Source organism: Coregonus lavaretus, assembly GCF_964263955.1.
Source record: "Coregonus lavaretus genome assembly, chromosome: 14".
Taxonomy (NCBI): domain Eukaryota; kingdom Metazoa; phylum Chordata; class Actinopteri; order Salmoniformes; family Salmonidae; genus Coregonus; species Coregonus lavaretus.
The window spans coordinates 28,316,829-28,388,917 of NC_140001.1; the positions used below are offsets into that span (position 1 = coordinate 28,316,829).

Genomic DNA, 72,089 nt, shown 5'->3' on the forward strand with positions numbered 1-72,089 from the left:
GATGCACCGGTACCACTTGCCATGCGGAAGCAGAGAGATTAGTCTATGGCTTGGGTGGTTGGAGTCTTTAATAATTTTCCGGGCCTTCCTTCCACATCGCCTGATATAGATGTCCTGGATGGCAGGGAGCTCGGCCACAGTGATGTACTGGGTTGTCCACACCACTCTCTGTAGCGCCATGCGATCGAGGGCGGTGCTATTGCCGTACCAGGCAGTGATGCAGCCAGTCAAGATGCTCTCAATGGTACAGCTGTAGAACTTTCTGAAGATTTGGGGGCCCATGACAAACTTTTTCAACCTCTTGAGTGGGAAGAGGCGCTGTTATGCCTTCTTCACGACGGTGCTTGTGTATTTGGACCATTTTAAGTCTTTAGTGATTTGAACACCAAAGAACTTGAAGCTCTCGACCTGCTTCACTGCAGCCCCATCGATGTGGATGGGGGTGTGCTCGCCCCCCCCCTTTCCTGTAGTCCACGATCAGCTCCTTGGTCTTACTGATGTTGACGGAGAGGTTGTTGCTCTGGCACCACACTGCCAGGTCACTGACCTCCTCCCTGTAGGCTGACTCATTGCCGCTGGTGATCAGGCCTACTACCGTCGTGTTGTCAGCAAACTTGATGATGGTGTTGGAGTCGTGCGTGGCCATGCAGTCGTGGGGGAACAGGGAGTACAGGAGGGGAATAAGCACACACCCCTGTGGAACACACATTTTGGTGATGAGCTTGGAGGGGAAAATGGTGTTGAACGCTGAGCTGTAGTCAATGAACAGCATTCTCACATAGGTATTCCTCTTATCTAAATGCATTTATTCATGCATTTATTAGCTAGAAATGCATTTATTTATGTATGCATTTGTTTTTGCTACATTTATTCTATTACAGACACCTTAATGCATACTTTTAAATTACATTAATGAGAGAATGCCAAGAGTGTGCTAAACTGTCATCAAGGCAAAGGGTGGCTACTTTGAAGAATCTCAAATAAAAAAAACATATTTTGATTTGTTTAACACTGTTTTGGTTACTACATGATTCCATATGTGTTATTTCATAGTTTTGATGTCTTCACTATTTCTACAATGTAGAAATTTTAAAACAATTAAGAAAAACCCTGGAATGAGTAGGAGTGTCCAAACTTTTGACTGGTACTGTATGTCGAAATGACCGTAAACAATATTCAGCTAATGCACACTCATTCAATAAGGTTCAAAGATAGGATTTCTTACACGTCAAAGCAAATTACATTGATTGGCAACATTTAGTAACTGAATAATGAATTGAAAGTTGAAATGTAAGGCACATGATCACAGATTTGTTAACCTTACCATAATGTACTGCTTGAACTCAACAAATAATGACTGGTCACACTTATCAGGCACACAAGATCTCTTGATTCAATATTAATCAATCAGTCAGGAGATGCTTGACATTTTTTAAATGGACAAGCTCATGCTGGAAGAATCATTACACCAGGATACAAATAAGTTCTGGTTTTTATTAAATACAATTCGTTTTTTTCCTTTGCCCTAAAGGAGAACCTGTCAAGAAAATATGTTTAAGGTTAAGAGGCAGGATTAATCGGGAAGAAGGAAACACATCACTGTAATAGTCCTGCCTTAGGTCAAAAGGTGGACATATGGGCTGTGCCTCCTACTGATCACTCAGTATATAAGGCACTGTAGATCACAGTAAGACACATTGAGATCTGACCTCTCTTGGAAGAACCAATTTGGAGGCTGCAGGTAAACACGTCCTCTTTTTCATCATCTCTCTGTGTGTCTGGACGAAATAATTATCTTGGATGTACCCTGTTCTGGTGCTTTGGCTTTAGTTGAATGTCTATGTCCATGTGCGGTCACCTTAGCAGAAGATTGTCTTATGCATCATGCTCTTCTTTAGTTAATCTTATAGTGAGGTAATGCTAGATATTGGACAAATCTCGAGCTGAACATCTTAGAAATCAGACTATAAAGGTGCCTGTACACAGAGGGATGATATATCTATAGCTAATGTAAAATGTGAGTAAATTGTAAAATTAGAGTGAATTGTGGTTGATTATAGTACATATTTTGTTTTTACATGAATGTTCAAAACTTGTAAAAGCAATCTGAAAAATTACACATCTAATGTTCACATAGTATGTGTCGTTTTCATTTTATGACTACAACATCCATCACATATCTGGCTTTGGGAAACTTAGGACATCATGTGTGTGTGTTTTTCAGAGATGAACCATTTTCTGTGCCTTCTGGCCATGGGGCTGTACCTGTGCTTGTTAAGCCAGGTGAATGCAGGTGAGTGATGGCTTTAGCACCTTACATCGAACTTCAAGAATGACTGCATTCTGTGTAAAGGGTGAAAAGAGAAATTATTTCATAAATTGGTCAGAACATAAATTGGTAACAAATGCCTGAATGTGCTCTCATTTATTATGGTCTAATCAAATTAACTTTGACGAAAATATTGAATAAATAATTGTTGCACATAGAATATTGCCAGCACTAGACATACGTATAGCATGTGGATATCAGTCACAGAAATTGAAAGATGCTTATTTTGTCTTCAGAACGGCGCTTGAGGAGGAATTGTATCCTAAACGCAGTAAATGACAACAAGGCCAGAGTGGACACGTACTATGATTACTCCAGAAAATAGTGAGTCTGCAAACCCTTCTTTGAAATATTTTTATGTGACTTGTATGAATCACAGAACATGTTTCGGTTTGTGTATGTATTGTACAGAATATGTATTTCTATGTGGCAATTTATTAATGGTACACCACATAACAGCCATGTATCTCTCACTGTAAGAGCGCCGAGAAGCCTGGCATGCGTTGCTACATACAGTACCAGTGAGTTATACCATTGGCTCATGTCCCTGCACTGCAACCCTGTAGGAGTTTATCACGCGTAAAGAGGAATGCTGTCGGACCTGCAGACATCCTGCGGCTACTGAAGCAGCCTGCTCGGCACACCCGCTCAGTGGTGCGGGCTGCAGACTACATGGAGAACGCCATCAAATGAATCCTGGAGAGATCTACCAAAAACCACCACATCCACAAGCGCTCACTCAATGCCACAGGTCTGTCCTGTTTCTGACACACCTGTTTCTCTGTCCTGTTTCTCTCACAGTTACATCTCCATACACACACGTCTCCTTTCTAGTATTTCCCCTAGTTTAGGGAAAATACCCTGACTGCTCCATACACATGTCCCCATCAACAATCAGATCACACAGCTCACTGGCTCTATGTCTGTCTTCCGCACAGACCTGATCTCTGCTGAGGATCTGGAGACTATCGCTCCCCTTCCTGCAAAACCACCCCCAACCTGAACAGGTTCCGCACCGCCACCAGTGTCTGTAACAACAGGTAAGCCAATCAAGGCATCAAGGCAACAAGACTCCTAACAAACCTGTTGTTGCACAACACATACTGGCCTAAAATCACAGAAGGAAGGAATTGATTAGTGACACAAGCCGAAAACATGAATATCACCATGTCATCTCCTTCACTTTTTCAATTAATATTTCCCTCCTCCTCTTTCCAGGGAAAACCCTCAAAGAGGCTCTGCCAACACACCCTTTGCCCGCTGGCTCCCTGCTGAGTATGAGGATGGCATTCTGAAACCAGTGGACGCTGACTTGGAGAGTGACATGCTGTACATCCACCTGGTGACCATCTTTGGCCAGTGGAATAACCACGACCTGACCTGAAGGAGCACTTCAGCAACGGCATCAACTGTGACGAGACCTGTGAGTGCACAGAGCCCTGCTTCCCCATGGCGGTCAGTCTCTCACTCTACATACGCTAAACCTTTTTTGAAGGTTGAAATACAGAGAATCATATGAACTACTCCTTCTCTGCTCTCTTCTGAAACAGATCCCCAAGGATGATCCTCGTGACGAGGAGTGCATGCCCTTCTTCCGCTCGGCCCCAGCCTGCGGCAAAGGCACCACAGGCTATGTCTTCGGAGCCAGCAATGTGCGCCAGCAGATGAACTCTCTGATGTGCTTCATCAATTTGGGCCAGGTGTATGGCTCAGATGAAGCTCTGGCCCGCAACATCCGTAACTTCACCAACGTCAAGGGCCAGCTGCGGGTTAATACAAAGTTCACAGACAACGGGCGCGAGCTCCTGCCCTTCTCCATCATGGGCACCAACATGTGTGCCAGCCGAAGCCGCATACAGTGGGGGAAAAAAGTATTTAGTCAGCCACCAATTGTGCAAGTTCTCCCACTTAAAAAGATGAGAGGCCTGTAATTTTCATCATAGGTACACGTCAACTATGACAGACAAATGGAGAAAAACAAATCCAGAAAATCACATTGTAGGATTTTTTATGAATTTATTTGCAAAATATGGTGGAAAATAAGTATTTGGTCACCTACAAACAAGCAAGATTTCTGGCTCTCACAGACCTGTAACTTCTTCTTTAAGAGGCTCCTCTGTCCTCCACTCGTTACCTGTATTAATGGCACCTGTTTGAACTTGTTATCAGTATAAAAGACACCTGTCCACAACCTCAAACAGTCACACTCCAAACTCCACTATGGCCAAGACCAAAGAGCTGTCAAAGGACACCAGAAACAAAATTGTAGACCTGCACCAGGCTGGGAAGACTGAATCTGCAATAGCTAAGCAGCTTGGTTTGAAGAAATCAACTGTGGGAGCAATTATTAGGAAATGGAAGACATACAAGACCACTGATAATCTCCCTCGATCTGGGGCTCCACGCAAGATCTCACCCCGTGGGGTCAAAATGATCACAAGAACGGTGAGCAAAAATCCCAGAACCACACGGGGGGACCTAGTGAATGACCTGCAGAGAGCTGGGACCAAAGTAACAAAGCCTACCATCAGTAATACACTACGCCGCCAGGGACTCAAATCCTGCAGTGCCAGACGTGTCCCCCTGCTTAAGCCAGTACATGTCCAGGCCCATCTGAAGTTTGCTAGAGTGCATTTGGATGATCCAAAAGAGGATTGGGAGAATGTCATATGGTCAGATGAAACCAAAATAGAACTTTTTGGTAAAAACTCAACTCGTCGTGTTTGGAGGACAAAGAATGCTGAGTTGCATCCAAAGAACACCATACCTACTGTGAAGCATGGGGGTGGAAACATCATGCTTTGGGGCTGTTTTTCTGCAAAGGGACCAGGACGACTGATCCGTGTAAAGGAAAGAATGAATGGGGCCATGTATCGTGAGATTTTGAGTGAAAACCTCCTTCCATCAGCAAGGGCATTGAAGATGAAACATGGCTGGGTCTTTCAGCATGACAATGATCCCAAACACACCGCCCGGGCAACGAAGGAGTGGCTTCGTAAGAAGCATTTCAAGGTCCTGGAGTGGCCTAGCCAGTCTCCAGATCTCAACCCCATAGAAAATCTTTGGAGGGAGTTGAAAGTCCGTGTTGCCCAGCGACAGCCCCAAAACATCACTGCTCTAGAGGAGATCTGCATTGAGGAATGGGCCAAAATACCAGCAACAGTGTGTGAAAACCTTGTGAAGACTTACAGAAAACGTTTGACCTGTGTCATTGCCAACAAAGGGTATATAACAAAGTATTGAGAATCTTTTGTTATTGACCAAATACTTATTTTCCACCATAATTTGCAAATAAATTCATTAAATATCCTACAATGTGATTTTCTGGATTTTCTTTTCTCATTTTGTCTGTCATAGTTGACGTGTACCTATGATGAAAATTACAGGCCTCTCTCATCTTTTTAAGTGGGAGAACTTGTACAATTGGTGGCTGACTAAATACTTTTTTCCCCCACTGTAACTAACGACAGCAACGCAGAGGAGGTGCCCTGCTTCCTGGCAGGTGAGCAATAGACACTACACAACATGTATTGTTACCACACATCCAATTAGACACTACACCAAAATGTTCTCTGTCAGCAAGCTACTCACACCCTTCTCCAGATGTGTGTCACAGCACTCCCAAATCCACATAGTGTAGACATGTTTCTGCTTCTTTGGATGGGTTTTTGTGTGTTAGTTAATCTACTTGTATTGTCCTTGAATGACCATACAACAATCCAGTAACAACTATCTTCTCTTGTTGTCTTCCAGGTGATGAGCGTGCAAATGAGAACATTGCTTTGACCACCATGCACACAATGATGCTGCGTGAACACAACCGTCTGGCCCGCGCCCTCACCCAGCTCAACCCTCACTGGACTGGAGAGATCACCTACCAGGAGACCCGCAAGATCATGGGAGCCTACTTCCAGGTGAGTCAAATGAGAGCATAATAACAAATCTATTTAATTTAGCTCCGTTTCTATCTGTACATGGAGTTCAACATTACAAAGGTCCTACCATACCGTAGTTACCAACACACATGGGTTTGAGTTGCTGGGTGATTAAACTGTCACTCATCTCCTTCCTCCTCTCACAGGTGATCACCTTCAGGGACTACCTGTTCCACATTGTGGGACCAGACTTCATTGCAAGGCAGCTGTCCACCTACCCTGGCTATGATGAGAATGTCGACCCCAGCATATCCAATGTGTTTGCCACCGCCACCTACCACTTCACTCACCTGTCCATCCAGCCCTTTATCTTCTGTCTGGATGAGAACTACACTGAGAACGCCCAGTTCCCCAGCCCGCTGCTGCACAGGGCCTTCTTCGCCCCCTGTTGGATCGTCTTTGAAGGTACAACTCTCAGTCCCACTTCTCAGGGGAACATTTACATTTGAAATTTTTAGTCATTTAGCAGACGCTCGTATCCAGAGCGACTTACAGTTAGTGAGTGCATACATTTACATTCACCATAAGTGATTTCCCGTTGTACACTAAAAATGAGGTCCCCCAGAGCATAACCACTGCTATGCCTAATAGTGTATAACAAGGAGGAGCATAACCACTGTTATGACTAATAGTGTCTGTTGTAGGGTTGACATCATTCCTAACCTCACTCTCTCTCACTCAGGGCCACAAGGGCCACATGGTTTGCCTGGCATCGCCGTGAAATCTGCCTTCGCCGTGCGGCTCGGCTACAACTACCCCAAACCAGGCCAGCCCATCCAATTCTGTGAGGTAATCTAAAACGGACAGAACCACTATGACACCAAGACGGGGTTGTTCACCTGCGTGGAGCCAGGCGTCTACGAGTTTGAGTTCCATTGCACCATATACAGTGAGGGAAAAAAGTATTTGATCCCCTGCTGATTTTGTACGTTTGCCCACTGACAAAGACATGATCAGTCTATAATTTTAATGATAGGTTTATTTTAACAGTGAGAGACAGAATAACAACGAAAAATTCCAGAAAAACGCATGTCAAAAATGTTATAAATTGATTTGCATTTTAATGAGGGAAATAAGTATTTGACCCCTCTGCAAAACATGACTTAGTACTTGGTGGCAAAACCCTTGTTGGCAATCACACAGGTCAGATGTTTCTTGTAGTTGGCCACCAGGTTTGCACACATCTCAGGAGGGATTTTGTCCCACTCCTCTTTGCAGATCTTCTCCAAGTCATTAAGGTTTCGAGGCTGACGTTTGGCAAGCCGAACCTTCAGCTCCCTCCACAGATTTTCTATGGGATTATGGTCTGGAGACTGGCTAGGCCACTCCAGGACCTTAATGTGCTTCTTCTTGAGCCACTCCTTTGTTGCCTTGGCCGTGTGTTTTGGGTCATTGTCATGCTGGAATACCCATCCACGACCCATTTTCAATGCCCTGGCTGAGGGAAGGAGGTTCTCACCCAAGATTTGATGGTACATGGCCCCGTCCATCGTCCCTTTGATGCGGTGAAATTGTCCTGTCCCCTTAGCAGAAAAACACCCCGAAAGCATAATGTTTCCACCTCCATGTTTGACGGTGGGGATGGTGTTCTTGGGGTCATAGGCAGCATTCCTCCTCCTCCAAACACGACGAGTTGAGTTGATGCCAAAGAGCTCCATTTGGTCTCATCTGACCACAACACTTTCACCCAGTTCTCCTCTGAATCATTCAGATGTTCATTGGCAAACTTCAGACGGGCCTGTATATGTGCTTTCTTGAGCAGGGGGACCTTGCGGGCGCTGCAGGATTTCAGTCCTTCACGGCGTAGTGTGTTACCAATTGTTTTCTTGGTGAGCATGGTCCCAGCTGCCTTGAGATCATTGACAAGATCCTCCCGTGTAGTGCTGGGCTGATTCCTCACCGTTCTAATGATCATTGCAACTCCACGAGGTGAGATCTTGCATGGATCCCCAGGTCGAGGGAGATTGAGAGGTCTTTTGTGTTTCTTCCATTTGCGAATAATCGGACCAACTGTTGTCACCTTCTCAGTGGCGGCTCCTGAAAAAATTCTCAGGGGGGGCAATTTTTCTGATGATTTAGGTGACCTACACACATTTAAAAAAAGATATGTCCAGCAACATCATGAAGACAGGGGCAGCATATAAGTCAATACCAGAAGCATTTATTGACTGATCTCAAAAGTGTTGGCTTACAAAAGCAAAATAAGTTATCACAGTAAAAATAATCAAGGGTGTTCTTTCACATTCCTCAACACTGCATAAACAATATGCATTTCCATAAAACACCTCATCTAATTGTGCCACAAAGTTGACAAGTCCAAGAAAAATACCAGGGTTGGTGGAGCCCTCAGTTTCATCTTTGCCTCGCAAAGCTAACTCAAACACTCCGCAAAACTTCACACACTGGATTAGCCGGCTGAGGATGTGGCGGTTCTTGCTAACCTCATCGTTGTGGCGGCGGACAGCTAGCCTGTATCCCTCATCCAGCTGAGAGGCAATGTTCACTCTCCCCAAAGCAGACAATCTCAAACAGCTATCCATGTGGGTCTTTGACAGCTCATGTTTCTTAATCTTTCTGAAAGATGGTGCATATCCGTTACACCAGTCGCTGTCCAAGCGGTGCTGTCTGCCGTGCCGCCTTCAGGGTGAAAGAGTAAGCAGGGGTAGCAGAAGACTGCATTAGCTACATCGCAGCCTGCTAGCCAGGTTTTTCGTTCGTACCAATTTTTGGAAAATCCTCGGGTGTAGGACTTTCCCCCTTTAGTAGAAACCTGTTGAATTATTAAATTTGGTCTGGGAGGTCCTAATTGTTTCGTTGCCAATTTATCTTGATTTGTTCGCCGACAAAAAGGAACTTCTTTCAAAGAGACAATCGAGTTGCACTGAACGCTAGCCATCTTGACAGTAGTACGTGAATTGATTGACGCTGCTACCCGCTCTTTTCTTAGTTACGTTCATGGTTATGTTACGTATGACGAAAGCGCGTAAGTGCAAGCCCTCCCGGAACCCATAGAGATTGTATTGAAAGCTCTGATATTTAAAAAAAAAAATTTTTTACATGAGAGTCTATGAGAGACTTCTGGGGCGATTTTCAACCTGACTGAAATCGCCCCAAAAGGGGCGGGCCATTTGAAGCACGACTTTAGCCTGATTGGACATTTAGTGGCAGATCAGACGTCTAGATTAGAACACTGATAACTACTGTTGCCGTGATATAATTGATTAGAAAAAAAATCCCTTCCTTTTCCCGTTTGGCAGTGCGTCGCCCATATCGCCCTAATGAACACACCGCCCCTGCACCTTCTCACCAAGCTGCTTGGCGATGGTCTTGTAGCCCATTCCAGCCTTGTGTAGGTCTACAATCTTGTCCCTGACATCCTTGGAGAGCTCTTTGGTCTTGGCCATGGTGGAGAGTTTGGAATCTGATTGATTGATTGCTTCTGTGGATAGGTGTCTTTTATACAGGTAACAAGCTGAGATTAGGAGCACTCCCCTTAAGGGTGTGCTCCTAATCTCAGCTTGTTACCTGTATAAAAGACACCTGGGAGCCAGAAATCTTTCTGATTGAGAGGGGGTCAAATACTTATTTCCCTCATTAAAATGCAAATCAATTTATAACATTTTTGACATGCGTTTTTCTGTATTTATTTGTTGTTATTCTGTCTCTCACTGTTCAAATAAACCTACCATTAAAATTATAGACTGATCATTTCTTTGTCAGTGGGCAAACGTACAAAATCAGCCGGGGATCAAATACTTTTTTCCCTCACTGTACCAGAATGTGGGCAACGTGGACCTGCGGAAAAATGGCCAGCTGGTGCTGCATTCCTTCACCACCCAGCAGACCGGCTACATCACGGCTACTGGAGGCACACTGCTGCAGCTCAACAAGGGGGACAAGATCTGGCTGTCAGCTAACTACGGTGGCAACGGCATTACTTCCGACAGCTTCTTCTCAGGGCACCTGATTTCCACTGTCTAGAGTCCACTCTGACCCACAGGTTACAACTAAGCTACCTTTTCTGTCTTTTAAAATGATTTTTTTAATTAATTTTTTTATTATCTTTTAACATATGATAAGCTTCATCCCATCACCAAGGAGAAGAGAGGTCAATGCACTGGTTTGTTATACTTGCACTGATAGGAGAGACAGAGGAGTGGGAGAGTCGTTGCATTACATCTGTCTCTCTTCCTCTTTTTTCACCAATGCAACACCCATGTCTAAACACATCTTCTTTTTCTGTGTGCGGAGCCCAACCCACTACCCCCGAAACCCAATTATTGTTGTTAGATTAAATTAATCTTACCACATCAGGGAAATGCATTGGGATAGCATTTTGATTGTTAATTGTATTTTATGTCATTTGACTTTCTTCTAATTGTTGGTATGCATTTTCCTTCTTATGAACTTGTTGGCTAATTAAATTATATCGTTTTGATCTTGCACATTAAACACTTAGAACAAAACCTAAGAACTTAATATATGCTAATGATGAGTTTTTGGGTGATGGAAAAATTATGACAAATAAGAAAAAACTCAACTATGCTCAGGGAGCCTTCCTGACGTTGGGTCAGCAAAACATTCGTTCTAAAGCTAATGTTTTAATATTTATGCAGTAAACTTTGGATGTAAATTATTATAAAGAATATACTTTGATAAACAATTATTTTCTGACTGATTCATCTTTCGAATGATAAATAATGAATAGCATAAAATTACACATGCACATGCTCCTCTGTGTCTTCTGTGTCACCTCAAGTCAAGACCTCACCTCACATTTTTGAGTAGCGAGACACAGCACACAGCATGTTCACTTCACGCTCAACCAAAGGGGGGCGTGAGGGTTCCACCTCGATTCGCACCCTTCTCAGATGTAGGGATTTTCACAAAATACGAATGACACAAAATCTACTTGGATTGTTTAGATATTGGCCTATATGCTACACTGCAGTATGTGGCTTATCACACATATAATTAATAATGTGTAATGTTAGTTTTATGAAGATTGGCCTATAAGAGTCAATATGTGCCAAAGAAAAGTACAATAAACTCAACAGAACTTTTTGTGCATAGGCCTAGGCTAGGCTGTGTGTGTTTTCGTTGGGGAAAATGAGTAACAGAAATATTGGCTATAAAAATAACATATAGGCTACAGAAAACAGAACACTTAAGATTTTGTCAACTTTAATAGGCCTACTTATCTTATAACCAATCATAAACAATATTAAAGCAAACGAATCAGTCAAACTAACATCTTTCATAGCCTAAACATTTTCATTAAACATTTTGTTTTATTAGTGAAGTAAAGATTAGGATTTAGAAAATCAATAGAATGATAGCTGCAGGCACAGGATAACAGAACATGTGGTCTGACTGGGCACCATTTTAATTATTGTCGTCTATTTCCCCCGGGGACTCACCTTACTTAAATAAGTAAACAAATAAATGAGCGCAATATATAGCGTTCGATACGGACGTGGTGGGCTGCATTATCCCGTTGTTCTGTCCACTAAGCGTTCGATACGGACGTGGTGGGCCGCATTATCCCGTTGTTCTCTCCGCAGTGGACAGAGGGGACGGGAACCAGCTGCTGCGTCTTGGGCCTTCACCCCCCCCCCCCCCCCCCCCCACCAACCCCCCAGTGGCGGCTGGGACTCCCGTGGGAGCGAGGGAATGCCTGGAGATGGCGAGTGGCACACGATACCCCATTGTTCAGTCTAGCAGTCACTGATTCCTCGCCCCACCCCCAATAAACACTCACTGACCATCTCAGCGAGTTAAATTGATTAGAAAGCCGTTTGTGTCGCTCAAGGTTGTTTGACTAATCCCCATTTTCGCCTGGGTATCTGCTCCAATATTACGAAGCGAACAAATCCATTTTTCATTCGATATGGCTACATGGCTATGGGCTAGGCCTACCCATCTGTACAGTGAAACAGGTTGTTTCCCTTTAAAGCTCGATGACTGGTCCATAAATTCTCCACGTGCAAACAGGACTCGTGCCAAAATCCGTAAAAGCAAGTGCGGTTATTTTAGTGATGGGTGGTAGTAGTGTTATGTGGAGGAATTAACAAGATGTGTTTTAGGCCTACCTACTAAATTATCTGTAGTTGGTTTCGGGTTAAGCAGAGCTGTCAATCAAACAAGTCGGGATGCGGGGAAGAAAAGTGTGGAACGAACACAGGGAGGGAGCGGAGAACCAGTGGCAAGGATTCCGCGAGACTGTTCTTATAATTGGGGGAACATCTGACTCTGTCGCGCGCTGGCAGATGGTCGGTTGAGGCGGGATCGAAGGGGGGAGATTTACATTCATTGTTCAGGGGATCGAGCTCAATCCAGAGACAATAGCCTTGGCAAGAAGCAAGGAATGAAAAAACTTTCCTTTTCAGATACAGAAGGATGGATAAAGAAACAACGGGAATTAATTAAAAACACGTTTCTGTAAATTAAAACGCATAAAAACGTTTGATCTGGCAGCTATTCTAGCATACCGATCAACAGGCATATAGAAACAGCAGTTTGTCAGCAACTTTTATGTAAATCATTTTTCATTTTATGGTGCAAATAACCTGAGTAACACGCGTAATACACACATAGCCCGTGTTTATTGCAGATAGACAAACTGCAAATGGATCCGTTTTTCTGCACAGGCTCTTCAGTGACACCCTCATGGGAACTGAGGTCTAACTTTCCAACTGTAGAATATTTTTTATAATAAGGTTGAACGCATTTATAACTGAAATTTGGTTTAATCAAATGAACACAGGTTCACATCCTATCTAAGCATGATATCTGATTCCTCCATTATGGGACATTTTAGAACTGTGCCCCAAATATATATTGATGATATATTTAGCAAATAGAATAAATAGACTAGGCTACACATAAAACCACATTATTTTTCATGGATGTCTTGTCATTGCATTGCCTGTTGTTATAGCGGATATCATTATTTATCCTGCGTTCATTTGAAACTTATCAAACATATACTGTATCTGTAACATTTTAGACAGAACTTCCAACCGTGTTTCCTCAGACTGACAGCACTGTCTTGGATGAGCAGCACGAACGTATAGCAGTGAAGATTAATAGAACAACCAGACTACAATTGTTTAGCACTAATATCCTTAAGTCGGATCACAGCTTTCAATCACTGCGCATTGTTCAGGGAGAGCAGACAGGTGCACTCTTGTGTTTAATATTGATGACTCGACTGAAAATGCCAAATAAGATATTCAGGATTGTTGCTTTAGACTTTTAATCCAGTTATCCTATTAAAATACAATTTGCAACTGAATGCCTAATGCAAGCAATAGAACAGAAACGTTGGCCACATTTAGAATATGAAACTAAATAGGCCAATAGTTTTGCTGGACATGCAATATGTATGTGTAGGCTATAATGTTACATTTTACATTTTACATTTTCAAGTAACCTAGACTTAAATGCTTTCTCAATTTTACAATCATTAGACAACTTTGCTGCAACATGGAGGCTTAGCTGTCTTTTTGCAGGCCTTTCATGCATATTTCTGGGACAAATATGGCAGCAGTAGGCCTTTATTCAAATGGCATGTTTTGTCTATGTTATTTATTTAGGTTTGTTCCCTCCAGCGGTAATTGCACGCAACACTGAGAGATTACAAAGACATAATAAACAAGAAATCGAATAATAATAATTTATTAAGTAGCCTAATAAATAGGCCTATATTATAAACAGGTGATTGATGTCACTGCAGTATAGGCTAAATAAAATGTTTAGGCCCTAGATGAAAACCTATCGTGTTCACTGAAACTATCAATTTGTGATTTCAACATAGAATAATAATATAATTTAATGTTAAAACACAAAATCACACAATTAACACAATGTAACCTGATAGTTCGATAGTCCATTTAAAAAAACAAAATATCAGCTCTTTCTCCTGAAAATAATAAAGGTCTATTGTCTGAATATGTGACCAAGTGTCAAAAAGTTATAATGAAAGGATAAAAATACATATGTTATTAGCCTTAATTGTTGTTCATATTATGCCACTTTCATCTGAGATCTGAAGCACTCTTTGAGTAGGACTTCACTAGAGAACTGTTTGAAGAGACAACTGAGCTATTGGCTAGCTGGATGCTCAAATTGGCAGAAGTCCAAATAACGGAGGCATTTTACACCAATGAGAGCATCCATTTCAACAATCGGTCCCCCATATGGCAGTGTAGCCCCTCCTCCCGACCCTATCCCGGCAGAGGAACTCATACATGCTCCAGGACAGTGAAGTGGAGCATTATTGCCAGCTCTTTTGCCCATACATTCAAAGCGCAAAAGGTCTCTTCTGCGCTGTTTGAGAAAGATTTTGTCACCTGATTTTAGAGCTGTCGTGTGGCAGTGTGTGTGCATGCATATCTGTGGAATAGACTACGGTGTGCATGAGCCTGTCGAGGAGTGCGCGCGTGTCCACCAAACAGGTGACCTTTGTTTATGGTCGAACCGACTTTTGACGTTACTTTTCCCCTGTTCGTGGACAATGATTGCAGTCCACGGGAAGATACATCTATTGCCTGTTTTCCTTCGAGAGCACTTTTGAAGACAGAATAGTGGACAAGCAGTAGCCTATTATTTACCTTGGGCAGCTCTGAAGCCTCAATCATCATCCAAGTGCTCGATAACAGCATCCTGGAACGGACCTCCCAGTTCTATTTTGCCAAAGTGATATTGCTCTCTTGTTTACTCTGAAAATAACACCATTGGATTTGTGTATTAAATGTACGGGATCCAGGAGCACCTGATAAGAGACGTCAGCGGATTAAAAGAAATAACTCTCGGAGAGGAGATGGATCCAGTCCGGTCCTGGGTGCGTAATGTCGGTGTTGTGGATGCTAACGTAGCGGCGCAAAGGTACAGTATACCCTCATGTTCTCAAGTCCTGTGGTATTTTGACGAAATGCACGAGTCAATCTTTCTTATTGGCAACTTAGCACAACATCAAACACTAACGCACATTTAAGAAATTGCATTAATGGTTAGGCTAGATTTCTTTAAGCATGCAAGAGGAGTCGATGTATTATGCACATGGTTTTAACCATTTCAATATCAAAAAGCATATTATGCTCGGGAAAAAATATAAACGTAAATGACAAATAGCGCACAGATCACCATATTATAGCCTATAGGCTAGCCCATAAAAGTGACCCGAGGTGCAAAGCAGTCAAATATAAAGTATTGTTGTTGATTATGCTCATGGCTCTTGTGTGATACTCATTGACCCTAAACTTCTCCAGACTTGAGAGGAAACGAAAAAGCAACAGGTCGTCTTTGGGAGTAAAGCTGACAATTGTGTAGAAAAACATATCTCAAGCATCCCTGGCTTTCTGTGCGCTGAGAGTGCGGCTTGTCCGAGGTGCGCGCTGTCAATAGCGAGTGGGGCTGGTGTCACGAGCAGCTTGAAAGGGATACAACAAAACACAACAATAAAACAAAAACGCGTTCTGTCACAAAAGCGACCGCCCGGGCCGGAATAATGTTATTTTAGTGAGGATCCCACCTCATGGCTATTGATTTGTAGGCCTATAGGACGCGCATGAAACGCATTTGACGGTTGGAATCTGTTATTTTATCCATGTTGAATTATCCACTAAAGATTGTATATCTCCATTCAGAAATTCTCTTATCGCCATATATTAGGCCTAGGTCTATAGCTGCTTAGGCCTATAGCCAATATGACGGTTTAAGTTGATGATAATAGCCCAGTAATAATAATAGGCCTAATCATAATAACAATAATAATAATGATAGTAATAATAATAATAATAATACAATTATATTGGCTTGTCTACTGAAATATTAATCAGTAGACAAAGTCATATTCATATTGTCATCTATTTATCAAAAAATCAATTAGCCTACCATTATCTTATGCAAAAGTTTTTCAAAACATTGACATTGTTTTTCATACTGGTTTAAAAGGAACTTTTGTGAATTCTTAATGTTAAAATACTCCAGTAGGCTACATCTACAGGCTGTTATGATAGCCTTGGTATAAATTATATAGCCTTCTTTTCAAAGGAGAACATGCAAAAAAGTAAGCATGCAGACAATGTAGCCTAACATTAATTTCAAAGGTGTATTTGCCCAAATAAACTGTTTTTGGGATACAGAAGAACAAACTTTTGTGATAATTTGCAAGCCTCCGTTATTCGATTAAATAAGGTTATGGCTGATGTTTCAAATGAGCGTTAATCAGATCAAGTCTTTTCATATTTTACATGTATTTTATGCAATCGAAACACGTCTCGAGTCATATGTGGAATGAAACCCTTTTCAATTCTCAATTGTCACATCACGAATATCTACTTTTCATAATAATCACCAGATAGCAGATATAATATAACTTTCACTGAAAGTTCTCTGATGCTTCTCAACCTGTAGGAAAATTAGAATTTTCCGTCTTCTTCCAAGCCTAAATTATGCAGCGATAAAATAATGGATAAATGTAGGCTAGACACAATTATCCTATCAAAAGTACATGTTCATTTATGTCTGACTTTGGAACTTTTTGTGCTTGCACTTTTCAAAGGTCAAGGATGAAGGTCAGCATGAGTGCCAAAATAACTTTCACAGTAGGCCTATAAGAAAAACGTTTTAAACTTCTTCATATTTTGCAGCGTCGAAAAAAACACAGCCTTTATCTCACCCAGTGTAAGAGGCGAAGCATCAATAAACATTCAGTGTTAATTAAGCTGCAGGCCTTCACGCTTGGAGCAAGTCAAACTTTGACCCACCCATTAATTACATAAACACCCCGCCAGCACTTCATGCTATTTTTTGGGACATATCAACATTTTGATTTCATTCCACCATCGATAATTCGCGATTTCCTAGGTAGGTCATGCATAGAAAGTTAGTCATTGAACCCAATGCTTTAAAACGTTTTGTAAGCGATTCTTGAATTGTTGCTAACAAGTAATCTAAATTACAGTTTGTGAAAATTAAGCATAAGATGATTGCATCATACAGATAGGCTACATAGGCTATTTATTTTTAAAATCTTAATTAAGCATCTAAATCATATAGGCTATAATTGCTTTAATGGTTTTTCCACATTGTTGGTTCAGTGAGTATTTTTCAAAACTAATTTACTCCATATTGCCACTCCTGACTAATTCATGTTACAATGTTGAATCTAGAAATGAATGATTCTGTTGTAGTCTATACGTTTTACCTTAATAAACAGTGATTGGAGTTGTAAGATGTTTTGCTATGTGTGACTGAGGATTGTGATGTAGTGTGAGTGAATTTCCCTCTCCTCTCCTCTCCCATCCTTTCCTTTCCTTTCCTCTCCTCGCCTCTCCTCTCCACAGTGGTGTAGCTCTCTCCAGGGCCCACTTTGAGAAGCAGCCCCCTTCTAACCTGCGCAAGTCCAACTTCTTCCATTTTGTCCTGGCACTCTATGACAGACACGGACAGCCTGTAGAGGTGGAGAGGACTTCCTTCGTGGACTTTGTGGAGCAGGACAAGGTGTGTGTGTTTGTTTGTTTGTTTGTTTGTTGACTGTGAGTATATTTGTGTGTATTTCTCCATAGATTTCTCTTTATTATGCAGGTCCTCTGTGTTCGTTATTATTGAAATCAAATCATAAGTCTCAAGTTAGTTTCCATAAGTTTACCAGAGAGAGTGAAGAAAAGGTGGTAGCTATTACCATAGAAATAGAATGAAGATTTCTATGGTTATTACAGCAATACAGCAAAGCTTTAAACTGACCACATTTACACAACCCGTAGCAGGACATTTCTATGCAGCCAGTAGTTTACAAGCGTTTAACTTGACCTTCCACATCCCCCAATAAAGCTGAGCATATTGAACAGCTGACAGCTCACTCCCAATGAGCTGATGATGAGCGATTGAAAAAGAATACCTAATGACTAATTAGCAGCCTTACTCATTAGTGGGACATCACTACTTTTAAAAATGCAAATTACACTCACCTCTGTTAAGTTTTACCCTGACTACATCATCAAAGTCTCTTTTCCTCCCACTCCCATGTACTAAATACTGCTGAGGGGAGAGAAGTAAATTCCTCAGGTCAGACATTGGAGAGAGCGAGAGAGAGAGAGAGAGAGAGAGAGAGAGAGAGAGAGAGAGAGAGAGAGAGAGAGAGAGAGAGAGAGAGAGAGAGAGAGAGAGAGAGAGAGAGAGAGAGAGAGAGAGAGAGAGAGAGAGAGAGAGAGAGAGAGAGAGAGAGAGAGAGCGCGAGAGAGAGAGAGAGAGACGGTTTTGTTTTACACACAGAGAGAGTGTCAGTGCTAATGCCAGGGCTGAGGGCTGTCAGTGTTTCCCCTAGCGCCACACACACAGCCAGGGCAAGGCAGAATGATATGACGGCTGCAGAGGAGTTCATTTTCTGCATGGTTAACCTGGCATCTGGTTTTGTTGTTATTCAGAGGTGGGAGGGTGATAAGGGGAAATAAATGTTCCTCTGTGTATATTTACTAAACATTATGTTCCAGTCTCTACTGTATACTGTCGATTTCTCTCTTTCTTACTTTCACTCATCTCTCTTAATATGTTCATTTCTTTCCTTCCTCTCTTATCTCTGTCTTCCTCTCTTTCTGCTGAGAGATGATGGCTCCCTGGGTTATTGGACCAGAAAGCATTCCTTTGAGACCAGTTAGGGAGAGACTGGAAAGGGAGAGAAAGAGAAAGTGAGGAATAAAATGAAAGAGGGTGGTGTAGAGCCAAGGGGAAGAAAGGATGGAGGAAGGGAAGTTTCTCTGTCAAGGTCGACTGCTGCTCACTCTCGCAGCACTATAGTAGTTTCCACTCACTGAAATATCCAGAGTAGGCCTACACACACACACACAGACACATTATGCACATGCACACATACGTACGCACACACAAGCTTGTGCGCACATTCACTGTTGCATAGCATACATGATAATGGGTACACTATATTGTATTTGATCATACAGATCCCACAGCTTTAGGATTTCACATCAGATGTGCTGCAGTTCAACTTCTAAAAAGAGGAGCTAACTCAAAGTTAAGTATCCAGCTCTGGAGCCCAGTGCAGGGTCCCATCTGGGGGTTTGAGCCTACAACCCTGGGATCCCCACACCACTACACCAGTCCCAGGGAAGGATGAAGTGCACGATTAGAGGAGCCTGACTGTGCTGAACTGTGCTTAGTGATGCCCAGCTGTACTTAACTGTGCTTAACTGTGCCCTCACCGGTGCTATAACTGCATGACTGCATCTGTTTGTTTGTCTGTTTGTCGTCTCATTCCAAGGAGCAGACGGGAGAAAAGACCAACAACGGCACGCACTACAAGCTACAGCTCCTCTACAGCAATGGTGAGTAGACCTTCAAATCAACAGCCATAGCATCGGATAGCAGCATGTCCCATTCATGTCAGTGTGAGAACGTGGGCACTCTGGTATTGATATGTTCCGTGTGGTTTCATTTCTCTTGATTCTTTGTCCCAGAGACTTTTTAGTGTCTGACCACTTCAGAGTGGGAGGAGGAACAGGTTGTCCTGAGCCAGACCACTGACTATACACCATTCCGCATCTCAATGGTATGGTCATGGAATGGACATGATATGGACATAACCACTTCTCATGCATTCCAAATATGAGAGGAAAAGCCCACTTGAAACCCCCACCCCTCTCTCCCAGTACTCTTCTCCCTGCCTCTTCCTCTGCCTCTCATCCCACCTCACCTCTCTTCTAAATATCTATCCACTCATCCAATTGCTGAGTTCTTTGAGCCCCAGATTTAGTTGTGTGTGAAGCTGCTTCCTTACCCATAAACAGGGAAACAAAGTACACAGTGCCCCACATGGTGTTACAAAATCAGATAAGGGATATGCAGAGAGATTTTTGGTTCCCATGAGCCTCCACTGCCCCTCCTCTGCCATCGCCGTGACACCCATGGGAGATGAGATAAAAGACATGTACCAGAAAGACCCCCACCACACACACACACACACACACACACACACACACACACACACACACACACACACACACACACACACACACACACACACACACACACGACTGCCTCTGCACCCCACTTCCCCTTCCCCCTAGTGATATCAAAGGCCTCCTGATTGAGACTTTGATGAAAGGAACCCGTTTTAAAAAGCAATACTCTGCATAGGCTTCATAAAATAATCCCTCTGATAAAACGTGCTGCTCTTCAGTCGCAAGGCATTACATCGACGGCAGCCTACAAGGATGTAAAACCAGTGGGTTTGAAGCACCCAGAGACCAAAGGTTCAGGTGTTTTCTAAAAGCATGCTGGGAGGCTCTCTGTCAGATCCCAGAGCCCCTAAAGCCCTCCACTGCTCATCATCTGACCTGTATGGATGACCCAGGGAATGGCCATTATGGGAATCAAATAAATGTCCAGTCAAAAACACTCATATCCCATGCCTTCAGCACTAGGTTGTCTTTGTGAGATTAGTCTAGTTTCCTTTAATGATTGTGTATGTGTCTGTGTGCAGGGGTTCGTACGGAACAGGATCTTTATGCACGGCTTATTGACTCCGTCACTAAACAGGTAAGGAGCCCTGTTTGCTTTGACTGGATTTAGCCTGCTGTGGAACTCATGCTTACAGCTTGATTGATTGCACATGAAATCTAATTCCCCCATCACCCGCTCTCCCTCTCTCAGCCCATAGCATATGAGGGACAGAACAAGAATCCTGAAATGTGCCGGGTTCTGCTCACTCACGAGGTTATGTGCAGGTGAGTCACACACACACACACACACACACACACACACACACACACACACACACACACACACACACACACACACACACACACACACACACACACACACACACACACACACACACACACACACACACACACACACACACACACACACACACACACACACACACACACACACACACACACACACACACACACACACACACACACACACACAGACAAAGGAAATCATATCCTTAAAAATATCCATCACCCCATGTCTTTTTGTTTTGTCTTGATGTGTCTGCATGTAGTATGCCATTTGAAAATAAGACTGGGGTTGAAGTGAAAGTATAGCCTGTCTGTCTTCAGGCTTGTTACAGTGTGAGCCCCTTGCTGCCTTCTCCTTTAGCCCCTGAGTCCCCCGCCAGATCCTGTTTCTCTCTGGAGCATCCCTCACAGACTTTCTTGAACCTCCACTGAAACATGTTCAGGGTATAATTAACCCCCCCAACCCCCACCCCCATCACCACCCCAGCCCCTTATGTTTTACATGGACAATGGTCCACATAGGAACCCTGTTGAAACATAAGAATTAGAGTAGTTTATCTGATTTCTAACAGAGTGCATGGAAACTATAAGACAGTGTGGCAGCAATGGGTCAGGGTGAAAGAAGAGGGCTGCTGTTATGGTGCTTTTGGAAGACTGGGCTTCCTCACTATGCATGCTGTGTTTTTGGAGGTATGTAGGTAGGAAGAGAGGGACAGAGAGAGAGAGCAAGTGAGTGTTGGGGCAGTGACCCAGGGTTTGAGGGCAGGAGGGGGAAGGAGAGGGGGGTTTGGCAGGGGAAGAGGGGCTAAGACTGAGTGGGCTTTGCCATTGTATAGCCAGCAGATGCCCGAATGTGACTCACAGCTGGCTAATAACAGAGCCGGGGAGGCAGAGGGCAAGCGTCACAGCTGGGGAGTGAGGCCGTCTGACAGGGGGGCGGCGGGGGGGCAGAGGGGGGCAGGGCCAAGCTGGGACACGAGAGGGGTGAAGTGAGGTGTAGGAGTGGCAGATGGTTAGGGGTGGGGGCACTTTTTGTTATGCAGCGGAGGGGACTTGGAGGGGGGGCCGGGGGGCCAGCAGGCTTCACAGACAGGACTGCTGACGAATTGTAGGATGCTGTGTGTGTGGGTGTGTTTGTCTGTGTGTGATTGGGTGGGGGTTGAGTTTGATTTCGAAATCAATGTGACAGATTGCCAGGCTGGCTTTTCACTTCTGAATAATCTCTGTTTGTATGGTCCGTTGTTGTACCTTTTCTCCCCCTTTCTTTTATTATTTTGTCTCTTTTTCCCCTCCTCTCCTTTGGCCCTTTTTGTTTCCCTGGATCAGTGCAGTCTGGAATGGTGGACAGGCCAGAGGAAAATCAGTCCTGTCATGCTGGTTTGTTTCACTCACTGTGTTGTTTTGTTTTCTGGTTGTTCTTTTGGAACACAGTCGCTGTTGTGAGAAGAAAAGCTGTGGAAACCGCAATGAGACGCCCTCTGACCCAGTCATCATTGACAGGTAACAGCACCTGTCATCCGTTCACACAACCCTGACAACGTCAAACACCCCAACTGAGCCTATGTTCCACTGTCTCCCCCTCAACTGTCCCTCTCATGCCTCTAAGATGTTCAGACATACTCAGATGCAGAAATACTCACACAAACATGTGGTTCTTGTGATGACATCTCACAAATCAGCCATTGCTTTTATGGCCGGTAAAGACAGAAGGATGTGTAGGGGTGATGGCGAGGTGCATACATGTCTGCATGTTAAATGTGTGGGCAAGTGTGTACAGTGTGTGTTGTTGTGGGTGTATTTGGGAGCTCACCCTCTAGGTCTGTGTTGCTGTGCAAGATGCCTTTAACCCCCTAGAGTCGATGTCCACACCCCGCGGAAATATAATTAGCATAATACAACAATTCCCATAAGAATCTGTCTGTTTAAACTATTGATATCTGTTTTTTTGCATTGGATGTGTCTCTATCCCCCACAAGCGTCTTGGGACTCGTCTGAAGTCGGTACAGCCGATCTGCAAACTTCTGTCTGTAACAACCGAACAGTTTGGGCTTCACACTAATATGACCCCTCTGTGGAAGGCGAGACTCTCATGAACACGTACATGTTGGTTGTTTTGCTCTAAGACGCCCACAGGCCTCACAAGACTCGTCTGAAGGTCCTGCAGTACCAGTTGAAAAAATGAATGGAAGTATATATGGAGACTGTTTAGTGCCAAATATAAGGGCTTAAATACATGTAAAAATAATAATAATATCTCTTAGATATAGGACAGACACTTCAGAACAAACATCCTTTTGATTTTTGTTCGGGGACTATCTGTTCTTCCATGTAGTCAATCTCTTATTCAATGCATTTGTATGGGCTAATAGCAGTAAGGCCAAATAAAAATGTTCATCAAATATTTTTTAAATATATTATTTTTATATGTCAAGGGGTCTTAAAATTCAAAATCAAATAGCAAAATGATCCTTGGTATGACCATAAAACAATTCCATATAGCTTAGTAGAACCCCCCCCCCCCCCCCTCCCCCTCCCCCTCCCCCGGCTTAGACAGGGCTTAGACTGTAATGGGTTAATGAAGTGCACCCACCCTGTGAGTGTTTATGACACTGAGGCATGCGTCTGTGATAGTTAGCATCTCTGCAGTATACCTGTCACTGCTAATGTAAGCATCTGTGTTTGTTAGTGACTGCGCTGCTAAAATATGCAGATACTGTATACTCTGTCTCTCTGTCTGTCTGTCTGTCTGTCCGCCTCCTTTGCTCTGGTTGGTCAGCACACAGAACACTGTGACCGCCCCTTGCACTTAGTCCGAACTGTCCTACAAAAAAAAACTCTGTACACAGTCCTAACTCCGGCCATATATACTGTAGGAATAAAAAACATTCCTGTCAGAATCATGAAGAGTTAGGGTCTATCATGCAATGTGAGGGTTCACACATATGTATTGTCTGTAGCCTCCCCAACTGACAGCCAGTTATCAGACTTTAGGGAGACAGAGCGTTACCTTAATCGACGTGTGTGAGGGTTTCCACGTCCCAGGGATTTTGGAAGTCACACTGTGTCTGCATGGCATTAACCACTATGATGAATGCTCATAAGCAGACATTCCGTACAATCGTTTTTCTGTGATGTCATCTCTTCAACCTTCATCACATCTTCCTTCCCCTCACTCTTCCTCACTCACTCAATCCCTCCCTCCCCCCTCCATCCATCCCTCCTAAAATACACTCACTTCATACATCTCAAAGATTTCTCTCTCTCTTTCTCTCCTCTGTTCAAGCTGGCTGGCTGTTGACAGTGTGTCTCAGAGGATCTCTGCTGAAGATAGTTTTCATATAACGGAAAATTGGGCTGTTGTCTTTTGGATTTTCCCAGAATCCCTAGGAGCAGCTGTTTTTCTCGTTTAGTGCATTACTTTCCCAACGATCCTTTTCCTCCATCTTCCATGGCTAAACCTCTCCAAAGATTGTTCATAAGTAGTGCAGGGGTGCTTGTGAATTGGATGATCTGTATCAGTGTGTGAGCCTGTGCAGGCTGATGGTGGTGCTGTGAGGATGGTTTTAAATGGGATCGTTGACCTACGGTACCCTCTAATCACACTGGGCCCATCCAGACCTGATAGGAGCTTTTCCCTCTTGACAGGCTCATGGATCCCTCTCCTTGGGGACCAGCCTATTAACAGCTATGTAATTTGGGATAAGCTGTTGGAATTTGTTGCACTGTGTCCTTGCAGAAATCCCAAATGTATTTCTTGTGGATTTGTATGTGTGTATGTGTGAGAGAGGGAGAACGTGTCTGTGTGAATATGCCCATATGTACATTGTTTGTGTGTACATAAATTAATGTATGTGTGTGTGTGTATGGATGTGCACAGATGTTTATTTATTTATGCATGTATAGGAAATGGATGCATGTGTAATTGTGTGTATGTGACCCATTGCCTGACCTTTCCCCCCCCCCCGTCACTGCTTGGGGCCTAAATTATTTGTGGGGGTGGAGGGGATGGGTGGAGGTGTGGGTTGTTTCTGAGGCTGCAGTAATCATCCTCCTGCTCCTAGCCCCAACACCTGTTCTCCAATTAACATGCAGCGTGCTGGGGCCCACCCCCCCCTACTGCCACCCCTACTGCCCCCCTACTGCCCCCCCCACTGCCGCCCCTACTGCCCCCCCTACTGCCACCCCTACTGCCACCCCTACTGCCACCCCTACTGCCACCCCTACTGCCGCCCCTACTGCCACCCCTACTGCCACCCCTACTGCCGCCCCTACTGCCCTCCCTACTGCCACCCCTACTGCCCCCCCTACTGCCACCCCTACTGCCCCCCCTACTGCCCCCCCCACTGCCGCCCCTACTGCCCCCCCTACTGCCACCCCTACTGCCCCCCATACTGCCACCCCTACTGCCGCCCCTACTGCCGCCCCTACTGCCACCCCTACTGCCACCCCTACTGCCGCCCCTACTGCCACCCCTACTGCCCCCCCTACTGCCCCCCCTACTGCCCCCCCCACTGCCGCCCCTACTGCCCCCCCTACTGCCTCCCCTACTGCCACCCCTACTGCCCCCCCTACTGCCGCCCCTACTGCCACCCCTACTGCCACCCCTACTGCCGCCCCTACTGCCGCCCCTACTGCCACCCCTACTGCCACCCCTACTGCCACCCCTACTGCCCCCCCTACTGCCCCCCCTACTGCCACCCCTACTGCCCTCCCTACTGCTACCCCTACTGCCATCCCTACTGCCGCCCCTACTGCCGCCCCTACTGCCGCCCCTACTGCCGCCCCTACTGCCGCCCCTACTGCCACCCCTACTGCCACCCCTACTGCCACCCCTACTGCCCCCCCTACTGCCCCCCCTACTGCCACCCCTACTGCCCTCCCTACTGCTACCCCTACTGCCATCCCTACTGCCGCCCAATCGCTCTCATCTCTTTTTTTTCTTTTTTTCTCCCTTTCCCTCCCTCTCCATTTCTCTCTCTTTCTCTCTCTCCATCTCTCTTACTCTTTCTCTCTGGGATTCTCATGATCATACCAGTGTTTCTACCACACTCTTTCTATCATTCTTTCACTTCCTTTCTGCCCTTGTCTTTCTCTCTTCCTCTCCCTCATGTTCCCTCATCCCTCTCTCCCCCTCCTCTTAGCCCATCAAATCTTGTGATAATTAGGCAGTGTCATTAGGACACCTACCCAAGTACAAGGGAGTTTGCAATTCCCCAAACGGCCCAAACCCCTCTTTTCTAATCTCCTTTCCATATTGTCCCCCCCCCCCCCCCCCCCCCCCCCCCCACCCCCCCCACAGTCCCCTCCTGCTACTCCGCTCCCTCTTTCGCCCTAATCCTGATTTGAGTGAAAGGGGAGAGAGGAGATCACAGCTGATCCATAGGGAAGGATGGAGGGATGGAGGAGTGGTGGGGGTAGGAGGCTTGGCGGTATAGGGGGTTAGTCAGAATGGGGAGATTACTCTTTAAGACACCCTTACTCGTATTCAGAGTAAAGCACTGATCAGGTCATACTGCTTGCAGCGCTTACTAGTCTTGTCATTGTTGAATATGTCACTCACTCACTAACTATCTTATGCAATTGAGGGGGACCTCTTTGTTTTGATGATGTCAATTATCTTTGATTGATTAATTGACTGATTGATTGACTTGCCAATTTCAAATCTTAACGGATTACATTCACACGTGCCCTGTTGCTGAATGACTCTCTTGTGATTAAATGATCTATTTCAAAGAGAACTCACTGTATGGCTGTAGCATAGCACTCCATACTCCATTCTCTGATATGTTCCGTTTATTTTTACAAGCCTTGCTGTCACAGCTTTTGCATTGTCTGGCTTTGATATTTTCTCAGCGCTTGTCTAACTTACATATACCAGAACACATCCCTGTGTGTGTCCTTCCCTCCTCCAACCTAAGGAGTTCTACTCTACCCTCTACTCGGAGACAGACAGGTCAGTTAACAGTGGCATTACTGCCAGATGACCCCTGACCTTTAGGGAACTATATGAGTGCTAGCCTCTGTATTTATAGAGGAGCATGCTTTACAACAGAGACAGACAGACAGTCAGTATTAGTGCTAGTGTTTGTAGGAATGGGAAGTTTGGATTGGTTAGTGGGAGGGGGCAGGGTTGGAGTGTATGAGTGTGGTTTTATATTTGGCTAGGACCTTGGAATCAATAGATGGTCATAAGGAAAGCATGAAGGATCCATCATAAGGCAGGAGAGAGGAGGCAGGGGAGGAGAGGGGAGGAGAAAGTCCGGAGAGGGGATCAATGGCAAGCACTATCTCACTAATTGATCGTGTTTTCAGGAGGGGTGTTTTTTAACAAGCCAGCACTCTGAGGAAAGAGGAATAATCGTTGGGAATTTTCCAATTTTGTCAGTATCGCTTTTCCCTTCCCCCTTTCAAAACAACAAGCCATTTCACAAAGACTGGATGCAAGGGAGAGATACGTTAGTTTTCCTTTCTGTCAATGAGAACATACAAAATCCTCCTCAGCAAGTTTGTTTTCTCATCAATTAGACCAGATAAATCCTTTCCTATATGTTAACTGTTAAAAAATACTTATTATAGGCAGCAGTAATGGTTATGGTCAAGCCCACTTTTAGAAATGTGATTAGAGCTCCCTTGCGAAGACTTCAAATAGTCGACCCTAAGAGGAATCCATTGCTCTTCATCTTGTGTTACGGGCCGTATTGATCTTCTACTCCTGATTCTAGTTATGTGCACGTTTGGTTGTTTTTAACTGGCCGTCACATAGCAGTGAATGAAAGTGTGCACACAGTTGCTTTTAAATCAATATCCACTAAATTGCTTTTACTTCCAGAAAATCATTTGGGTCAATTTCTAATGTCTTCCTTTGGATGAGGATTATTTCAGTGAATGTTTTGCATGTGTTATCTGTTGGAATCGATACAGATTTGTCTGGACAGTTTGACAATATAGCATTCAGATATCATTGTTCATTTGTATCTGAATGCCCTTCTTCAACAACCACATCTCTAAGGGACTGTTTGGCCATCTGTCTGAATCTTATTTTCTGTCTGTCTCTGCTTGACTGCCTGTCCGTCTGCCTCGCCCTTCTTTCCTTCCTTCTCTCCTTTTCTCTCTCTCTTTTTTTCTCCTATATGTAAGATTTATTTGTGTGTTAGTTATGAACGTGCAGGGTGAATGTATTATATCTTTTTTGGCATGGTTTTACCTCCTCTTCCTCCTCCTGCCTCTGTGTGTTGCCTCTGTGCCATTCTGAGCTCCTGTACGTCTGTGTTGGCAGGTCCCTGCTAGCCTCGTTAGCCTCTCACTGTAATTTTAATGGAGGGGAACATCACCCGCCCCTCTCAGCAGAGCCCCTGGGAACATGCAGGGAGCAGGGCTTTTGGAAAGGAACATTAAACAATTGGCCAAAAAATTTGAAACCATTTTTGACTATGTCAGAGGGTCGAATTCCTCACCTCTCCCAGATGCATAGTAGAAGCCAAATGGCCCTGTTGCGTCATCATATGTCTTCTTGGAGATGTGAACAGTGTCAGTTTTAGAGATTGTTTCTCACGATCACAGAATCTGTAACTCCTTTAGCCGTGGAACTCAGAGTAGGATGTCATGGTCTTCAGCAGCAGTGCATGTCAGAGTGGAGATCCTAGTTAACAGACCTACTGGGCCCCTCCACCACCACCACCCCTGTTTAGTCTGGACACCCTTTCCACAATGGTGGTTCCTTCCAAGACCCATTTTTTAATTGTCCCAGAGAGCCCTGATTTTAGGGGAAGGAGGAGGAATCCTGCATCTGAATTACACAGATCAATGGCATGACAAGCCATCCATACAGGCTCATCTACCTCTGGCCCTAAGCATGCCATGTCTTCTAGCCAAAACATATACAGCCCCCACAGACACTCACTCAGCCAGCTATAGCTACAGGCAGTTGAAGTCGGAAGTTACATACACTTAGGTTGGAGTCATTAAAACTCGTTTTTCAACCACTCCACATTTCTTGTTAACAAACTATCATTTTTGCAAGTCGGATAGGACATCTACTTTGTGCATGACACAAGTAATTTTTCCAACAATTGTTTACAGACAGATTATTTCACTTATAATTCACTGTATCACAATTCCAGTGGGTCAGAAGTTTACATACACTAAGTTGACGGTGCCTTTAAACAGCTTGGAAAATTCCAGAAAATGATGTCATGGGTTCAGAAGCTTCTGATAGGCTAACTGACATTATTTGAGTCAATTGCGCGTTTGAGTGGCGCAGTGGTCTAAGGCACTGCATCGCAGTGCTAACTGTGCCACTAGAGATCCTGGTTCGAATCCAGGCTCTGTCGCAGCCGGCCGCGACCGGGAGACTCATGGGCGGCGCACAATTGGCCCAGCGTCATCCAGGGTAGGGGAGGGAATGGCCGGCAGGGATGTAGCTCAGTTGATAGAGCATGGCGTTTGCAACGCCAGGGTTGTGGGTTCGATTCCCACGGGGGGCCAGTATAAAAAAAATATGTATTCACTAACTGTAAGTCGCTCTGGATAAGAGCGTCTGCTAAATGACTAAAATGTAAATGTAAATGTAATTGGAGGTGTAACTGTGGATGTATTTCAAGGCCTACCTTCAAACTCACTTCCTCTTTGCTTGACATCATGGGAAAATCAAAAGAAATCAGCCAAGACCTCAGGAAAAACATTGTAGACCTCCACGAGTCTGGTTCATCCTTGGGAGCAATTTCCAAATGCCTGAAGGGACCACGTTCATCTGTACAAACAATAGTACGCAAGTATAAACACCATGGGACCACGCAGCCATCATACCGCTCAGGAAGGAGACGCGTTCTGTCTCCTAGTGATGAACGTACTTTGGTGCGAAAAGTGCAAATCAATCCCAGAACAACAGCAAAGGACCTTGTGAAGATGCTGGAGGAAACAGGTACAAAAGTATCTATATCCACAGTAAAACGAGTCCTATATCGTCATAACCTGAAAGGCCGCTCAGCAAGGAAGAAGCCACTGCTCCAAAACCGCCATAAAAAAGCCAGACTATGGTTTGCAACTGCACATGGGGACAAAGATTGTACTTTTTGGAGAAATGTCCTCTGGTCTGATGAAACAGAAATATAACATTTTGCCCATAATGACCATCGTTATGTTTGGAGGAAAAAGGGGGCGCTTGCAAGCTGAAGAACAACATCCCAACCGTGAAGGACGGGGGTGGCAGCATCATGCTGTGGGGGTGCTTTTCTGCAGGAGGGACTGGTGCACTTCACAAAATAAATGGCATCATGAGGAAGGAAAATTATGTGGATAAATTGAAGCAACATCTCAAGACATCAGTCAGGAATTTAAAGCTTGGTCGCAAATGGGTCTTCCAAATGGACAATGACCCCAAGCATACTTCCAAAGTTGTGGCAAAATGGCTTAAGGACAACAAAGTCAAGGTATTGGAGTGGCCATCACAAAGCCCTGACCTCAATCCTATAGAAAATGTGTGGTCAGAACTGAAAAAGCGTGTGCGAGCAAGGAGGCCTACAAACCTGACTCAGTTACACCAGCTCGGTCAGGAGGAATGGGCCAAAATTCACCCAACTTATTGTGGGAAGCTTGTGGAAGGCTACCCGAAACGTTTGACCCAAGTTAAACAATTGAAAGGCAATGCTACCAAATACTAATTGAGTGTATGTAAACGTCTGACCCACTGGGAATGTGATGAAAGAAATAAAAGGGAATGTGATGAAATGTGATGAAAGAAATAAAAATAAATCATTCTCTGTGATAAGGTGGTGTTGAAGGAGGCAGGTGCAGGGGGGTAAATCACAGAAACAGGCTTTAATCCGAAAAATACAGGTTTATGCAGAAATGCGTCAAACACACTCCAGGGCACAAAACAGGTGCACTGGAAAATACAAGGCACACGGGAAAAATACTCCTGTCGATACCAAATACTCTGTCCGTGCCATCCTGGATTCGAGGCGTCGGGTGGGGGGCCTTCAGGACCTCGTGGAGTGGGAGGGGTACGGTCCGGAGGAACGGTGCTGGGTACCGGTGAGGGATATCCTCGATCCCTCCATGTTACGGGATTTCCACTGCTGGAGCCGTGCGTCAAGGGGGGGGGGGGGGGGGGGGGTACTTTCACGACTTCCGCCGAGGCTGCCTCCCCTCCTTCGTTCCACACTGCTTTGGCCCATTCCAGGGCTTTCCCACAGAGGGAGGAAACGAGGACGGACACCTTCTCCGGCTCCGAGGGTTCCGGCCTGATGCTGGCGAAGTAAAGTTCCAATTGAGGAGGAATCCCTGGCACAGCGTTGTCGTCCCATCAAACGCCCGGGGTCGGGATATCTGGATCCCTCCGGTTGCTGGGGTGCAGGAGGGTAAATCACAGAAACAGGCTTTAATCCGAAAAATACAGGTTTAGCAGAAATGTGTCAAACACACTCCAGGGCACAAAACAGGTGCACTCCCGTTGATAACAAATACAAGAGCTCCACCGAGCTACTAACCTCCACAACAAACAATCACCCACAAGGACAAGGGGGCAGAGGGAACACTTATAAATTGACTAATTAGGGGAATAGAACCAGGTGTGTGTGATTGACAAGACACACACACACACACAATCCCTCCAGTCCCTTCACTTCCCTGTCACAGGCGCCGTGTCTCCCTGGTGGCTGGTGGTGTCCCCCCAGACACCGGTCAGGAGCCCCTCAGGCAGGGGACTGGCAGTGAGTGGAGACAGAGACGGGCTCCAGCAGCTCCACTGCACACAACACCACAGGCTGGGCCAGTCTGAGCAGCTGGCACGGTAGTGGGGGACATCTCATCCCAGGAGGCAATGAGAGGAGAATGACACACAGACAGTCAGACAGACAGAGGGAGTGGGTGCCACTGTCTGGAATATCAAATACTCACTGACAGGTACTTCTTGTAAGAAACTAAGAGAGAGAACTCTATTCAGAGTCAGGAGTCAGAATACATTTTGTGATGTATGGGGTTTTGGTGATGTGGTCTCATGTGAACCAGGAAGACCCACGACTCAAATACAGATAGGAAGTGAACCATGAGTGGCAGATTAGATGACTGGATTGTGCTGTCACCTTTGGCTGCGTTGGACTGCGTTGGGTTGGGTGTCGTGGCTTGAACCCTAACACTCAGAACAAGCATATGTTGTTTTCTTAGGGAGAGCGCACAGAGGGGGAAGTCGGAAACGGAGCGCAGCAGAGAAATGTTTTGACAGGAAATGGGAATGGACTGTGAATGGGATAATGTGGGCGAACGACAGGGGAATTTAGGTGGGGGGGGGGGGGTAAAAATAGGGTTTGGAGGGGGGCTCATAGCGCTCAAAATGGCCACACGCTCCTTGAGTGGCTGGGACCGGGCGTTGTGTTACTGGGACAGGGAGAGGGGAAGGCAGCTTCCCATTTGTCTGGCCACTAATAGGTTTCACCTTTGGTAGGGCAGCATAGAGATGAAGTGTGGGGGGCACTCTCAGGAGGTCAGATTAGCATGATTTATTTTAGAGAGTACTTGAGATAGTTTGTGTGTACATGGATGTGTGTGTATCAGAGTTTGTGTGCACATGGATGTGTGTGTGGAGCCTCCAACCAGGCATGTGTGTGTGCATGTGTGTCAAAGGCCAGAGTCAGAGGCCAGTTAGCAGTGGTATTTAGGAACAGGGGCTGTTATCTTTGGCTGGATGCTGGTGCGTAGGGGTGGGGCAAAGAGGGTGTGGGGGATGAATAGGGGGTCAGTCAGTCAGCCCCCCATATAAAGGTCTTAAATTTCACTAACGATTTAACAAGGCCCCCTGGCGCTGGCCCGGCCCCAGTTTGTTTGTTTGTTTGTTTGTTTGTCTGTTTGTCAGGAATCTGGATAGAATTTATTTCCCAGGGAGGACTGGGATTTCCCTTACATCCCCCCATCCTCCTTATCATCCTCCCCCTTACCGCCTCAAAGGCCTATCAAATCTAATCACATTTTATTTGTCACATGCGCCGAATACAACAGGTGTAGACATTACAGTGAAATGCTTACTTACAAGCCCTTAACCAACAATGCTGTTTTTTATAGAAAAAAGTAAAATAAAAAAAGAGTTGAGTAAAAAAAATAAAAGCAAATAACTAAAGAGCAGCAGTAAAATAAAATAACAGTAGGGAGGCTATATACAGAGGGGTACCGGTACATTTACATTTTTACATTTTAGTAGACGCTCATATCCAGAGCGACTTACAGTTAGTGAGTGCATACATTTTTCATACTGGCCCCCTGTGGGAATTGAACCCACAACCCTGGCGTTGCAAGCGCCATGCTCAACCAACTGAGCTACAGGAGGCATACAGAGTCAATGTGCGGGGGCACCGGCTAGTTGAGGTAATTGAGGTAATATGTACACGTGGGTAGAGTTAAAGTGACTATGCATAAATAATAAACAGAGTAGCAGCAGCGTAAAAGAGGGGGTGGGGTGGGGTGGGGGGGGACAATGCAAATAGTCTGGGTAGCCATGATTAGCTGTTCAGGAGTCTTATGGCTTGGGGGTAGAAACTGTTGAGAAGCCTTTTGGACCTAGACTTGGCGCTCCGGTTGATGTGAGCCCCTAAAACATGCATATAAAAGTATTTAGAGAGATGGGAATATTAGACGTGCATGCTATGCTACAGTATGGTCATAGAGTAATTATAACAACTTGTTATTGAGATGGGTGCATTAGATGCAGCTTGCATATTTCTGTAATATCTAATGGCCCTTAGAGCAACACATGTCTGTAGATGCATTCTCCTGATATCATTTTTGTGGAGCACAAACACAAAAAACTAAACAATTCTGATGTTTTATGGTCCTGTGTGTGTGTGTGTGTGTGTAAATAGTCTTGATGAATCTGTCAGGGCTGAGGGCAGGGGGTGATGTGGCCGCTGACAGCCTCCCAGCAGGCATGCTGTGCGCCCATCAGTCCCCCTGCCCTTCCTCTATCCCCCTCCATCCCTTTCCTCTCTCTTATTCCCTCACTCTTCTCCTTCCCTCCCTCCCTCTCTCTCCCGCTCCTCTCAATGGCTCCACACATTTGCTGTGGATTAGCTACAGACAGTAAATTACAGCACCCTGGACCTCTGAGTGATTCCATACCCATCTCTACACACGTTCCACCTCTCCCTCCTTCCCTCCCTTGTGCCATTATCCAGTTCTACCCTCTGTCTCTCTCTCTCTCTCTCTCTCTCTCTCTCTCTCTCTCTCTCTCTCTCTCTCTCTCTCTCGCTCTCTTTCTCTGTCTGTCTGTCTCTCAGTCTCTGTCTGTCTGTGTCTGTCTCTCTTTCTCTCTTTCTGTCTGTCTCTCAATCTCTGTATGTCTGTCTGTCTGTCTCTCTCTCTGCCTGTCTGTCTGTCTGTCTGTCTGTCTCTCTGTCTGTCTGCCTCTCTTCATTCTGATCTGTTTTTCTCCTTTCTATCTGTCATTTCCGTCCTGGTTCCTAGATTCCCTCAACCCTGTCAGAATTCTCCCCCCCTGTCTCTCTGTCTCTCTCTTTTTCATTTTACTTCACTCCTTCCTTCGTTCTTCTATGGTGTCACGCTACACAGCATTCTTTATTTTACACACCAGCATGTCTTGCCTTTACAGGTTTCTTTAGCTAGCTGACTCTCTCTCTATTCCTCCCTTCGATCACTCTCTCCCACCCTCTCCTTTCTCCCTCCCTCCCCCCTCTCCTTCCCTCTCTCTCTGGAAACAGATGTTGTTTGTCAGATCTTATCATTACTGGCTAATTAAGAAGACATCTCTTCTCATTCTGTTGTTGCTTCTCTCCTCTCTCTAACGTCCATCTCTCTGTCTTTGTTCTTCTCTGAGGAGGGTTTGGGATGTGCTGTGGTATGTGGGTATTTAATACTCAAAGGTGATTATCGGCTGATGGAAGCATATAGGTTTTGACAGCGTTAGGAGGACTCAGTATCTAGGAATCATTGTTATGTGTATTGGAGGGAGCACCTGATACACTTCAGCCGTACATTTGTGCATCGTGACATTATTCATGCTGCTGCAGTTAGAACTACCAGTTTTGGGTCACCGATGTAGTGTGGGGATTGTAAAGGTCCGTATTGGTATGTATGAGACCTGTCCATACACAATGGACTGCTTAACGACTCCAGTGTGACAGTTTGGAGAGCGTATTTTGAATCTTCATCCCATAGGACTCACAAAGCATGCTGGGAAAGGTCAAGCTACTGATGGGATGTCTATTCCCTATCCTGGTTGAACATTCACGTTCTCCCCAGCCTGGATCTCTCTGTGCATGTCTCTGTCAGTCTGTCCAGCCATAGATCCATATAACTATATATACCTATATCTCTCTCTCTTTCTTTCTCTCCCACTTTTGTCATTATGCCAAGTGTTGGACGCTGGAACAACATTAAACTATTTAAAAGATTAAAACGATACCATCATGCCAGCAGTGATGTTGTAAAGTCATTTTAAGACCAAGGTGATACAATGTTCAAAAAGTCCACATTCGCACTTATCAGGAGGGTCCATCAGCCCCCATCCATGTCCCTCTATTACCCTCTCCCCCCTTCTCACCCCTCTCTCACCTCACAGCCCCGCCTCAACTGAGGCACTTTTGCGGTGTCTAGCCTGATGGTTGTACAGCACTACCAAGCTCTATAAATCAGCACAAGTGGTTTAAATGTTTGGCTTTGACACAGTTCTCAAGTTTAGAGACGGGTGGGCTGGGTTTTGGGCTAGGGCCGCAGGGGTGAGGCTGGGCTGAAATGGAGAAGGGGCCATGGGGGCAAATCCAATCCAGTGGTCAAACTTTAAAAGGAGTCCTCATTCCCCATGCTCTGTTTCAGTCTGTGTGGCACCTCTCCAAATAATCTAGCTGTTATTTTTGATACCACAGGACAATCTGTGAGTACTTCCCTTCAACCAACGCTGACGAAGGCTGCCGCCGAAACACAACCGTTTGTTCTGACCTCTGCTGCTAAAAAAATACATTAAAACATAAAGAATATTTCAGTGAGTGCAGGTTTTTCCTTCCAGTATATGCCTTTTGAAGCCAGCAGCCAAATATCTTTTGTCACTACAAACATTTGAGCTAAGCCCGGCAATTTTTCTTTCCATTGATTTGGTGTACCCATCTCCACCCATCACTCAGTGGTCTCGTCTGTCAGTGTGTGGTTGTCAGTGTTTGGTTGTTAGTGTGTGGTTGTCAGTGTGTGGTTGTCAGTGTGTGGTTGTTAGTAGGTGGGTGTTGGTATGCCTGACTGTCAGACCATAAAGACAGGTTTAATCCCTGGATCAAAACAGGCATCAATGAGAGACTAACAGGGCCCATATTATAGATTATGACAGTGGGATTAGGAAAGGTGGGGGTTGCTCGAAATTTGAGAGGACAGAGGCGCATATCTGTGCTCCCAATAAAACAAAACTAAAAGAAGTGAAACCCCTGCTAAAACAAGTTGCTAAGGGTTGGTTTGTCGATTACTTTTAAACATGCAAGGCAGTTTGGAGAGAGAGGGGGGGAGTGAGAGAGGGTTAGGGTTATATAAAGTATGTTAAGTAAAGGTGAGAGAAGGACTAGTACTATTTCTGTACTAAAATACAAGGGGGCGTGTTAGTAGGCTAGTGTGAAAGGTCCCGTGGTGGTATGCCACAGAGGGGGTATCAGTTCGTGGAGGGTTCTCTGTGCCCCATTAGCAGTGTCAAAGGTCGGGTGCCCCGGGTGTTAACCCTGGTGACCAGTCTAGCTTCCAGTCTGCCAGGGGACCCTGGGATCCAGCGGTATTTATTACCTCCTCCCCCCTCCCCCAATCTCCCCATGGAGGAAAACAAAACACCCCCATCCCTCACCACAACCCACTCCATATACTAATTGGATGCATATCCATACATTGATGCATGATGACCCATCTGTAGATTTCTGTATCAGTGTAAAATATTCTTAGGTCAACTCTGGCCTATGCAGAAATCGGCCAATAGCCAGTAGCCTTGGAACTTGCTTGACCCAATACTCATATATTTTGTGGATACATTTCAAGTTGGGTTTACATGCATTTTCTTTTAGAATGTGTGCGTTTATTATAGAGTTTGTGTGTATGTAATGTGTGTGTGTGTGTGTGTGTGTATGAGTTAATGTTCTCAGTGTGTGAGTGTGGCAGAGGAAGGTCCTCAGCATGTCAGTATGTTTTAATGCCTCACATCTGGTTTCCTAATTTCCCCCCCCCCCCCCACCATGTCAGGACACTGTTTTGTTTTTCCAGGGGGGGACGATGGGTGGGATGTCTGATGAGTGATGGCCCTGAATAAAGGACGTCAACATTCTCCCCTCTCCTCTTTTTGTCTCTCCCTCTCTTCTCTCACTCTTTCAGCCTTTTCTTCCGCACCATCTATCCGCACCTTCCCTCTCTACTTCCTTCAGTCTCTCCGCCTGTCTTCTAAATACTGATTGAAGCAAGATCATGCTTCTGACCTGTCACTCCATCCCTGCTCTCTCTCTCTCTCTCTGTTCCTAGATAGAGAACAGAGCCTCTCCCACCCTGCCAAACTAAATGCTCTCCATTTTAGTCCTCTCTCTCTGTCTCTCACAGTTCAAATCCCTCCCAAGTCTTTTTTTGAAATATGATTGTCATCAATGCAGCTGTCCCAAACAGAGGACCAGGCTCACATGAGATAAAGGGACTGTCCCACAGGAAGACGAGGTTGCAGGAACTAGTCCAGTTCATATGATCTATATAAAGCAAAATATTGTAGCTAAATCTATGCACCATAGCATACAGATCTAATACACTGATACAGACACTGATACAGCTGTGTGTCTAATCAGTATATAGAGTGTGATATATGGTGTGTCTCTGTGACATGGCAATTTAAGTCAGTTGTAATTAAGGTTGATAAATGCCAATAAAAGTTATTGTTAGGGGTCCTGTGCAGCTCATGTGCTAGCAGTATGATTAAGTATCAAGGCTCAGGATAAGACCCAGATGCAGACAGTTCAAAATTACAAAAAGTTAATTTACAAAAACAGGGGGCAGGCAAATGACAGGTCAAGGGCAGGCAGAGGTCAGTAATCCAGAGCAGAGTCCGAAAGTTACAGAAACGGCAGGCAGACTCAGGGCAGGCAGAATGGTCAAAACCGAGAAAAACAGGAAACCAGGGACTAGAGCAAAACAGGAGTAAGGGAAAACCACGGGTAAGCTTGACGAGACAAGACGAACTGGCAACAGACAAACCGAAAACACTGGTATAAATACACAGGGGATAATGAGGACAAATGGGAGACACCTGGTGGGGGTGGAGACAAGCACAAGACAGGTGAAACTGATCAGGGTGTGACAATTATGGCCATATGTAAAGGCTCAGCTATGTTTAACAGATGCCTCAGATAGGACTGACGGAGGCTGAATGTGGTCTGTCTGACAGTCAATGCCCCCGTGAACATTTACATTTTAGTCATTTAGCAGACGCTCATATCCAGAGCGACTTACAGTTAGTGCATACATTTTCATACTGACCCCCCGTGGGAAACGAACCCACAACCCTGGTGTTGCAAGCGCCATGCTCTACCAACTGAGCTACAGGGGACTATGAAACAATTATGGAGTTAAGTTTGTAACTTTGCTGTTATTGCAATGTCATGATTTACTCTAGTTTTTTAACTAGTTTTAGTTAAGCAAGTTGTCACCCTGCGGATTGCTCATCCCATGCTGTGAGGCCTGTGTTTAGTATTGGGAACTGAAGCAGATGCATACAAAGGGGATTTGGAGGCCTTAACAGAGATACAGAGGGGAAAAAACAGACTCACCATGGAGCCAGTGTGGAAATTGATCCCAAGGCTTAAGACTTGGGCCTACCTTTTGTTTGTGTTTCCTAGTCAGGGTCTTTGAGGAGGGTAGTGGGGAACACCAGTTGGAGGGGTTATAGCTATAGCTTGATTTACATGAATGACAACTGGACAACTCATAAAATATTAAACTTGCATCTCAACTTGTCACAAAATGTACCCTCCCCCAAAATTAATTTCATAATTGAATAGTGGGATAAATATGCATTCCAGTGACAGTTGGTTATGGAATAACCACTTTGAATATGAGAGGCAAAGCTGCAAATGCATACCTCTAAGCCACAGTATAGCTAAATGAGTTCTCCTTTGAAAACGGACATTCAGATCACCTCCAATGCTTAACAACTCCTGCTCCTCTCTAGCCTATGGGTGGGGAGGTGTGTGGGCGTATTGCATTATCAAAACAAAAACAAACAACCCCGATATTAAACTTTTGCGACCACAACAGAGGCGGGAGAAAAACAGAGGGTCCTCGACTTCTTATTAATTATGCAAGATTAGTCTAATTATAATTCAGCAAATGAATGTGTGGCAGAAGGTGCGAGGCGACGGGGCTGGGAGATTTGCATGTTAAGTGGGCAGGGGGAAGCGGCTAATGCATGCTAATATATGCACCAATGTCTCGCTTTAATTTCAGCATTTGCAGCTGTGTGCGTCCGAACTGAGGGGGCTGTAAGTTGACTGAATGGGTTTTTGGGGAGGACAGTGGTGGGGGGGTTGTATGGAAGTATGTATGAGTGTTTATAATGTTACACAAACAAACACAGTGAGGGAATGATGAATGAAAGTCAGAGGAAAGGAGCAGTCCAACGCAAACTGACCAATGGGGATGTCGGCCTAGAACTTGGAGGGTCGTCGCTACATGTGGAGTGTGTCTTTAAAGGGATGTCATGCATCCCTGCTGTGAAGTCACCAATGTGACTGGGTGGAGTGAGCGGTCATTGTTGGCTGGGTGCACTTGAAGTGGCCAGAGATCCAGAGAGCAGGTGGCTGGGCAGGGAGAGGAGCGTGTCTGTGTCTGGGACAGAGCAGGGCCATGGCCACGGTCATTTAGCCCAACAAAGGAGCCCGCAGTAATGTTATAAATTACTCTGCCATGTCTCTTTATGGGGGTTCCCACATGAATTTGAAGCAAATTGATAAAGAATGTTTCCCATCATATACCAGAGTAGAAGTCACATACTGAAGGATCTTCAAGTGCACTGTTTGAAAGAAGTGTTTGAAAACAGCAGAACATAATCCAATATATCTCTCATCGGTGGCTATGAAGCAAACTGGATTCAAACACTGAGCATAAACTACTGTCATATCATATAAATCATGACAGCATGATAGATACAGTACAGAGAGAGGAGAGAGGGAGTAAGGGAGGGAGGGAAGGACGGAGAGAGAGAGAGAGAGGGAGAGAGAGAGGGAGTAAGGGAGGGAGGGAGGGAGGGAGGGAGGGAGGGAAGGATGGAGAGAGAGAGAGAGGGAGAGAGAGGGAGTAAGGGAGGGAGGGAGGGAGGGAGGGAGGGAGGGAGGGAAGGACGGAGAGAGAGAGAGAGAGAGAGAGAGAGAGAGAGAGAGAGAGAGAGAGAGAGAGAGAGAGAGAGAGAGAGAGAGAGAGAGAGAGAGAGAGAGAGAGAGAGAGAGAGAGAGAGAGAGAGAGAGAGAGAGAGAGAGAGAGAGAGAGAGAGAGAGAGAGATGGGGATAGGGATGTAAAGAGGAGGAAGTGGTAAGAGGGAGGGAGAGGCGATGTGGCCTTTTGCACACATCCACCCTGGGCCCAACTGTAGCGGAGCTGTGAGGTTGGAGGTCCGAGCTCTCACTGATAAATCAGAATCACCCTTCGCCAACAACAATATTGATTGTCCTCCGCTGAAATAGCTCAAATCAAGAAATATTGGACACTGTCTTGGAACCAAGCGCTTGTTCTGAGCCAGGGCCTGTTCACTAGGGAGGAGGGGAGGGAGTGATGGAAGAAGAGAGAGAAAGAGGCTGAGAGAGGGAAGGAGAAATTACCATTGAATGGGACGGTCCTGGGCTGCGGGGCCAATATGAAGTCCCTCTCCAAACAAAGTCTCTCCATTAATATGACTTATATCTGCAGTGAGCTCAATGTGGGTGGGATCGGATATCTATCCGCCCAGCACCAGCTCCAGCCTCTCTCTCGCCAGCATTTCTCCTCATCACTGTTGTTCTTTGTTTAGTTTCAGCGTTGGGTGTATCACTGAAATTGAGGCCAAATTTGTGGCTAAATGTTGGGACTCAGTCAAAAATGACAGAGTATCTGATCCATGGACACACATATATACACCAGTAGTCCTGATCTCTACACCACGCCCATTCACTCTCATTCTCTTCTTGTCTTCAGACCATTTCATTACTCCCTCAACTCCCTCCACTATCTCCCCTGCCTCTCCCCTTCTATCACTTCCTCCCCCCTCCTCTCTCCCTCGCTCTCTGTGATGGAATGTGTGTTCCTTGTGGTTGCCTTCTCTTTCCCTCTCAGCGTGGGGACTTTGGGATTGCGGCAGAGCCGCGTTGCCATGGCAGCGGGCTATGTTGCCGAACTGTGTACACCTGGGATTTGGAGTCTCTCCCTCCTCTCCTCTCCCCATCTTCATCTCAGTTTCTCCATCTCTCTCCTCTTCTCTGCTCTAGTGGAGGCTATCAGCACCCCGTCTCTCTCTTTCCACGCTCTGATCCCCCTCTACACCCTCACATACTCCCCCCCACACACACACCGTTAATGAGACACATCCATGAGAAAATACACACACAAACCTCATGCAAACACATGCACACGTACATACAAACACTCTGTCTCTGTCCTCCTTTCACTTTCTCTCTAGTTGCCTTTCTCTCTTCCCCCACTGTTCCCATGTGGTTCAGATGCAGCATGGTGGGATACCATGGTCCCCAGAGTCCCCTGGCATACATCATGGTCTCCTGTTCACTTTGAAACACAGCACCAGTTTTCACTGGACTGCATTACAAATTCTCATTATTTGATTTAAAGTGTAGTAACATTGACTCTAATGCTAAAGTAAACAGCAGTGATTAATGCAAGGTCAGATATCACGCAGCAGCATTGACCACACACACACGCACATGCACACACATACGCAGACACACACACACGTGTAGGCATGTACAAACACTCAATGTTCATAACACATCTCTGGCCAGAACAGCAATCAGCATCTTCTTGACTGATTTGAAATGATGAATGCCAATAAATAAGGCCAACAAATAATGAATGCATTGTTCTTCCGTGTTATGTTTTCCTGTCTATTGAGATATTGATGTCCTATTTTTCTTTTACCCCTGCAGATTCTTCTTGAAGTTTTTCCTGAAGTGTAACCAAAATTGTCTGAAGACAGCAGGGAACCCAAGGGACATGAGGAGATTTCAGGTATGGAGAGTAGGAGATAGAGAGAGGTGTTTGTGTGTATGCATGTATACCTATTTGTGTATGTGTGTGTGCATGTGAGAGAGGGAGAGAGAGAGAGAGAGAGAGAGAGAGAGAGAGAGAGAGGGAGGGTGGGTGGGTGCATGCATGATGTTGAAAATAACAATTGATGGTTATCTAAAATATATATATGAATTTCTTTCCAATCTACTTTCACAAAGAGGGTGTTTTGTTGTCCAGGATCTGCCCAGGTATAGTTGAGACCACATTTCTCCATACCATAACCTCAAGCACTGGAATAGAGGGGAAAGTTAAAGGTGAAAGTAAAAAATCAATAGAGAAACAAAGAGGGAGAGATGGAAAGAGAAAGGAAAAGGAGGTAGTGGGGTGGGAGAGACAAGGGGGGAGGCAGGCAGGAAATAGGCTGAGGTGTTTCAGGAAGTTGTCAAGAATTGAGTGATTGGCTCCAGATGGGGAAGGTCATGCTCCGTGACCCAGGAAGTGGTCACAGGGGACACTCCCGCTTCACTTCCTCTGCTGTCTTTCAGCACCGTAGCCCCTGTCTGGCATTCTCTCTCTCTCTCTCTCTCTCTCTCTCTCTCTCTCTCTCTCTCTCTCTCTCTCTCTCTCTCTCTCTCTCTCTCTCTCTCTCTCTCTCGCTCTCGCTCTCGCTCGCTCTCTCTCTCTCGGGTCTCTCTTTCTCACAGCTCTCTCTCTCTCTCTCCCTGTTTTCCACCATGTTTGTTTTAACTCCTGCACTGTGACACATGCTGAGAAGTTATGAGCGGGCGGCCGCTCCAAGGCCCTCACCTCCAGGTTAAAAGACGATCGGAGCTGGACAGGAGCCCGTTGCTGCTGCTTGATCGATAATTTACTGTTATTTTCCTTCAGATTCCTTACATCTCCTAGTCAACCATCTACAAGAACATCTGCTTTCTCTCCCTTTCTCTCTCTTCCTTTCTATGCATCTGTGCTCCAGTCTCTGCATATGCAGCTCTGCAATACTGATAAATCCTTAACACACCACTTTCTTATGGCAAAGTCTATTTCAAAATATCTAGAGATGAATGTCTTTCAGCATTTCATAGACCCTACGCAACCACCGCCACCCTGTCCTGCATGTACACATATAGATATATGGACACACTGAAACACAAAGACCCAAGGCAGACACACAAGAACACCCACATATTTTGAATGCATGTCCTCCAAGGTGAACATATGTACTTTGTGGAGAGGAAGGGACAAACACATGCTGTTGGCCAGAAATCAAATTAGGGCCACCGTATATCACACTCTAACTCCCAGTAAAAAGAGGAGATTCAGTCCATATGTCTGCTGTCAGTGAGGGATTAGGCCTGAAACTCCAACCACAGCCTCAGGAGGGGAGAGGAGGGGAGGGAAAGGGAGGGACAGAGAGAGAGGCCACAGAGAGAAGGGCGGTGATGTAAAAATATTATATAGTAGGGTTGTCACATTACCCGTTGAGAAATATTCCTATCAACTGGATGTTGAAATTGATTGTAGCCAAGGGATTTTTTGTTGTTGCAGGAAACCAAATCTTACAAAAAGTGACCTAACATCACTTTAGTTACCCTGATACACCGTGCGTTGATATTTTCCACTTCCCCATCCTCCCCTGTCTTTCAGGTGGTCCTGTCCAGCACTGTGAGTGTAGACGGACATGTCTTAGCTGTGTCTGACAACATGTTTGTCCACAACAACTCCAAACACGGCCGGAGAGCCCGTAGGCTGGAGCCGGGAGAGTCAGTGGAGAACGGCATGGAATACGGTAAGACACACACCACTACCTACCCTGAGGTACTGATGCTTACTGTAGCTTACTCATGTTATCCACTTCACTGTGCTAATGGCTAACCTCAAGGTCTAGGGCTGACCCCCTAAAACAGACACTAAATACATTGCCAGGATGTGGAATTAGTTAAATTAAAATGACATTATTGCTCTTCCTCTCCAGCCACCCCCTGTATCAAAGCCATCAGTCCCAGTGAGGGCTGGACCACGGGCGGGGCCATGGTCATTGTGATCGGGGAGAACTTCTTTGATGGACTGCAGGTGGTGTTCGGCAGCATGCTGGTGTGGAGCGAGGTAGCTATGTGGCTTTACTGTAACTGTCTCTTTAAAACAACTAATTAATGATACTGTTACTGATTGAAAACATAAGGGACAAGGTAGCTAAAGCATATGGCTTGTCTCATTAGCACAGTCATTTGTTGGCTGCCTGCTACATGTTGGCATTATGAGAGCAAAATGTGTTATTCTATTAGATACTGTAAACTATCAAATAGTCTCGTTTGTTGCTCATTTTCTGTCTTGTCCCTGTTTCTCTCTCTTTCTCTTAGTTGATCACGCCCCACGCCATCCGTGTCCAGACGCCTCCTCGCCACATCCCAGGGGTCGTGGAGGTCACGCTGTCCTATAAATCTAAACAGTTCTGCAAGGGGACACCTGGGCGCTTCATCTACACAGGTAAACAGACACCTCCTATTTACCTCACAGCCACACCTACCCTATCCAGCAGCCATTCACCAACAACATATCAAACAGCACCATTACATGGGATGAGTCATGACCTAGTGCTGATGTATCTGTGTATGTGTTTAGCGCTGAATGAGCCCACCATAGACTACGGTTTCCAGAGACTTCAAAAGGTCATTCCTAGACACCCTGGTGACCCTGACAAACTGGCCAAGGTGAGTGAGAACACATCACACTACACCACACCACACTACACCACACCACACTACACCACACCACACTACACCACACCACACTACACCACACCACACTACACCACACCACACTACACCACACCAGACCACAGCACAGCACACATGTTGACTTCTGTGATCACACCTCTCCTTACAGACAGTACACACTATGTAACATAAGAGGCTAATGCATGTCTCTCTGTCTGTGTTTAGGAGATGCTACTGAAGAGAGCAGCTGATCTGGTAGAGGCCTTGTATGGAAACCCACACAGTAATCAGGTAACCAGCGATTTTCAGCAGAGGTGGCACCAAGTCACTATTATTCGAGTCACAAGCAAGTCTTAAGTCGAGTCCCAAGTAGAACGGGTCAAGTCTTGAGTCAAGTCCAAGTCGTACATTCTAAGAGCAAGTCAAGTCACAAGTGTTTTCAAGTCAAGTCTCAAGTCAAGTAAAACATTCATCTAAACATGCAATAATCTTTGTCTATTTATTGAGGCTACCATACAGCCCTTTTCATTCTTTTGTCAACACATTTTGATTATGTCATTGTAAAATAGGGACCTTGTAGCAGTCATAAGGGAAAGGCAGGTTGAGGTGCTCAGATTGTAGATTCATTTACAGGTCTTGGTGATCCAATGCTAAAGGGCCATATCATACGAAATATACAAGTAGATTTACCAAATATACAAGGCCCAAAATAAATAGCTTTTGTATCAGGCTTAACCCGTCCTATCTGAACAGACACAGGTAGCGGGACACTACTGCACAGCCTCCCCTTGAGAAACCAAATCAACTCTGTCTAACAGGAGCTCAAACAGGTACATATAAGCACAGCCCCTCCCAGGACCATACAATTACCCAATTGGCAATTACAACCAATAAACTGGTTCTACAATTTAAAAGGCAATTTCCACATCCATTGTTACATTGGTACATTCTTCTTAATCAGACTTAATGATTCTTAATGGTATTTAATCACCATTCATACATAGAACAATAATTTCCTCTTATTCAACGTACTGAATCCAAAGCGTGGGGCGCAGGCCACAAAGCCTATTTCTATGCGCACTGAGGTGCGCATTCTCCTATTACGCACAACCAGAATGACAGAGACATAGGACACAGACACACGGAACTCCGACCTAACCCGAGAAATATGAACAAAGGAAATCATACATTTAATGAAATAAACAGAACTTCTACCTCTTGAGTCTTGTGAACGTTCATGTGTACAATAAACATCGCAACCAGGCTAAATTAAAATGTATCATATGAAACATGAAACAGAAATGTCTAAGTGTTGCAATAAACGGCATGGTGATGGAATGATGAAACGTTAGTAATTATTGTAGGATTAGATGGAATATACATTTACCACATATGCATTTAAACGTGTGAAAGCAACATCAAACATTTCAACAAGAGAACAAAGTGCTCTCCACTGGAGGGAGTTTGGAGAGCGCAAGTGGAGAGACTATGGTGCATCATCGCCACAGTAATAATTACTTTTAACAACAAATTCCAAATGCAAGCATAAGTCAATTATAAATGTCAAGTAATTTTTAAATACCAAAAGACCAGCAGGCCTATGCTAGTAGGCCTAATTGTTGCTTAATGCCCCATTGCTGGTGAGCTTGCAAAGAAAACAGTTAATATTCTTGATCACCAAATTATTTTTGGAGCTGCATATTTATTTATTATGGCAATCCTCTCTCCCTACAATTTGACGTTTGCGCTGCACCCGATCCTATAGCTGTACAGCAAATCAGCAATCTGTTCACTAGCTCACCCGACCGGTGTTGATTGACAGTTTTCTGGTCCAATCAGAGGGCCAAGTGTGCGTTTCACTAGCCAATCTGTTGCACGTTTTTTAAAGTTTTGCAAGGGCGATGCTGCGGCTACTGTCTATGGCTTCTCTGTGTCACAAAATGAGTGACAAAACGTAAAAACACCTGGTCAGATAATATAAAGTCATCAGTCTCAAGTAAGAGGGTAGTCCCGAGTCATGAGGCTCCAATTCCAAGTCCAGTCTCAAGTCATCAAATTTGTGACTGGAGTCAGACTTGACTCCAAGTCATGTGACTGGAGTTCACAACTCTGCTGTTCTTGTCTCTTTTACTATTACTCTTATCAATAACTACTGTAAATCTCTGAGGTCTGGCTAACAGTTTGTATTGTCTGTCTCTTTAGGACATGTTGCTGAAGCGTGCAGCGGACATTGCTGAGGCCCTGTACAGTGTTCCCCGTCCCCACAGCCAGCTGCAGGCCATGCCTAGTTCCCCAGCCCATGGCAGTGTCATGGGCCTGGGCTCATACCCCTCCCAGCTGGGGGTCAGCATCGGAGAGCCAGGACAAACCAGCCAGGGTGAGCAGTACTAGACTTAATATGTGATTCATAGTGATATTTTCTTCTAGTTGGTGCTATGATATCCCCAGTGGGAAAATCACTTGTCTTCCTGTCTTTTCCTTTCCTCTGTCTTTTTTGTTCTAACACTTTATCGGTCTCTCTCTTTGTTTCTCTCTCTCTCTCGCTCCAGGTTATATTCGTAACTCCAGCAGTTTGTCCCCGCGGGGATACCCCTCTGCCTCCACCCCTCAGCAGTCGGGCTATGGGGGTGGTGGAGGCATGAGTGGGGGCTATGGGGCAGTGCCCATGACTAGTCTGGGGGTGCCAGGGTCCCCTGGTTTCAGCAGTGCCTCCCCCACTGGTTCTCCCTATGGTAGTGAGTGTGTCTCCTCTTACTCAATCACTCTGTCCTGTGTTTTCTTCCTGTCCCTGCTACACTAAAACATTGCCCACCATTGACAAAGGTTGATCAGTGCATATATCCTTCTGTTATAAAATAACAACTGATATTCTCTTTCTCTCCTCCACAGTAATGCCATCTAGTCCCACCATCCCAGGTTCCAGCTCCTCCTCCTCCCTCCTGCCGTTCTCCTCCTTCCCGTCCTCAGCCAAACAGAAGAGCGCCTTCGCTCCTGTCCTCCGGCCCCAGGGCTCCCCCTCTCCTGCCTGCCCCGCCTCAGGAGGCAACAGCTTCAGAGGTAGAACCAATCTACAATCTTAGAAACACCCCTTTCTTTGTAAAAAAACATTTTCCTTTATAAAAACAAATCCATACCCACATACACATAGGCTAGGCAAGCATGAACATACAGTATGTCTGACTGTTATTTTGGTTATAATGATTATTGCCATTGTCAAAAATAAGATTTTATCTAAAACATATTAGATTATTACTATTCTCTTTCTCTATAGCGATGACCGGCCTGGTAGTTCCCCCGATGTAGCAGCACTCCACCAACTCCCATCCACCACCTACAAACCAGACGAGACCAGACCACTGCTCCAACACTGCTACCCCCCTGCAGGCACTGACAGGACAGGGATGATGATGGAACACACACTGATTTCTCAACCCCCCACAACTATCCTCACTGATGCCCTGCCACTAGTTGAGTCCATGTTTCATTCATTTGGATGAAAAGGATGGGACAGAAAGAGTCCAAAGACCAGGCCAGTCACTCCAGATGCAGACAGAAGACCTCTTCATCTGCAGTAGCTGCAAAGACATGAGACTTTCTTGGGCCACACCACAACACAGTGGAGCTCTATGGGGTGCACTATGGGTGTCTCTGCATTTTGAAAGGAAAGCAGAATTCAGCATCAAGATGTCTTCACGAGCTTCAAAAGCACTCACACCACCCAATGCTACAGCCGTATGCAGGATTTGGTTCTTCCAACAACACCTACCCCAAACTGATCAACCTCTTGGCTAGCGGAGGTGTGCTAGAAGAATATGTCTGTTGATGATTTGTTGTTAGAGCACTGAACTGAATGGACAATGGACAACTCTGATACTATGTGCTGAAACTCTATGAACCAGGGTGATATTTGTCTCTAAGGACACTGTCAAAGGCATGTGACGACTCCAAGGTTTTTGTAGTAGACTTTTTGAAGGTGATTTACATTCCAGAATGATAGACCCTTTATTTTTTGTTATGATCTCCACGATTTTACAAGGGCAAATTCTTTGTCCTCCAGGGTTGGTAATAAAAAAGTAATTCATATATTGATTTATTTAAGAAGAAAAAAACAAGCAATTTAACTTATTATTACAGTTAGTTTAGGGAATAATATAAACTTGTTTTAATTCCTTTTTTGCGATTGTTATAAATATGATTATCTCTATGTTACCATTCTTGTTTTTATTGAAATCTTTGAGGGTTTTATTAGACATGACTGATGATTAATACATAAGAGAGAATGAAGTAGTACTCCAATGTTAATTTGAAATAAAGTCCTTGGCCAATACACTTTTCCTGTTTTTTCACATGGAACTGTTATGTCCAATGTCAAAGAAGCAAATTACCTTGCTGTTCTCTATAAAGGAAAACTAGTTAGCATATATTATTATTAATTTCATTTTTATGCATGTTATTTCAACACTGATTCCCTTGTATTATTTCATTCATGTGGCCAATTTGAAATTGTATTTAGAAGATTATGATTTTCATTGTTGATTCAGTTGATGTGTTTCATTCCACTGTCTCTGGTCACTATGCAGTAAAGTAGCAAGCACAAACTGAAATCAAAGGGATATATTGGGGATTTGTCATAAACCCATGCAACTGTTCTTATTCACTGTTGTAACACAATACAAACATCATGCTCAGGATTAGAAAACACAGAATAAAACAAATATTTAGCTGACATCTATTCAAAGTTGTTTCTAGTGTTTTACTGGTTTTATTTATTTGATAGCAGTTAGTAAAATGTAAAGTTATTATAATATTTTTTTTCAAAAGCCATCTTTCTTTTTTAATGGTACAGAATAACATGATTGTCTGAAATTGTGATTTGTATATCATAAAGTGTAATTATATTTTGTCCTCCCAAATAAAACAAAAAATCACAGTAAGAATTCACTGTTGGTATTCCTAACTGAAACATGAGGAAAGTAGAAAAAACAAGGTCTATTTTTGTGTGCGCTTGACTTTCTGTTCGCATTTATGCCAATTAGACATCAATAAAAATGTACAGATATCCATAATATGACCCCAAAAACTCTTTAGGCAAGTGAGGTTTTGCTACATACAGCATTATGGTACTATAATTCAGGACTACACCAGGACAATCTTTTGACTCACCTGTACCCTTGTGTAGTTTGACACTGCTTTGTATACCTACAGTGGGGAAAAAAAGTATTTAGTCAGCCACCAATTGTGCAAGTTCTCCCACGTAAAAAGATGAGAGAGGCCTGTAATTTTCATCATAGGTACACGTCAACTATGACAGACAAAATGAGGAAAAAAATTCCAGAAAATCCCATTGTAGGATTTTTTATGAATTTATTTATTATGGTGGAAAATAAGTATTTGGTCAATAACAAAAGTTTCTCAATACTTTGTTATATACCCTTTGTTGGCAATGACACAGGTCAAACGTTTTCTGTAAGTCTTCACAAGGTTTTCACACACTGTTGCTGGTATTTTGGCCCATTCCTCCATGCAGATCTCCTCTAGAGCAGTGATGTTTTGGGGCTGTCGCTGGGCAACACGGACTTTCAACTCCCTCCAAAGATTTTCTATGGGGTTGAGATCTGGAGACTGGCTAGGCCACTCCAGGACCTTGAAATGCTTCTTACGAAGCCACTCCTTTGTTGCCCGGGCGGTGTGTTTGGGATCATTGTCATGCTGAAAGACCCAGCCACGTTTCATCTTCAATGCCCTTGCTGATGGAAGGAGGTTTTCACTCAAAATCTCACGATACATGGCCCCATTCATTCTTTCCTTTACACGGATCAGTCGTCCTGGTCCCGTTGCAGAAAAACAGCCCCAAAGCATTATGTTTCCACCCCCATGCTTCACAGTAGGTATGGTGTTCTTTGGATGCAACTCAGCATTCTTTGTCCTCCAAACACGACGAGTTGAGTTTTTACCAAAAAGTTCTATTTTGGTTTCATCTGACCATATGACATTCTCCCAATCCTCTTCTGGATCATCCAAATGCACTCTAGCAAACTTCAGACGGGCCTGGACATGTACTGGCTTAAGCAGGGGGACACGTCTGGCACTGCAGGATTTGAGTCCCTGGCGGCGTAGTGTGTTACTGATGGTAGGCTTTGTTACTTTGGTCCCAGCTCTCTGCAGGTCATTCACTAGGTCCCCCCGTGTGGTTCTGGGATTTTTGTTCACCGTTCTTGTGATCATTTCGACCCCACGGGGTGAGATCTTGCGTGGAGCCCCAGATCGAGGGAGATTATCAGTGGTCTTGTATGTCTTCCATTTCCTAATAATTGCTCCCACAGTTGATTTCTTCAAACCAAGCTGCTTACCTATTGCAGATTCAGTCTTCCCAGCCTGGTGCAGGTCTACAATTTTGTTTCTGGTGTCCTTTGACAGCTCTTTGGTCTTGGCCATAGTGGAGTTTGGAGTGTGACTGTTTGAGGTTGTGGACAGGTGTCTTTTATACTGATAACAAGTTCAAACAGGTGCCATTAATACAGGTAACGAGTGGAGGACAGAGGAGCCTATTAAAGAAGAAGTTACAGGTCTGTGAGAGCCAGAAATCTTGCTTGTTTGTAGGTGACCAAATACTTATTTTCCACCATAATTTGCAAATAAATTCATTAAAAATCCTAAAAAAAATAATCTCAATTTGTCTGTCATAGTTGACGTGTACCTATGATGAAAATTACAGGCCTCTCTCATCTTTTTAAGTGGGAGAACTTGCACAATTGGTGGCTGACTAAATACTTTTTTTCCCCACTGTAGCTGATGAGGCGCAACATCTTAATTGTGGAGTGAGCGTTGCAGACTGTGTAGTTGTGGAGTGAGCGTTGCAGACTGTGTAGTTGTGGAGTGAGCGTTGCAGACTGTGTAGTTGTGGAGTGAGCGTTGCAGACTGTGTAGTTGTGGAGTGAGCGTTGCAGACTGTGTAGTTGTGGAGTGAGCGTTGCAGACTGTGTAGTTGTGTAGTGAGCGTTGCAGACTGTGTAGTTGTGGAGTGAGCGTTGCAGACTGTGTAGTTGTGTAGTGAGCGTTGCAGACTGTGTAGTTGTGGAGTGAGCGTTGCAGACTGTGTAGCTACTGCCTGTAAAGATAAACAACATCCCCCATCACTCTCCTCTCCGGCGGCAACCTTGCTTATTCCTCTAAGGACCAGGCCTCTGGGGGCCCCACTGAGAACCACATGAGCCTCTCCTCCTTCTATCTCTCTGGCGTGTGCCCTCTTTCTCTCCCATCTCCCTCTCTCTCGCTACCCTGCTATTCTTTCTTTCAGTCTTTGTTTCAATCCCCTTTCATCCCTTTGTTCTTTCTCTCCTGCTCCCTCTCTCCCTCTGTAATGGCTTCTCTCTGTTAATGTAATTAGCACTGGTAAAGGAGGGCAGTTAATTACCAGCTCTTTTTTTGATGGGGTAATTAATGTTATGCCAGGAAACAGCAACTGTTTCATTAACACAACGCTCAAAGCAGTGAGGGGGTGGGCCAGGGCTGAGTGTATGCATGTCCATGTGTGCGTCAATGCGTGTGGTTGTGTGCTACAAGTCTGATTGTACACTACAGTAGGGTATTTAGATAACTATACTCAGGGATGTAGTAATAGCGGTTTTGAATACAAAAGGCAGAGCTGCTCTGTGAGAGGACCCTCTGGCCTCCTTTTAGTCTTTGCTTTTGTTTGATTTCTTTGTCACCATCAAGTGGCACTTGTCAAAGAAGTCAAAGCTGCTAGCCATCTCTCACTCTCTGTCCCTCTTTCTCTCTCTCCATCTCTCTCTCTCTCTCTCTCTCTCTCTCTCTCTCTCTCTCTCTCTCTCTCTCTCTCTCTCTCTCTCTCTCTCTCTCGCTCTCTCTCTCACTGTAAACATGCTGCTAATTTGACAAGTTTAAGTCAGCTTTGTTGTCAGCACCTCAGCATTCATCCCAATGAGTGCTCCTTCTGCCCAGTGGTGCAGGAGCCATATGCTCATCTTCTTCAGGACTGTTTAGTTGTTATTGTTTTGGCTGCTGCATCACAGGTGCCATTTCACTGTCTTATGATCACACATTCAATTAAGGAAGGATGTTACACCACCTGCCGTCAAGCACTTCTCACAGATTTACACAATCTCTTATTATAAGGAGCATCACCATTTTTATGTCAAAAGCCTTACATGTAAAAGCAATATAAATAAATGGATGATATTTTAATATGAATTAGCTCTTCATGTAGCAAGGTAGAATAGAACAAATTAAGAGAAAAAGAAAAGTAGGGAGCATAAGACAAAAGTCCATCCATCCATTTCAAGGGATGTGTTTGTGTTTATATACCCAATTAGCCCTCGGGCCACAGCATGGCTCTGCATTAAGCTGACATTATCCCAGAGTGTGTGCAGTTTGTGCAGTGTGTGTGTGTGTGTGTGTTCATGTGTTCATCTCCTTCTCATTTGAATCTTAGATGATGACCAGCTAAAGGCAGTCTAAAATAGGACTTGAGAGGGGGACTGTTTGGTCAAATAGACGTGTAGATTGGCTCGACCCCACCCCACCCCACACCAACCATTCACTCTCTGCAGCCTTTGGCCAATCAATCACCAAATCCTGTATTGTTGTCCATTAGACAAGGGTTTTCCAAACCCCCCCGGTGCATGTTTTGTTTTCTTTACCTAGCACTAAACAGCTGATTCAAATAACCAATTCATCATCAAGCATTGATTATTTGAATCAGCTGTGTAGTGCTAGGGCAAAAAAACAAAACATGCACCCGAGAAACCCTGCATTAGACCACTGAACCCCCTTTCCTTTTTCCAAAATGAACCCCCCACCCCCCCATCACCATTCCCTTGGGTGTCAGTAGAGTGGGGTGACAGATGGGATAGACAGAGAGCTGGCCCATAAGACAACCCCCCAAACAACCCCCCTCCACAGACACAGACCTCATCTGTCTGTCCTATGCTTTTGTTCACTTTGGAAAAGTGCGCTCTGTGAACACAGAGTGACGCCTCTGCCCCTCTGTCTCAATCTGTGTGTGTGTGTGTGTGTGTGGTGAATGACACTTGCAGAGTATTAGTGTGGGCTGAACGATGCTCAGATGAAGCCAGATGTACTCAATCATCATATTCAGAACTGCATGTTCTTTATTTACACACGGTACCATATGGTACCTCATTCTGATGTTCATGATGTGTGGCTACTGTGTGGAGGAGAGGACCCAGATGTGCAAATATACACTCTCAGAAAAAAGGGTTCCGAAAGGGTTCTTCGGCTGTCCCCATAGGAGAAACCTTTCTGGTTCCAGGTAGAACTCTTTTGGGTTCCATGTAGAACCCTCTGTGGAAAGGGTTCTACATGGAACCCAAAAGGGTTCTACTTGAAACCAAAAGGGTTCTACTTGAAACCAAAAGGGTTCTACCTGGAACCAAAAAGGGTTCTTCAAAGGGTTCTCCTATGGGGACAGCCGAAGAACCCTTTTCGGTTCTAGATAGCACCTTTTTTTCTAAGAGTGTATTATAGTGTTGAGGATTTTATGAGATTATGAGCCACATCAGGTGTTGCCTCAATGTGGTCTAGCCTACAGGACAAACTTTGCATTTATGAAAATATATTTTAAAAACTCAGTCTAATTCTAATACTGACAAAAGCGGAGTAGAATCAGTAAGAATCTGGCCTAACTGCGCATATTGGCTGTTTTTGCAGAGCCGAGGTTTGAGGAGGTGAGAAGGCCCTGTACCGGTGATTAATTACGCCCACGTCGGGTGACAGTGGTGGGATCTCTCAACGTGGTACCTGCAACCAACACGGAGGGAAACCCACCCTGGCTAATTGACCCAGCTTCTGTTAGGCCATCCATCACCAATGGCCCAAGTGCCCCTGTAAGAAACACATTATTCAGGGATAAGCTAGTTAACCAAATATCGCTCCACCTTTCATTAATGGTATTAGCTTTTCTTGTGTGCGTGCTTCTCCTCCGTGCATCTGGCTAGTTAGACAGAAAAGTGTGGGGGGGTTGTTTGCCTAAAGAAATGTTGTGTACCGGTAAGTGCCAAAATGCGAATACACTGATATTCTAAGTAGGCTAATAGGCCTATATAAGTGTGTGATGATAACATATCCCTTTTTAAAGAGTGCTCAACCATTTTTCATCATGTAGTCCTACAGGCCTATATGCACGTGTGGACGAATGCCAATTTGGCCTATCTTCATTATTAGCTCGGAGTGCTGATGGAATTCCCCAGCTTGACAGAATGGAGTGTTCTTCAGAGAAGTGGCCACTACAGCTTCCTCTTAAGGGACAGATAGATAGCATCCTTTCAGATGTGAGCCTCGGGAAGTAGAGGTGTGGAGGGTGCTGTAGCACCCCCTGATAAATCCCAATTAAAACATAACCCCCCGCCATTCAGGACTTTCACCATTTTGAAGTAGTCAACTGGGTGGGACTTCCTATGTGTTAAGGAAGGATCACATCATTTCATCCTGGTCATCGGGAAGGATCAGCCAATAAATTATGCTCATGAGCAAACATTCCATACATATAGGTGGCCGTAAATCGCCAACCGTGGCTTTATACCTGTTCAAACAACACACTATAGGTAGCAGTATGCACCCTTTCAGTTTGTTTACCAACTCATAGAAGTAGTAGAAGAAGAAAATGTACTACTTCAAAATGGAGATGGCCTCAATGGCTCTGCCCGTGCACTCACAAATGCCAAAATAGGACAGATACAAAGAAGAGTCCTCTATCATTCTCTATGGTCCAGTGACAGTGAGTTTACGGAAGTTTTCCCTGGCTGAATTGTTAGTCCCGTTAAACACTTTCAATATCTACCTATCACTGTTCATCAGCCAAGTATTAACTAATGAGATGATTCATAGTCTATAATTTAAAAAGACTCCTTTCTGCCTACCGAACTGTTTGTTGTTTTTACCTCTGTTCTCTGTAAAATTGTGACAAAACCTTTCAAATAATTGTATCGACTGTGAAGCCTTTGTCAATCAGTACCTCCTGAGGAAATGACTGAGGACATGATAAAAAAGGATCCCTCTCATCTGTATCCAAGCTGTTGGTATGTACCCTATGTGGAGCAGTTTTTCAAAACATTTAATCCAGATCAAAATGATCCTGTGTTCCCCCATTCCATTTAGTTCCCCCTTCAGATAGTGAAAGACAACATTTCGCCCAAATCATGAGATCATATAACATGTTGTTTTGTTGTAGCATATTATGTGGCATGTTAGAGATTTGGTTAAGTTTTCTCTTAAAATTGCACCCAAAAACAAGGAGGGATCACATCTGAAGGGGGAGCAGAATTTAACATAACACAGGATGATTTTGATCTGGGCATTGGGTTAAATGGAATGGTGGTTTATGTGAATCCCAGTAGTGCACACCTGTGTAGGCCCAGTAGGTTACATGTATTTATAACCTTCAATTAGAAAGCCTCATAAAACATTATTTTATTTTCCAATCAACATAAAATACTAAAGAGGTCTTACTGTGTTTACAGTCAGTTGGGCCCCTTAGGTCATGTCATACTGTTGATGTGAATACAACCATACTGCAGCAGAGGCCTGGTTGACTTTATAATTTTCAGTCTTTTGTCGATTTAAGTCATTCCCTCCCTGTCCTTAGTACAATGTAGGCAACAGTAGGATCGAAGATCCCAGCAGTGCAGTGTGGTGTATATCTGTCTGGGTGAGGAGAGCAAACAGACAGGGAGAGATGGAAGAGCCTGTGTCCTCTCTCCTTCACACCTGGTCTTGTCAGGACCCACATGTGGTTTTGCTTTGCTCCTCAGGAAACAGAGGGACAGTCAGCGAGAAGAAGGGGAGAGACATATATTAGAGATGGAGAGCCTTGGGGAGAGATTAGCTTGACCAGGACAAATTATTTCTCATCCCCAAAGGGTGAGTCAGTCATACCAGAAACTCTCCCAAAATAACCGCTTTTTCTCCCACCGAGAAAGCTGGCTCAGTGTTTACAGAGGCACACAGAGAGAGCAGTTGGAGTTGATACAGATAGGCCTACTTGTTCAATGAGATTATATGTCTCGGTCTGTCTGTCTGTCTGTCTGTCTTTGAATATTTTATATGTTTAATAGTGGGCCACCAATTACTGTATGGAATCTGTGTTGTGGACACACAGCAGATCTTTTCTGTAGCCATGTATGGACAGCCAACGCTAGTGTGATGAGGTTGTAATGGGCCTAGGTAATAGATTAGAAGTTACTCGCAATCTACAGTTGTTCTATGATCTCTAGGAGGCAGTCTGAACTGTGGGAGCTGGGGTTATGCTGCTGTGCCATTCAGAGCCTGTAGCAAGGGAATGCACGACACAGTTTAACATTTAGAGAGAGGTGCTGAGGTTGCTGCCTGATGATGTAGTTTTGGACTGTTCAAAGAAGCTCTAGAGTGCCACCTTCTGGTAAAATAAAATGTTCAACGTTTTTATTGTTCTCTAGTCAAAGATACTCTGAGTGTACAACATATTAGGAACACCTGCTCTTTCCATGACATAGAGTGACCAGGTGAATCCAGGTGAAAGATATGATCCCGTATTGATGTCACTTGTTAAATCCACGTCAATCAGTGTAGATGAAGGAGAGGAGACAGGTTAAAGAAGGAATTTTAAGCCTTGAGACAATAGAGCCCCACAGTGGAGGTGTCATAATACCCATAAAGCCTAGCAGTCAAACAGGGAAATGGTTTCAATCATTTTTCCACCATACATTTTTCCCATAGGGAATTTTAGAAACACTTAAAATAAGGGCTGTGTTTTGTATAGGCTTACCCTGGCGTGACATTTTGATAACCATGTAAATCTCTCTCGGATTAGGTGATTTATATCAATACATTCGGCTCTATTTACTCTCAGATTTGAAAATGCTAATTAGCATCAAAGTAGACATCATGCAACACTACAAATTCCTGCAAGCTCCTGCACGCCAGCTCTATCTGATGCCTTTGCTAACAGGTATTGTGTCAATTTAAAACTTGCACAAGACAGTTCACAGAATTGTCAATTAAAAAAAAAATATTCATTACTAAATGTAGTTAATATTAGATAGTTAATCCAGAGATGTTTTACCTTTGCCTCGATTCAGCAGTCTCGTCCAGTTCATCATGGCATTTGTAGTTCTTTGTGATAGCCACATTAGCAGCTAATAAGCATTTCATTTTGGGGGGGTAAATACAGGCGAATATATTGATAAAAGTCACCTTGTCCGAGAGAGATTTATATACTTCTCAAAACGTCATACCAGGGTAAACCTACACGAAACACAGCCCTTATTTTAAGTGTTTCTAAAATCCTCTATGGGAAAAATGAAAAACAATTGGAAGCATTTCCTTGTTTGACCACTAGGTTTTATGGGTACTATGACTCATACTGTGGTAGTCTATTGTGAAAAAGGTTTGTGTATGTGTGCCATTCAGAGGGTGAATGGGCAAGACAAAAGATGTAAGTGCTTTTGAACGGGGTATGGTAGTAGGTGCCAGGCACATCGGTTTGACTGTGTCAAGAACTGCAACGCTTCTGGGTTTTTCACGCTCAACAGTTTCTCGTGTGTATCAAGAATGGTCCACCAGTCCATGCCCCGACGAACTGAGGTAAAAGGTGTTCCTAATGTTTTGTACACTCAGTGTATAGTAATGATTTGGTCCGTGTCCATCTGTGTGTGGCACAAACAACAAGTGCATCTCCACTCCATCCACTGAATACCAACATGCATAAATATGCAGCAGGATATCTAATCAAATAAATCCATTCATTAACAGAGCTGCTGGTATTTCTTATTTTGCATTAATTACATAGTCATTACCATATCAATTAGAGAAATCAGAGATCATGTAATTAAGGTTTAACCAGGAGCACCTGCTACCTCAATGTTGTTTGTGTGTGTGTGTATGTGCGTGTGTGTGTGTGAGTGTGTGTGTGTGTGTGTGTTCCAGTCCTAATCTCATCTCAGGCCTTTGACAGGACTCTCCCTCATCAATCTGAGCTGTCGGAATCACATTATTTTTTTGTGCTGTTGTTTTTCAGTGGATGGGGGTGGAGTAGGAAATGTTGTCACAGCGATTCTATTGATTGGCAGTGATGCCTGATTAGAAAGGAAGAAAGAGGGCAGGTGGAGAGAGGCGTGCTGGCCCATCTTAAGGAAAAGATTGGGATAGAGTGAGAACACAGGGCATCAGGTGGTATTTTGTGTGTGTGTTGTTGTTGGTGCTATAACGGCTTGGATAACACAATGCAAAAAAAAATCCTCTCTCTTACTGGTCACAGAAAATGTCCTGTTGAGGGCTTTCTTGAAGCTTTACTGAATATTCTTATATTAGCTGTAAATTGAAATTACAGTTCTCATTACATATTCCTAATGTATTCCACATGGATCATGAAGTCAACTTTATATCAGTTGACATTTTTTTTTTTACCACACTGCAGAGTTTTGTACTCACCAGAGGCAGTGGTTGTCATTTCCATGTATCCAAATATCTGATCTATGAGAAAGTTAATTGACCAAAGACGTCAGTTTGGGCAGTGGAGCATGATAGTTCTGACCAGGTTGTATAGAAGAAGGGGAGTAGGGGTTAGAGGGTAGGGATGGCCACCTGGGGGGAAAGAATAGAGGGAGTGGGTACAGGAGAAGGATGGAATATTTTTTGACGGGGGAAGAAGGAAGCTCAGAAAGAAAAACACCCAGAGGAAAAGAGGCAGTGGAGGAGAGGAGGTGAGGAAAGGGAGCGGAGCAAGGGGGAGGGAGGAAGGGCATTTTGGGAATGGGGCTCTGGGAGATATGTCTCAGCTGCACGGGGCCTCAGAGTGGCACCAACCTCCAGCCTCTTCCCCTGTTCTTTCCTGTTCAAATTCCTCTGTTTTCACTCCTTTGCTACCCCTTTTCTCTCTCTTCATCATTCTCATTCTCTGGACACTAACCATTTCCCTCTGTTTTATCCTCTACATACACTCCCACTAACTTAGACACATTCCCTTACTTATACAACTATATAGACACACAAACACCCTCACATATACACACCTGTAGCAGTTGTAGTGGTGGTAGAAGTTCTGATCCCTTGCCCTGACCGGACAACCTCCTGGGGCTTTGACATCCTCTGGCCTTCTCCCTGTGTGCCCCACTGTGCTTTGAGGTTGTAAATCCATCTCTTCCTCCTCACCCAGCCTCTCACCCCCTGTCCCCCCTCTACCTCCCCCCACTACCTTCCCGGTCCTTAAATCACCCTCACACCCTCTGATCTGCAGCCAGGAGCTACAGTTGGACCTCAGAGTGAACCACAGCAGCACTAACAGGGCGATTCCAGCATGATTGACATTACATTTGCTTGCAAAATCACAACTTTAATGTCTCACAGAATGGACAAACAAAATATAAATGAAAATGTTGATGTGTACCCCTTGGTGGTGTACACTCCACCAAAAGCAGCCAACAAGTGCTCAGCATATGTGGGAACTCCTTCAAGACTGTTGGAAAAGCATTCCAGGTGAAGCTGGTTGAGAGAATGCCAAGAGTGTGCATGTCACGCCCTGACTCTGAGGACTTGTATTTGTTGAGTCAGGGTGTGTATTTTCTGTGTTGTGTTTGCTATGTCGATGTTCTATGTTTAAGATCTAGAATGTGTAGATCTATGTTGGCCTGTGTGGTTCCCAATCAGAGGCAGCTGTTGCTCGTTGTCTCTGATTGGGGACCATACTTAGGCAGCCTTTTGGCACCTGTTAGTTGTGGGATCTTGTTCCGTGTAAGGTATGTTGTGTTGTGCTGCCTTGGACTTCACGTTTCGTTTCATTTTGTTGTTTTGTCGTGGTGTTTATTCAATATAAATAAACATGTATGCATATCACGCTGCGCCTTGGTCCGTCCCGTCTGTAAACGAACGTGACAGAAGATCCCACCAAAATAGGACCAAGCAGCGTGTTCAGGAGCAAATGCCGGGAATTAAACAGGAGGTGACTTTAGTAGATGTCCTCCTCGGTTGGGGGAGAATTACGGAGGAGGAGGCCGTCCGTTACCGGAAGGCGATGAAGGAGGATGCCCAGGTAGGAGAGGTGAAATGGCGCCAACAGTGCCGACGACGGAGACCCGAGAGGCAACCCCAAGAAAATGTTTTGGGGGGGCACACGGTGTGGACGACGAGGCAGCAGGAGGCAGCGACAGGGCGATTCTGCAGGTTAGGAGAGGAGGCCACCAGGTTACGGGGGCTATTGGTTCAGAGGGAGCAGGAGTTATTTGGTCAGAGGGAGGAGCTACCGGAGGCTATAAGGGAGAAGGAGAGTGTAGAGGCACGGCGAGAGGAGCTGGTTAGACAGCAGAAGGAGCGTGTCGCCAGTCTGGTGGCGCGTGTCGCCAGTCCGGTCCGGCCCGTTCCTGATCCCCGCACTAAGCCAGTGGTGTGTGTTCCCAGTACGGTCCGGCCCGTTCCTGCTCCCCGCACTAAGCCAGTGGTGCGTGTTCCCAGTACGGCCCGACCCGTTCCTGCTCCCCGCACCAAACCAGTGGTGTGCGTCGCCAGCCCGGCCCGGCCTGTTCCTGCCCCTCGCACCAAGCCTGTGATGCGCGTCGCCAGCCCGGCCCGTTCCTGCCCCTCGCACCAAGCCAGTGGTGCGCGTCGCCAGCCCGGCCCGGCCTGTTCCTGCCCCTCGCACCAAGCCAGTGGTGCGCGTCGCCAGCCCAGTCCGGCCTGTTCCTGTCCCTCGCACCAAGCCAGTGGTGCGCGTCGCCAGCCCGTTCCGGCCTGTTTCTGCCCCTCGCACCAAGCCAGTGGTGCGCGTCGCCAGCCCGGTCCGGCCTGTTCCTGTCCCTCACACCAAACCAGTGGTGCGCGTCGCCAGCCCGGCCCGGCCTGTTCCTGCTCCCCACACCAGGCCAGTGGTGCGCGTCGCCAGTCCGGTCCGGCCTGTTCCTGTCCCTCGCACCAAACCAGTGGTGCGCATCGCCAGCCCGGCCCGGCCTGTTCCTGCTCCCCGCACCAGGCCAGTGGTGCGCGTCGCCAGTCCGGTACGGCCCATTCCTGCTCCCCGCACCAAGCCAGTGGTGCGTGTGTCCAGTCCGGCACGGCCCGTGCCTGTTCCACCGGTGCCTGGTCCGGCACCGGTCAGCTGCTTCACTCCGGAGCCAGAGCAATCCGCTCCACCGGGGTCCGGTCCAACTCCGGTCAGCGGATCCACTCCGGAGCCAGAGCAATCCGCTCCACCGGGGTCCGGTCCAACTCCGGTCAGCGGATCCACTCCGGAGCCAGAGCAATCCGCTCCACCGGGGTCCAGTCCAGCTCCGGTCAGCCGCTCCACTCCGGAGCCAGAGCAGTCCGCTCCACCGGTGCCTGATCCAGCTCCGGTCAGCGGTTCCACTCCGGAGCCAGAGCAGTTCGATCCACCGTCGTCGGATCCAGCTCCAGTCAGCGGTTCCAGTCCAGACCCAGACGTCAGCCCCTCTCCAGGTTCGGGGTCTCCCACACCAGGGTCCAGACAGGGCTTGGTACGTCGTGGGAGGAAGGAGAGGGGAAGCAGCGCGCCGAGGTCCAGACCAGACCAGGGGCGCAACAGGGCCCCTACCCTGTTATGTTTATGTGGCGCGGTCGGAGTCCGCACCTTTGGGGGGGGGGGGGGGGGGGGGGTACTGTCACGCCCTGACTCTGAGGACTTGTATTTGTTGAGTCAGGGTGTGTATTTTCTGTGTTGTGTTTGCTATGTCGATGTTCTATGTTTAAGATCTAGAATGTGTAGATCTATGTTGGCCTGTGTGGTTCCCAATCAGAGGCAGCTGTTGCTCGTTGTCTCTGATTGGGGACCATACTTAGGCAGCCTTTTGGCACCTGTTAGTTGTGGGATCTTGTTCCGTGTAAGGTATGTTGTGTTGTGCTGCCTTGGACTTCACGTTTCGTTTCATTTTGTTGTTTTGTCGTGGTGTTTATTCAATATAAATAAACATGTATGCATATCACGCTGCGCCTTGGTCCGTCCCGTCTGTAAACGAACGTGACAGAAGATCCCACCAAAATAGGACCAAGCAGCGTGTTCAGGAGCAAATGCCGGGAATTAAACAGGAGGTGACTTTAGTAGATGTCCTCCTCGGTTGGGGGAGAATTACGGAGGAGGAGGCCGTCCGTTACCGGAAGGCGATGAAGGAGGATGCCCAGGTAGGAGAGGTGAAATGGCGCCAACAGTGCCGACGACGGAGACCCGAGAGGCAACCCCAAGAAAATGTTTTGGGGGGGCACACGGTGTGGACGACGAGGCAGCAGGAGGCAGCGACAGGGCGATTCTGCAGGTTAGGAGAGGAGGCCACCAGGTTACGGGGGCTATTGGTTCAGAGGGAGCAGGAGTTATTTGGTCAGAGGGAGGAGCTACCGGAGGCTATAAGGGAGAAGGAGAGTGTAGAGGCACGGCGAGAGGAGCTGGTTAGACAGCAGAAGGAGCGTGTCGCCAGTCTGGTGGCGCGTGTCGCCAGTCCGGTCCGGCCCGTTCCTGATCCCCGCACTAAGCCAGTGGTGTGTGTTCCCAGTACGGTCCGGCCCGTTCCTGCTCCCCGCACTAAGCCAGTGGTGCGTGTTCCCAGTACGGCCCGACCCGTTCCTGCTCCCCGCACCAAACCAGTGGTGTGCGTCGCCAGCCCGGCCCGGCCTGTTCCTGCCCCTCGCACCAAGCCTGTGATGCGCGTCGCCAGCCCGGCCCGTTCCTGCCCCTCGCACCAAGCCAGTGGTGCGCGTCGCCAGCCCGGCCCGGCCTGTTCCTGCCCCTCGCACCAAGCCAGTGGTGTGCGTCGCCAGCCCAGTCCGGCCTGTTCCTGTCCCTCGCACCAAGCCAGTGGTGCGCGTCGCCAGCCCGTTCCGGCCTGTTTCTGCCCCTCGCACCAAGCCAGTGGTGCGCGTCGCCAGCCCGGTCCGGCCTGTTCCTGTCCCTCACACCAAACCAGTGGTGCGCGTCGCCAGCCCGGCCCGGCCTGTTCCTGCTCCCCACACCAGGCCAGTGGTGCGCGTCGCCAGTCCGGTCCGGCCTGTTCCTGTCCCTCGCACCAAACCAGTGGTGCGCATCGCCAGCCCGGCCCGGCCTGTTCCTGCTCCCCGCACCAGGCCAGTGGTGCGCGTCGCCAGTCCGGTACGGCCCATTCCTGCTCCCCGCACCAAGCCAGTGGTGCGTGTGTCCAGTCCGGCACGGCCCGTGCCTGTTCCACCGGTGCCTGGTCCGGCACCGGTCAGCTGCTTCACTCCGGAGCCAGAGCAATCCGCTCCACCGGGGTCCGGTCCAACTCCGGTCAGCGGATCCACTCCGGAGCCAGAGCAATCCGCTCCACCGGGGTCCGGTCCAACTCCGGTCAGCGGATCCACTCCGGAGCCAGAGCAATCCGCTCCACCGGGGTCCAGTCCAGCTCCGGTCAGCCGCTCCACTCCGGAGCCAGAGCAGTCCGCTCCACCGGTGCCTGATCCAGCTCCAGTCAGCGGTTCCACTCCGGAGCCAGAGCAGTTCGATCCACCGTCGTCGGATCCAGCTCCAGTCAGCGGTTCCAGTCCAGACCCAGACGTCAGCCCCTCTCCAGGTTCGGGGTCTCCCACACCAGGGTCCAGACAGGGCTTGGTACGTCGTGGGAGGAAGGAGAGGGGAAGCAGCGCGCCGAGGTCCAGACCAGACCAGGGGCGCAACAGGGCCCCTACCCTGTTATGTTTATGTGGCGCGGTCGGAGTCCGCACCTTTGGGGGGGGGGGGGGGGGGGGGGGTACTGTCACGCCCTGACTCTGAGGACTTGTATTTGTTGAGTCAGGGTGTGTATTTTCTGTGTTGTGTTTGCTATGTCGATGTTCTATGTTTAAGATCTAGAATGTGTAGATCTATGTTGGCCTGTGTGGTTCCCAATCAGAGGCAGCTGTTGCTCGTTGTCTCTGATTGCGGACCATACTTAGGCAGCCTTTTGGCACCTGTTAGTTGTGGGATCTTGTTCCGTGTAAGGAATGTTGTGTTGTGTTGTGCTGCCTTGGACTTCACGTTTCGTTTCATTTTGTTGTTTTGTCGTGGTGTTTATTCAATATAAATAAACATGTATGCATATCACGCTACGCCTTGGTCCGTCCCGTCTATAAGTGCAAAGCTGTCATCAAGGCAAAGGGTGGCTACTTTGAAGAATCTCAAATATAAAATATATTTTGATTTGTTGATCACTTTTTTGGTTACTACATGATTCCATATATGTTATTTCATAGTTTTGATGTCTTCACTATTATTCTACAATGTAGAAAATAGTAAAAATAAAGAAAAACCCTTGAATGAGTAGGTGTGTCCAAACTTTTGACTGGTACCTTACATACACATTTAGCTTTACCAGTTGAATGCAGACACAAATATAATATGTTTTTGTATTACAACTTTTCTGAAATATTGTAACAAACTAGATGGTAACTTTAAATAAAGTAAAATTGTGGGACTTTACCTGTTTAAAAGTATTTTGTGGTAGTTGAGGAGTTTAAAAAGTTGAACTTAAACAAAGCACTTAAATATAGTCTAAGTTAAATGTAGTAAAATAATTGGTTTGATTACTTTGATATACTACTATATCAACCTTATTACTTTGGATTGTGGGCAGTTGAGGGGCAGCTCTTGGGGAACTGTGGGGGGGATCTTGGAGGGCTAGTGGCCTGGCGGTCGGGAGCTTGGGCCGGTGGCTGATAGGTCACTGGTTCGGGTCTCCGTTTTTGGCCTTGTGGGAGATCTGTCGACGTGCCCTTGAGCGGGTTGTTGACCCTGGTTGCTTCTGTGGGTCACTCTGGATGGGAGTCTGTTAGATGACTAATGTGATGTAGATGTTGAGCGGCTTCACTGCAAGTAGATTGTATGTTTTAATATTCACCCAAAAAATATATATATATATGCAAGCAGTGAAATGTGATACCAATGTTTTGGTCAAGATTCATACCTGAGAGATGTCTGAAGTAAAAATGTACAGTACACTGGGTTGTGAAAGCTGTAATACATCTGCAGCACACCTGAATGGAGGCAACTTTGTGGTCGAGAAATGAACGCTGGATCCAGCAGTGTATTATTTTCTGTGGTAGCAGCTTGTATCAACTGCGAGTACCCTCTCTCTTGAAACAACATCAAGGTGGGCTTGCTCAACAGCAGATCCTCGTTGAAGTAGCCACAGACGATGATCGGTTCAGTGCCTTTAAACTATGACAATGGAAGAAGTGTATGTGTGTGTACTGGTTTCAATGTGTTTGTGACATCATACCTGTAGAAAATGATAATTGTGGCACTTCAAACATACAGAGATAGATGGGCTATTAATGCACAGTGAGACCAAATGTTGTTATGGTAATCAGGGAAGTGTCACCAACAAAATTACATGACAGTGGGAAGTTACTTTAATGAAAGCAGTTGATATGGTTACTAAAACAGCTCTACCTCTTGATTGGCAGGATTTATTCCTGTTCATATTTTTTTGTCTAACTTGTTGGGAAAGTGGTTAAAGTAGCTGATTTATGTCAACAGTTACATTGTTTACAGTGAATAGAATAGAACGTTGGAAGTTGTGATATCACAATGGCCCTTTAGAATGTTCAGGAAATTCCATAAAAGTGGATGGAGGGCAAAAAGAAGGACAAAAAGTTGAATAGTTTAAAAGGTATCAATGTTACCAAAAGGTTGTATAACAGCACACTATCTCAGACAGGTCTGCACATTTTAAAGTTTGAATGGCATTTCTAACTTAAACAGTATAAGAGGAATAGCATTCTAAATAATAATAACTATAAGTCAGAAATAATTCTTACAAGATTTAAAGTGGGACGTTTGCTGTCACAAGTCCTATTAAATATGCAAATGAGACAATATACATGTGCCTATACTGCCAATCCACTTTTCTGGACACTGGATGAAGTCAGTAGGTTTTGGGGGGCTTTCATTTGAAAAAGACACTCCAGGATTATTCACAGATTGTTTATAAACACTCTTCTCATCTTTCTACCGATCTAAAAAAACTGTACTGTATGAGAAATGCATTTCAGCATATGTTTTCCAAGATAATCTTTGCACATCATTTTCAAGATAACAACAAATGCTTCAGTAAAAGTTTGAAAAATACATCTCAGAACAAGCACACAAAATGTGGCGAATGCACAAGCTTCTGAAGCTAAGATATGATACATAAATATCCATCACATCCACAACCATTATGGATGTTATGGATATCATATCCTAGACCATATAAAACCTTGAGCAAAGTAAGCTTTACAGAGAAAGTTTATTTTAAAATTCAAAATCCCCTAAAAAAATGTTATGTCCCAGTCACCCCTCTATCTTTACAAAACTATAGAACATGCAAACAAAACTCAAGACACTACAATTTGGTGTGCATTGCTTAATTAACATCTCATCTTCAAAGCGTACACTGGGGGACAGCTGTGAGTGGAGAAACAAGCTATGTGAGCTCTTTTATAAAGCCATGAAATATAATTGACTGCAAAAAAATGTTTGGGACACTTGGCCACCTACTCTGAACTTGCCAAAATTCATGCAATTTCCTACTTAAAACTTTGCAAATAAAGCCTGAACTCCAACATATTTACCTTGAGGATTATTATGAACGTGGTTTCATTTGGAAATTACTAACTTTATTTGGGCATGCTCAGGTTTACTTTCCCTTGGAATCGCCCAACACAGTCTCTTCAACACCACCAAGGCAACCATGCCCTCTATCAAAGGAAAATACTCTGTAAAAACAACCAATTATATTTTCCACTGTAAGGCCCTCCTGTGTGAATATGGAGGTTAGGCTCAAAAGGTTAGGTTCTTGTGTGTGATGCAGTTGATCCTGTGTGAAGCCTCTGCTAGTTGAAGTGACTACATAGTGTTAGAAAGTCTCTGTGACGAGCAGCAGCACTCTGTTACCACCTCAGACATCTTACAGTACATTATCCAAACCCATGCAATACAATACCACTAGGTGGCAGGAGCAAGCTGATGTATCTTTATCCATACCAGCTCAGCTCTGCATTTTCCCCTGCTGTCACGCTCCTTTACCACTTCCAGAATCAGAGCTCAAATCTACCACTAGATCTTCCTCTCATCCAATCAACCTTATTCTCCTTTATAATTGATTAGCTGGTAATGGAGTGTATTCTGATGGTGTAACAAACAGAGAGGCTGAAATGTGGAGCAAACATCTAGTAGACAGGGCTTTTGCAGAGCAACGTTTGTTCCTTAGTGTCAAGAGCTGCCACTCTGGAGGGTCTCAGATCACTTTGTAACTTTGTCTGTTTTTGAATGATGAGAGAAACAGCATCTCTCCAGAGATCTGTATTACACGACTGAAGCTTCTTGATTAGAGAATGTTTGGACAAACAATGCTTCAGCTCTCCCATTAGAGATCTTTACTAAAGCCAGGCTGGGGCTTTTCCATTCATTACCAATCAATGAACAGTTCCGTTTAATTGAACATTTCTCAGCTTGTTTGTACACATTCCCTAAGCTTAAAACAAAAAATATATTTCAGTAGAAGTCTACATTTACAAAGGCTAACCATGTTATAAAGCCGTTGTTTTGACCAGAAAATGGACATGTGTTTATAGTGAGATAAGGCATTTTTCTCTGGCATTGTGAGTTAAGCAGCACTTACTGCGTCTCGAGGGCAGAGCAGTAGAATAGCCCTGGCCGTAACAACCCAAGCCTGTAGAACCCAACACTCTGTTGATATAGATTTCTCTCCACCACTTAGCAGCACCACATACTGTACTGATACTCAGGCCACAGTCATCAGAGGCATGAAACAGAACAGTGGTTGTTGCCAAGCTGCCCCAGGCTGTTGTCATTCCCAGCTGGTGTGACCTGGCGATGCCCATCACTGACTCTGTGGTTATCATAACACCCCTAGGCCTGCCCACGCTGGCCACTGGTCAGCACACTCGCACACTCGTACACTCGCACACACTCGCACGCACGCACGCACACAAACACACACACACACACACACACACACACACACACACACACACACACACACACACACACACACACACACACACACACACACACACACACACACACACACACACACACACTGCAGTGTTAGTGACTGATCAGCCTTTTAGATTACATGGCAGAGTGCCTGGACCATGTGAGAGCAAGGATGTGAAGCCTGCCCTTGGTTTGTTATCCACCATATGGCATTCCCAATCAGTCCCTTCTATTGATGCTATGCCAGGCCCAGGCTGCCCATCACTGCCAGCCTCACTAGAGGAGACACTCCAAGGTTCTGAGGCTATGAGCTCCAGGACTTTACGCTCCGTCATGAAACAGGGAAATGTCAGAGATGCTTTTAAAAAAGGAAATACATGTCAGAGGGGCTGTATGGGCATTAATGGTCTAGTTGACTCATTTGAAAGACATGGAGCATATTGATAAAAATAAGTAGCTGGCTGTTCTCATATTTTGATATGTAAATATATGACACAGGTTTCTCATTGCTGATGCAAACGGAGGGGTGCCAGACTCAGACATTGCTGCAAGAAATACTAATAGATTCCCATCCAGTGGTGTGTTGTCTTGGCTTAGCTGCACAGGCATTGGGGAGGACGGGCTCATAGTAATGGCTGGAATCGAATGAATGGAATAGTATCGAACCTATTTGTTCAGTATCTGCTTTGGCAAAAAAGTAGTTGTATAATTAAGAACAGTATCTTGCAGGATTCAATAGTTTGAATTGTAAAAGTTGTTGCCCTGTCCCTTGCTCTGCAATTGTCATTCTAATGGAATCCATTCTGAACAAAACCCTGTCCTCAAACATTTACATCAAAAGGTGCAAAGATATGGGCAAAGACACAAAACATCCACCTCAAATTAAATATTTGTCTTGATCAAATAACATGGTAAACAACCACTTTTTGTGCAGTATTAATTTACCATCCTTACAAACCACTTAATGTAAATGTACATTACTGTATTTTACATAGGCTGGTCATCTAGGTTTGTACCTGTAGACTTTCCATCACCATGAAGAAAAACAATACAGTAAATGAGTACATTGAGACATCAAGTTGATTGTGATGATGTGGCTCAGTTGGTAGAGCATGGCGCTTGCAGTGCTAGGGTTGTAGGTTTGATTCCCACGGGGGACCAGTATGAAAATGTATGCTACTATAAGTTGCTCTGGATAAGAGGATCTATGGAAAAGGAATGAATAGAACATTTCAGTTTTCACATAGAAAGAAGTTGCATTTGCAAAGTATTTCAAGAAACTGGAAAACATACATCAAGTATTTTTATATTCCACAAGCATTATCAGTTTAACTGTTTTGTACAAATAGTTACATTTTTTTCACAACAAATGGGCCTTTACTAGTCCTGTATTATTTTTCATTTAACTAGGCAAGTCAGTTAAGAACAAATTATTATTTACAATGACGGCCTACACCGGCCAAAGCCGGACCAATTGTGCGCTGCCCTATGGGACTCCCAATCCCGGCCGGTTGTGATACAGCCAGGAATCGAACCAGGGTGTCTGTGGTGACGCCTCAAACACTGAGATACAGTGCCTTAGACCGCTGCGCCACTCGGGAGCAGCGGTCTACCTGATTAGTAGACTGACATTGAAGGCATTCCTAGTCAATCACCAAACATTTCTGTACAAAATTCAAAACAACGTTCCTATTTTCGTTTTGCGCTGGAGTCAGGTGAACTTGATTCAGCAGATCTAGCGCCGGGATGGCAAAGTGTTCCCATTTTGAAACGTTTCATGTGTCTGAAGGAAGAACTCCGCCTACCCCGCAGGCCCAGAGAGCAAATCGAGTGCTGGCCAATCAGATAGCTCAGATCACGGTGTCTACAGTTTCCGAGCCACAGACCGTAAAACATAAACCTTGAAAGGTACAGCAAAGTTGATACTGTGAGATTTCAAAACGTAAAAACCATGACTAGAGAGAGACTCGACGAATAGAGCAAAGCGCTGCTGTTTTTATGAGTAAGTTCATGTTTAAGTTGTTATTCAGCACTGTCAACACTTTGTTCAACACTTCTGTAAGTCGCTCTGGATAAGAGCGTCTGCTAAATGACTAAACATTTAAAATTTAAAAATGTTTTATAAGCCATAAAATGCGCGTTCTCTTCTTCCACACGCTACAACCAGCACAGCAGCTGCAATGAATGAGTATAGCAAAGTGTTCCGATAAGCTTAAGTTGTTATTATTAGCGGCTTGTGTCTTTTTTAATATCGATGAATATTTCACGTTCTCTGTTCATACAAGTAACAACATGAATTGGTGCATGAGGCAGAAATAATGCAGTGCTACTTGAGTTTCGCCATCAGCTGGAAGACTGTCCCCTTTTCTCAGCGGAGGGAGGGAGAGTGGAGCGACGGTGAGTCGGGTGAGAGGCAGCCTCACCACTGCTCTGTTTCCCCCCCAACAGATGCAGGCCATCAGTCCAGTAAAAAAATGATTATGCTCACTCAGCTGTGCCTCACAAGTAATACAACAAATGATATATTACCAGTGTGATCTTATACCTACATGTTTTTAAAAATATATAATTTCAAAATGGTCTGAGAAGAACAACATTGGCAGTGCAATTCAAATATAGCCAATATGCAGTGATATAATAATGTATTGGGCCTATAGCCAACTGCACAAACCTCATTGCTACATAATTGCTTTTAATTGGGTAATGTTGTACAGGCTTACGCTTTTTAAGTCATGTTTTTTTTTTTTTTAATCTGAGCGGTAGATCTCGGCTTACATTTTGACTCAGAAAGTGATCTTGACTCAGAAAAATCCTAATAAAATAAAATAAAATTGTATTGGTCACGTACACATATTTAGCAGATGTTATTGCGGGTGTAGTGAAATGCATGTGTTCCTAGCGCCAACTGTGCAGTAGTATCTAACAAAATTCACAACAATACACACAAATCTAAAAGTAAAAGAATGGAATTAAGAAATATATACATATTAGGATGAGCAATGTCGGAATGGCATTGACTAGAATACAGTAGAATACAGTATATATGTATGAAATGAGTAAAACAGCATGTAAACATTATTCAAGTGACTAGTGATTCCATGTCTATGTACATAGGGCAGCAGCCTCTAAGGTGCAGGGTTGAGTAACTGGGTGGTAGCCAGCTAGTGATGGCTATTTAACAGTCTGATAGCCTT

At 45.1% G+C, this 72,089-nt stretch overlaps 1 protein-coding gene and 1 pseudogene across 2 annotated transcripts; both read left to right on the forward strand.

Annotated features, from left to right (window-relative positions):
• Positions 1-2,790: 2,790 nt before the first annotated feature.
• Positions 2,791-11,995, forward strand: LOC311141098 (myeloperoxidase-like; annotated as a pseudogene). The gene is made up of 10 exons: positions 2,791-2,804; positions 2,896-3,017; positions 3,285-3,369; positions 3,548-3,784; positions 3,880-4,187; positions 5,791-5,831; positions 6,083-6,243; positions 6,411-6,669; positions 6,947-7,153; positions 11,829-11,995. The product of its transcript is annotated as a myeloperoxidase-like (transcript).
• Positions 11,996-15,019: 3,024 nt separating this feature from the next.
• Positions 15,020-48,257, forward strand: ebf2 (EBF transcription factor 2; the record flags this gene model as incomplete). Its single annotated transcript, XM_084176707.1, has 16 exons — positions 15,020-15,153; positions 17,616-17,772; positions 19,544-19,607; positions 20,765-20,820; positions 20,935-21,008; positions 22,461-22,529; positions 42,156-42,237; positions 43,885-44,026; positions 44,213-44,343; positions 44,598-44,724; positions 44,860-44,948; positions 45,180-45,245; positions 47,157-47,331; positions 47,504-47,689; positions 47,844-48,011; positions 48,226-48,257. The coding sequence occupies 16 exons, from the start codon at positions 15,020-15,022 to the stop codon at positions 48,255-48,257; spliced, it is 1,752 nt and encodes a 583-aa protein (XP_084032833.1).
• Between the last annotated feature and the right edge of the window lie 23,832 nt (positions 48,258-72,089).